The sequence below is a fragment of the Ovis canadensis genome, chromosome 14, assembly GCF_042477335.2.
Source record: "Ovis canadensis isolate MfBH-ARS-UI-01 breed Bighorn chromosome 14, ARS-UI_OviCan_v2, whole genome shotgun sequence".
NCBI classification, from domain to species: Eukaryota; Metazoa; Chordata; class Mammalia; order Artiodactyla; family Bovidae; genus Ovis; species Ovis canadensis.
The window spans coordinates 67,781,430-67,852,772 of record NC_091258.1 but is presented as its reverse complement, the minus strand read 5'-3'; the positions used below and the strand labels follow the sequence as shown (position 1 = coordinate 67,852,772).

Genomic DNA, 71,343 nt, shown 5'->3' with positions numbered 1-71,343 from the left:
TCAATATATTTCACTTCTTTCCATGGTTGAGAACTATTCCACTGTCTGGATATACCGTGTTTTATTTATCCACGGTTGCTGTTGTTCCATCCATCAAGTCGTGTCTGACTCTCTGTGACCCCCACGGACTGCAGCACACTGGGCTTCCCTGTCCTTCACTGTCCCAGAGTTTGCCCAAACTCATGTCCATTGAGTCGGTGATGCTTCTAACCATCTCATGTAGATTTCATAAAGCACATGCGTCATACGTATAGAGCTAGGTGAATTTCCACTAAACACTCCATGTAACTGACAACTGTATTTAAAAAAAAACAAAAAACCATCATTTCTAGCCCTGCTTCATTCCCTTTTCCAGGCACTACCCACCCAAATGGCGCCAACAGACTTGCCAATTGAAGCAGGGTTGCCATAAATCTTCAATTTGTTAAAAAAAAAAAAAAGAGGGGACTTCCCTCTTGATTCAGTGGTGAAGACTCTGCACTTCCACTGCTGGGGACCAGGTTTCCATCCCTGGTCAAGGAACTAGATCCCACATGTGGCAGCTAAGACCCAGCACAACCAAATAAAAATTTTTTAAATGGGGAAGAAACAATGGAAAATAACCTCAATAAACAAAGATGCAAAGAAACAAAACAGGACTAAGGAACAGAAAACTGTTGAAAGGCTGCAAAATCAAATGTAAGTGATAACAGTCCAGGAAAATAAGTTAAATACCCCAAATTTTTTTTAAAAAAGAGGATTATTTGAAAAGAACAAATCATTATATGGTGCTTCCAGGAAGCACTTTGAAAAGGGGCAGGGATGGGATGGGGACACAGGATATGGCTGTGCAGGCAGCAGAGAGGATTGCGGGAAAGCCTTGTGAGAAAGCAGGTGTCCCTGATCACTAGACGATTCACCACGTGGCTGTTGCCCAGCGCTGCTGACCATCTCTGCAAACCTAGTAAAATAGTAACACGATGGCCTTTTGGTTCTCAGAAATCAATACCACTCTGTGTCTGATGAGGGCTGTATGAATGTCGTTAAGGTTAATGAAGTGGAGAGGAGGGGAGCTTAATACTTTGTTCTCTCAGATGCCCCCTAGAACATTCTGTTCAAAGCAGAGATGGGACTCCTTCTGAAAGTACCATTACATGGCCATCACAGGTGCTCTGGGGGCAAAGGATGGCCTAGGGCCATCTCTCCATTCCACCCACTTACAGCTCAAAAGTTTGCTCTCGCCTAGAATTCTCTGGTAGGGCTAGCTGCATATTCTGCAAACTTCCAGGCAAAGCGACTGCCGCACAAAGCTATACCAAAATCTCCGGATTTCTTTCACATGCAGTGTATCGTGTGTCCCCTTTTGTGTGGCTAAATGATTGTACAGAATAAAATAGGCAGTGTTCAGTTGCTCAGTCATGTCTGGCTCTTTTGCGACCCCACTGACTGTAGCCCGCCAGGCTCCTCTGTCCGTGGAATTTCCCAGGCATGAATACGGGCGTGGGTTGCCATTTCCTCCTCCAGGGGATCTTCCAGACCCAGGGATTGAACCCATAGCTCCTGCATTTTCTGCATTGCAGGTGGCTTTGTTATTGCTGATTCACCTGAGAAGCCTGTACAGGAGAGAAGTTCTAAATCCTGTTTTGAGAACATCCGAGATGGGTAAGATTCTGAGACAGTCTCAGCTTTGCACAATGAAACTGATGGGCACCACCTTATAGGGAAGAGTCACGTAGCCCTGGAAGAGCGGTGTAGCATGGAATCAAAGAGCTCTGTATTAGATCTAAACATAAGGCCAGATACTATAAAACTTAGAAAAACAGGCAGAACACTCTCTGGCATAAATTGCAGCAAGACCTTTTCTGATCCACATCCTCAAGCAATGAAAATAAAAACACAAATAAACAAATGGAACCTAATAAAACTTAAATCTTCTGCACAGCAAAGGAAACCATAAACAAAACAAAAAGACAGCCTTCAGAATGGGAGATGATATTTTCAAAGGAAGCAACCATCAAGGGATTAATCTCAAAAATATACAAACAGCTCAATATAAAAAAACCCAATCAAAAAACTGGGTGAAAGATCTAAATGTTTCTCCAAAGAAGACACACAGATGGTGAAAAGCCACGTGAAAAGATGCTCAATATCACTATTACAGAAACGCAAACCAAAACTACAATGAGGTATCATCTCACACTGGTCAGAATGCCCATTATCAAAAAAATCTACAAACAATAAATGCTGGAATGCATGCTAAGTCACTTCAGTCATATCCAACTCTCTGCGGATTGCAGCCCACCAAGCTCCTCTCTCCATGGGATTCTCCGTGCAAGAATACTGGAGTGGGTTGCCATTTCCAAATGCTGGAGAGGGTGTGGAGAAAAGGGAATCCTTCTACACTGTTGGTGGGAATGCAAACTGGTACTGCCACTATGGTGAAGAGTATCAGTTCAGTTCAGTTCAGTCACTCAGTCGTGTCTGACTCTTTGCGACCCCATGAATTGCAGCATGCCAGGCTTCCCTGTCCATCACCAACTCCCAGAGTTCACTCAAACTCATGTCCATCGAGTCCGTGATGCCATCCAGCCATCTCATCCTCTGTCGTCCCCTTCTCCTCCTGCCCCCAATCCATCCCAGCATCAGAGTCTTTTCCAATGAGTCAACTCTTCTCATGAGGTGGCCAAAGTACTGGAGCTTCAGCTTTAGCATCATTCCTTCCAAAGAAATCCTAGGGCTGATCTCCTTCAGAATGGACTGGTTGGATCTCCTTGCAGTCCAAGTGACTCTCAAGAGTCTTCTCTAACACCACAGTTCAAAAGCATCAATTCCTTGGCGCTCAGCCTTCTTCACAGTCCAACTCTCACATCCATACATGACCACTGGAAAAACCAGAGCCTTGACTAGACGGACCTTTGTTGGCAAAGTAATGTCTCTGCTTTTCAATATGCTCCCTAGGTTGGTCATAACTTTCCTCCCAAGGAGTAAGTGTCTTTTAATCTCATGGCTGCAATCACCATCTGCAGTGATTTTGGAGCCCAGAAAAATAGTCTGACACTGTTTCCACTGTTTCCCCATCTATTTCCCATGAAGAGATGGGACCAGATGCCATGATCATTTTCTGAATGTTGAACTTTAAGCCAACTTTTTCACTCTGCTCTTTCACTTTCATCAAGAGGCTTTTGAGTTCCTCTTCACTTTCTGCCATAAGGGTGGTGTCATCTGCACATCTGAGGTGATTGAGATTTCTCCCAGCAACCTTGATTCCAGCTTGTGCTTCTTCCAGCCCAGCGTTTCTCATGATGTACTCTGCATGTAAGTTAAATAAGCAGGGTGACAATATACAGCCTTGATGTACTCCGTTTTCTATTTGGAACCAGTCTGTTGTTCCATGTCTGGTTCTAACTGTTGCTTCCTGACCTGCATACAGGTTTCTCAAGAGGCAGGTCATGTGGTCTGGTATTCCCATCTCTTTCAGAATTTCCCACAGTTTATTGTGATCCACCCAGTCAAAGGCTTTGGCATAGTCAATAAAACAGAAATAGATATTTTTCTGGAACTCTCTAAGTTGCTTCAAAAAATGAGAATGGAGCTACCATGCTGCTGCTGCTAAGTCGCTTCAGTCGTGTGCGACTCTGTGCGACCCCGGAGACGGCAGCCCACCAGGCTCCCCCGTCCCCGGGATTCTCCAGGCGAGAACACTAGAGTGGGTTGCCATTTCTTTCTCCAATGCATGAAAATGAAAAGTGAAAGTGAAGTTGCCCAGTTATGATCCAGCAATTCCACTCCTTGGCTTAGATCTGGACAAAATCATAATTCAAGACATAGGCAACCCCCAGCACCTTTCACACTAGAATGAATGTGAAAGGTGGAAATAGTGTCCTTTTGGAAGGTGGCATCTATTATAAATATACTTCCAAATGATAGTCTAGTCCTTTCTGCCTCCGGCACACTGGCGCTTACCCTCTTAGCCTGCATAACTTGTCCTCTTTCTTGAGAATATCAGCTTTCACACCCTTTCCTCTAAGAAACTGAAGGCTTCCCTGGTGGCTCAGCGGTAAAGAATGCCCTGCCAATGCAGGAGATGCGGGTTCGATCCCTGGGTCTGGAATATTCCTCCGGAGAAGGAAATGGCAACCTGCTCCAGTATTCTTTCTTGGGAAATCCCGTGAACAGAGGACCCTGGCAGGCTGTAGTCCATGGGGTGGTAAAAGAGTCACGACTTAGTGAACAGCAAAGAAACTTGATTTTCAACCAGGAACATTTTGGTTGTCACAACTGAAGCAAGGGGCGCTACCGCCATCTAGTGGGTAGAGGCCAGGGATGCTGCCACGGGACAGCACACAATGATCCAGGCCCATTTCAGCTCAGTCGCTCAGTCGTGTCCGACTCTTTAGGACCCCCATGGACCACAGCACATCAGGCTTCCCTGTCCGTCACCAGCTCCCAGAGCTTGCTCAAACTCATGTCCATTGAGTCGATGATGCCATCCAACCATCTCATCCTCTGTCGTCCCCTTCTCCTCCTGCCCTCAATCTTTCCCAGCATCAGGGTCTTTCCCAATGAGTCAGTTCTTCACATCAGGTGGCCAAAGTATTGGAGCTTCAGCTTCAGCTTCAGTCCTTCCAATGAATGTTCAGGGCTGATTTCCTTTAGGATGGACTGGTTTGATCTCCTTGCAGTCCAAGGGGATGTCCACCATGCCCAGACTGAGGTCTAAGACAGTCTAGCTCTAGCATCTCTCTCACCAGGCTTGGGTAACGGAGCCCCCTGGGGACTTCCTCAGGCCCTTCGATGTTCTGATCTGCTACTTTGAAACTGCCTACATTCTCACTTTCGCCCCTAGAAGTTGAGGGAGAACAGGAACATATTTCATATCGATTTCATATCCCTGAAGCACATGAGTGACATTGACTTGCCCCATTTCCTTTATAGAATAAAAGAAAAAATTGGCTTTTGCTTGCATATCACATACTCTCGGCACTATCTACGGAAACTCTCGACCGAAGAAAAACGCCTGCAAGGTTGTGTGTTGTTTTGTTTGGGGAGCTTACTGAGGACTATAGCCTGGGAGACAGCATTTCAGATAGCTTTGAGGAACTGCTCTAAAGAGGTAAGGGAGGAACCAGGATATACAGCAGGGTGTTTTTATTTTGTTTGTCTCCTTGTTTTTGTTGGAAGGAAAAAAAATGTAGTTGAGCATCAAGAGAGTGCTGTGAATTACAAAGAGCAGATTTCACAAGTTATTAAGTTTAGGGCTTTTTCATGTATGAGAAGATGCATTGAAATTATTCCTCAGATGTGCAGTCTTAACTACTGAGGGTCAGTGTCCAAAGCAGAGAATTCTTGCTGTTTTTCTCCACCCTGAATTCCCCTGGAGGTGCACTGTCGGCGCACAGTCATGGCTGAAGACGATCCTTGTAGAACTGGGATGGTGGGCAGCATTCTTTGTTTACAGCGCCCCCTGTTCGTCATAAATGGACTAACGTTTGGGATGGGGCTGCCCTTGTGGCTCAGACGGTAAAGCGTCTGCCTACCATGTGGGAGACCCGGCTTTGATCCCTGGGTTGGGAAGTTCCCCTGAAGAAGGAAATGGCAACCCACTCCAGTATTCTTGCCTGGAAAATCCCATGGACGGAGGAGCCTGGTAGGCTACAGTCCATGGGGTCGAAAGAGTCAGACACGATTGAGTGACTTCACTTTTGGACTTCAATCTAGTGACCAGTTAGTCCTACAACTCTAAGAAATATCTTTCTTAGGTCAGACGAGATTTTGGTCATAGGACACTCTATATGCTATTTTTGAATTAAGCCCTGTTGATAACCTAAAGTTCTCTGAATTGTCTGTCTTAATAGTCTGTTACGAGTCCAGTAATGTTTGCCCTTGTTTCTACCCACACTAGAGTTGCACCATTACAATTATTCTATGTGATTATATATGTGATTAATTGCCTTAAGGCATTTAGCCATCATTCATTTTGTCGGAGGCCTACAAGAGACAACAATCTTATAAAGTAGACAGGATATAAGTCATAAAGTTAGAGATGTTAATAAGGTCACAGGATACTAGAGAAATGGAGAAGGCAAGGGCACCCCACTCCAGTACTCTTGCCTGGAAAATCCCATGGATGGAGGAGCCTGGTGGGCTACAGTTCATGGGGTCGCTAAGAGTTGGACACGACTGGGAAACTTCACTTTCACTTTCATGCATTGGAGAAGGAAATGGCAACCCACTCCAGTGTTCTTGCCTGGAGAATCCCAGGGACGGGGGAGCCTGGTGGGCTGCCGTCTATGGGGTCGCACAGAGTCGGACACGACTGAAGCGACTTAGCAGCATACTAGAGAAAGGCACCAAGCATAAATAATTTGAAAACCACAAAGAGAACAAATTAAAACACTGATTGTTATAACCAGTTCTGGGTGGTGCAGCGGTAAAGAATCCACCTGCCAATGCAGGAGACGCAAGAGACACAGGTTCAACCCCTGGGTCGGGAAGATCCCCTGGAGACGGAAATGGCAACCCACTCCACTATTCTTGTCTCGAGAATCCCATTGACAGAAGAGTTTGGGAGGCTACACTCCATGGGGTCACAAAGAGTTGGACAAAACTGAGCACAAATCTGAATTGCAGTAAGCCATCAAGTCCAGAGAAGACTCAGCTGGAGAAGCCAAAATCTAAAGGGATCAGGTAGAGAGAAAAAGATAAATATTTCATCTTTGTTTGCAAAGGTATAGTTTGCCATCTTTCTGTAGTATGTAATTAGCATAAAAGGAAAGGCTTTCTGGAAAACAAAGATGAAAAGCCAGCAATATTTCAGACAATCAGGGATACAGTTATGAGACATATTTCCCATTTCATTCAGTCCCATGTGCTTAGTCACTCAGTCGTGTCCGACTGTTTGCGACCCCATGGACTGCAGACCACCAGGCTCCTCTGCCCATGAGGATTCTCCAGACAAGAATACTGGAGTGGGTTGCAATGTGCACCTCCAGGGATCTTCCCAACCTAGGGATCGAACCCAGGTCTCCCACATTGCAAACAGATTCTTTCCTGTCTGAGCCACCAGGGAGGCCCATTCAGTCCCATGCATATAATTAATTCCTGTTGATTTAGATGAAGCCAGCAAGTTTTCCATTAGAGTTTCATAACTGTTTATCTCATTCAACAGTATGATCTGAAAGTCATCAGAAACGTGTGTCCGAAAGTCTTTTTATGAATCTTCTTGAAGATCTTCATTTGGTAAAAACCTCAGAGTAAAACAATAACTATAAATGACTGAAAACATTGATCTGCTGCCTAAACGATACTAAAAAATGGAATTACCCAACCATATTTTCTTCAATTTGCTTTTATTAGTACCTGAATATAAGTCTCCAGTTTTAACTTTTTATTGTGTGGGCTCAGCTAACCCTGTTGGTTTCTTTATACGTGCTCAGTTCTGTCCGACTCTTTGCGACCCCATGGACTGTAGCCAACCAGGCTTCTCTCTCCATGGGATTTCCCAGGCAAGAATACTGGAGTGGGTTGCCATTTCCTCCTCCAGGGGATCTTCTAGACCCAGAGATCGAACCAGTGTCTCTTGCATCTCCTGCATTGGCAGGCAAATTCTTTACCACTGAGCCACCTTGGAAGCCCGCACTGAACATCCCTTTAGTATTTTTAGTTAATATTGCCTGAGGGGCAGACTTATAAGCCCTGTTTTATAACATCAGGCAGGGGAGCATTCCCCCACATAATGTCTATCCCACAATATAATTAGAGATCCAGGTAAAAAGTATCCATTTTACATTAGCAATGTAACAATCTCACGTAATGCCCTTTCAAATTCACCAGTCGTTATAAATATTTTTCTCGGTCCTATTAACACTTATACCCTTACCTTTAGCCAATTAACAAGTCTTGGTCTTACAAGGAGTCCCAGAAAGTTTCCTTTAAAAGGAAAAAAATTTTTTAATGTGGACCATTTTAAAGGTCTTTATTGAATTTGTTACAATGCTGTTTCTGTTTTCTGTTTTATTTTTTTGGCCTCGAGGCATGTGGGGTCTCAGCACCCGAACCAGGACTTGAACCTGCACCCCCAGCATTGGAAGGTGAAGTTTTAACCACTGGATCACCACGGAAGTCGCAAGAAACTTTCCTTTTTAGTCCCTCAGCCATTTTATTCATTTTGGGGTGTAAGGCTTTGAGGTCCCCAGTGAGGGAGTCAAGCAAAGGGAATCAGAACCTTTTGTCAATCTTGAACTTGATTAACTGATTGAACAATTGCCCCAAAACAATTGCTGGCCTGGTATCCCAGTGTAATTTTCTTTCAGCTTAAAAAAAATTTTTTTTTAACTGGTTATAAATAGAACAGACTTGTTTGGGGCCTGGTGGCTCAGATGGTAAAGCATCTGTCTACAATGCGGGAGACCCGGGTTTGATCCCTGGGTTGGGAAGATCCCCTGGAGAAGGAAATGGCAATTCACTCCAGGACTATTGCCTGGAAAATCCAATGAACAGAAGAGCCTGGTAGGCTACACTCCATGGGGTCACAAAGAGTCGGACACGACTGAGCAACTTCACTTCACTTCACTTCAATGTTGGGGTACCAATAGAGGGTCCTTTTTGAAACCAAGTCCCCCTATTGAGTTTATGATTAATCTCTCTATCCAAAATTGTATTCCCTTTCTTATCCCACCCCTGTCCTCCTCAGGACTGAAGTATCCAGAAAAGGGGGCTATTAACACTGCTCCCTGTGGGACCCTCCTGAGTACAATACCTCTCCTTGATCACAGTTTCTAGTTTGTAGAAAGGACTTTAAGTCTCCTAGCTCTTCCCGAATTCCAAAGAGTTGATGGAAAGAGCTACTAGTTAGGGAAGTAAGGGAATGCAGAAACAGAGGAAAAGCAAATAGTTCAGCCGTTTCATTTCTTTTTATGGCTCAGTAATACTCCAGTATGCATACGCACACCAATCTTTACCCATTCCTCTGTTGATGGACATCATGTTGCTTCTGTGTCCTGACTATTATGAATAGTGCTGCAATGAACATTTGGATGCATGTATCTTTTCGATTGAATTTTTTGTAAGTAAATTTCAGCTCTCCGTATCTTTGGGCGTCCTTCAGTGATAACTATCGGTGCAGTGTGTGGACTCAAGTGTCACCTAGGAATGACTGTAACCCAGTACAGATCATAGAGTCTGGAGACTAAGCGGCTGCATATGTCTCACCCAATAATTGATTGAAAGTGAAAGTCGGGTCCGACTCTTTGTGGCCCCATGGACTATACAGTCCACGGAATTCTCCAGGCCAGAATACTGGAGAGGGTAGCCGTTCCCTTCTCCAGGGGAATCTTCCCAACCCAGGGATCAAATCTAGGTCTCCCACACTGCAGGCGGATTCTTTACCAGCTGAGCCACAGGGAAGCCCAAGAATACTGGAGTGGGTAGTCTATCCCTTCTCCAGCCTATCTTCCTGACCCAGGAATTGAACCAGGGTCTCCTGCATTGCAGGCAGATTCTTTACCAACTGAGCTATCAGGGAAGTCCCCAATCATGAATTAGCTATTATCATTCCAATAAGATTAAACATTCCAATAAGATTAACAGTTTTATTAGTGTTCCATGACCTATGAAGTGGGAGAAGAACACAATTTCTTCATATAATCTGTATATTCAGTGTTAAAACCAAAGGGGAGTAGCGTGTGAAATGATCTGAGTATTGCTGACTCATGTTCACTGTCAATAATTATTGGTCGCTCACAGTTTCATTATGTTTCTTGTCACTAACTAGAATTCTTTAACAATTATTTAGCAACTACAAGGAATGAAAATATAATTTTCACTCTCCCTATTGTTGATTGTGTGAACATGTGAAGGCTTTGGTCCTCAGAGAGATAGAAGGCAGGTACAATGAGGTAACAATTGCTATTATGAATTTTCAATGTGGCAGACATGAAAATTCTCTTAGCCCTGTCCCTGAAACGTGAAATCACTTAATACATGCTCATTATGTTAATGATTGGACCTCCTGGGGGCTCAGTGGTAGAGGATCCCCCCTTTCCAAAGCAGGAGACAGGTTCTATACCTGTGTCGGGAAGATGTCCTAGAGAAGGAAATGGCAACCCGCTCCAGTATTCTTGCCTGGAGAACCCCACAGACAGAGGAGCCTGGCAGGCTACAGTCCAGGGGGTCACAGAAAGAGCGAGACACGACTTACTGACTAAGCAACAACAGAAAATGTTTATGGTTAAATGGCAAACAAGAACTGCCTCCTGTAGTCCACGTAGGTATAATATAAATTCAGCCCCACAGCCTGTGAGTCTAAAGCAAGTTCTTGACTCCTATGTTCAAAGAGAGAGATTTCAGGGACTGCCCTGGTGCAGGGTCCAGCGGTTAAAACTCTGAGCTTCCGAAGCAGAAGATATAGATTCGATCCCTGCTCAGGGAATTAATATCCCATGGGCTATGCAGCACAGCCAGAGATTTTCTAAAAATTTTTAATTAGATTGCTATAAAAAAGAGAGAGAGATCGTTGTCCATCTGAAGCTAGCACAACATAGCTTCTTAGGCAGCTATAGTGCGGTGTTAGTCGCTCAGTTGAGTCTGTCTGACTCTTTGCAACCCCATGGGCTGTAACCCCCCAGGCGCCTCTGTCCATGTCTCCAGGCAAGAATACTGGAGTGGGTTGCCATTCCCTTCTCCAGGGGGTCTGCCCTACCCCAGTACAAAATTAAAAATTTAGGGGAAAAAAAAAGAGAAATCTTACCAGAAATACACAAAAAATTCTTGTATATAATTCACACAGATTCACCAGGGGTAACGTTTTCCAACATTTGCTAGATTATATTCTCATTTCTTTCACTCTCATGGATAATATTAACTTTTTTAACCGCTTGAGAAAAAGGTACCGATACCATTTCCTTTTATCCCTCCGCACTTCAGAGAATATTTTCTAAGACCACAGATATTTCCTTTATAATCTCAGAAAAATGATAGAAATCAAGGAATTTCGTACTGATGCAATGTTACTATCTAATGGACATTGTGCGTTCAAATGTGGCCAGCTATCTCAATAATAAAATGTGGCCCAGGACTCAGTCTAGGATTTAGTTTACATTCTCCCTTCTCCTTTCTCTGGACCATATCCTCAGCTTTTCTTTTCTTAGGGTTTTATTTTCTAAATAACAATTTGATAATTTGAATGGTACCAGACAATTATTTTGTACAGCTTCCTCAATTAGAGTTTACATAGTATGTTCTCACTAATGCCTTCAGGGCTAGTCTTCACGCTGTAAATAATGCCCCCAGCAAAGGAAGGAGCAAGCAAGAGACGTCTCTGGCAGGCCAGTGGGTGAGACGCCAAGCGTCCAAATCAAGGAGCACGGAATCCAATCCCTAATCAGGGAACTAGGATGCCACATACCTCCTGGCATGGCCAAAAACAAACAAAAAAGGAAGAAGGGGAGAGAGTAAATTTACTGTGGGGAAATCTAACAAATATTAGCTCAGCCAAGTGATCAAGGTCAATGGTGAGTTGTCAGGTTGATAGTGAAAGCCCTTGAAATGCTGGCACTATAATAGTATTTCACCTCCATGATCATCGTCTCCAAAACCCAGAAACCCAGTCTAATTATCAGAAAAACACGGAGCACACCCCAAGAGAGGGACCTCCTCCAAAATATCTGAGCAGTCACCCTCAGAACTGTCAAGGTCATCAAAGACAAGGGAAGTCTGAGAAACCGTTACAGCCGAGAGAGACCTAAGGAGACACGAGGACCCAATGTGATGTCGTGTCTGGGGTGGGACCTTGGGCCAGAGAAAGGATACTGGGTAAAAACTAAGGGAGTCTGAATAAAATATGGACTATCAGAATTCTTTATACTAGCTTTATCATTTTCCTTCCATCTAAAAATGTTGTATAAAATAATAATAAGGCTTATTTGAAATATTTTTTCAGGCTATGCTCGTGGTCCAGTGGTTAGGATTCTGCCTGCCAATGCAGGGACACAGGAAGTTTCCACGTGCCATGGGGCAGCTGAGCCCCTGGGCCGCATATTCAGCCCAGCTGCCCAGAGCCGGTGCTGCAACTAGAGAGTAACCCCTGCTGGCCGCAATGAGAGAAAGCCTGCACACGGCAATGAAGACTCAGAGCAGCCAAAAAAATAAATACATCTATTTGAAAAAACAACACTTATCAAAGTGATTCATTAAAAAAGTAATAAAAAAATATATGTTCTTAATTCACCACATGTCTGCACCCTCCATCTTATTATTAAACTCCTGGTTTCCTCTCGTGACATCAAATTCAGGTTAATCTAAAATGTTCCCTGAATGACTTCACGATTGCCCAATATTGTCAGTCTTGCGACCCTCTCTTTTCACCTGTAGGCACAGTCCTCAGTGAACTGGGAAAGATTAATGATTGTTTGATGTTGACTATAAAACGGATCTCCCAGTTCAACAGTGACTGTACTAAGGCTGAAACACCCACGAGAAGTAGAAAGATCTCATTGTCGTGACAGGAGAGTGTGTGTGGTTTGACGGGATACCCTTCCCGAGCATGGAATTCCCATCTGAACACCTGAGACAGGTGCAGGAGAATTGTATTATTAAAGATAAGGATGTCTTACTGCTGACTTACCCCAATCAGGTAAGGAAGCAGGACCAGAGGCTGAGAAAGACTTCCTCATTCATTCAGCAGACAGGCGGAACTTTTCCTGTATGCGACAATACACTGGGGGAATAGGAATGTGCACTGATATCGCTGAAGAGCTGACTCATTGGAAATGACCCTGACGCTGGGAAAGATTGAGGGCAGGAGGAGAAGGGGGCAACAGAGGATGAGATGGCTGGATGGCATCACTGACTCAATGGACATGAGTTTGAGCAAACTCTGGGGCATAGCTGAGGACAGGGAAGCCTGTGCAGTACACGGGGTCACAAAGAGTCGGACATGATGGAACGACCTAACAACAGCAACAGCCACTGGCTTTCAGAGAAAAGGATCTAGACAGGCAGTTACACAATAAGCTGAGTGCCCAGAGGGATAATCTAAGGCATCAGGGGAGCCCACGGGAGTGAACCACAAGGCAGATTCAGGTGTTTGCAGAGAGGAGTGAAAGGAGTCTGGCCAGGGAAGTCTATAGAAGAAATGGGGGAGGGAGGTAATTATGCGAGATGATGTATATGTTAATTAGTGTGATTGTGGTGGTCATTTCACAATCTGGTGTTACTGTTGTTTTGTCGATAAGTCATATCCAATTCTTTTGGGACCCCATGGACTGCAGCCCTCCAGGCTCCTCTGTCTTTGGGATTCTCCAGACAAAAATACTGGAATGGGTTGTCATTTCCTTCTCCAGAGGATCTTCCCCACCCAGGGATCGAACCTCCTACACTGGCAGGTGGATTCTTTACCACTGAGCCACCGAGAATCCCTCACAATGTGTACATATATCAAATGAACATGTGTACCTTAAAGATATACATCCTTTTTTTTTTCAAGAATTTTGATTTTTACCTTTTGATTATTACTATTACTCATTTTTGGCTGCGCTGGATCTTCACGGCTGGGCGGGCTACTCTCTAGCCGCGGTGGGCAGCTTCTCCTGTGGTGGAGCACAGCAGGTGTAGCGTGGGGTTCAGTCACTGTGGTAACGTGCTTAGCTGCCCTTAGCAGGTGGAACCTTCCTGGGCCAAGGATGGAACCGGTGTCCCCTGCACTGGCAGGCAGATTCTTAACCACCAGGGGAGGCCTACATTGTTTTTTAAATTAACTTTAAACTATATTTATTTTCCTTGATATGTATATATATATATTTTTAAATATATCATATGCATTTCTTTTTTTAGTATAAATAAATTTATTTTAATTGGAGGCTAATTACTTTACAATATTGTATCGGTTTTGCCATACATCAACATGAATCTGCCACAGGTGTACACGTTTCTATGTAAAGTATATTTTCATTCAGATTCTCTTAACATTTCTGCTTTGTATTAAAGAGACCATAAGCTCCCTGCTAGCAAGAACAAGGCTTAGCGAGTTACTTGTATAATATAATGGGGCAATGGAGGGTTTAGTATTGCCAGGTTGACCCTACTGCTTTTGAACTGACAATGTTAAATACATACATTTTCATTTGTTAGTTATAATCGAGGGAGGAGGGCAGGGGGTAAAACATAATTATCTCAGCAAAAAACAAAAAAGTGGGAGAAATGACATCTATATTGAGATTAAAAGGAATGAATGTGAAACTATTTTGTGAAAAGGGATAGTTTCTGATAAAGGTATCAGTGTGGATTGTGGTCAGGAATTGGAAAAAAAGCCTGACAAATCCAAGGACAACAAGGATGTGAATCATATATCCGTGAGGGGTGGGGTCGTTGAGGGACTGTGATTAGGCAAGAAGGAAGGCTGATGACCTTAGACGTGGTGTGGTAGTGAAAAGTCAAGGGCAATGGGAACATGACGTATCACAGGATTTAATAAATAACCAAACGGTGGAAGCAACCCAAATGCCCACTGACAGAAGAAACAAAATGTGGTAGCTACATAGACTAGAACACTATTCAACCTTAAAAAGGAATGAGGTTCTGACTCACGCGACAGCATGGATAAACGATGAAGACATTACCCTAGGCGAAATAAGTGAGACAGTGTACGATTCACATAAGTGAGGTCATCAGAATCCAAAAGTAGAATGGTTGCTGGAGACTGGCAGGCACTGGAAAGAGGGGGAAATGGGAAGTTGTTACATAATGGGTCCAAAGCTTCAGTTTTGCAGGATGAGAAAGTTCTGGAGGTTGGTTACACAACAGTGTAAATATACTTAGCCCAGCTGAAATGGACTCCTGAAAATGGTTAAGATGGTGCCTTGGATGATCTGTACACTTTATGAGGATTTTTTTAAGTCAGATTGGAATGGCTGGCCAGAGAAGGAAATGGTGACCCCCTCCCGTATTCTTGCCTGGAGAATCTCATGGACAGAGGTGTCTGGGGGGTAGAGTCCATGGGGTCGCAAAGAGCTGGACATGATTGAGCGACCAAGCACAGAATGACTGACCATGATTCTCCTTTCTTTATCTCGGAACAAACTGGTTGATGGAAACTGTCCGCCTGATTCATTCTAAGGGGGATCCCACGTGGATCCAATCTGTGTCCACTGGGGAGCGCTCCCCTTGGGTAGAGGCTTTCAGAGGGTATAATCTACTGAAAGATAAGGAAGGCCCACGTTTCACCACTTCTCACCTCCCCGTCCAACTCTTCCCCAGGTCTTTCTTCAAGTCCAAGGCCAAGGTCAGTGCACGTAGTCAAGATAGGCTTGATCAGTACTCGTTAAACTTTAACTTCCCTAGCAACCAGTTGAAGATCTGATTGAAATGCAATTGTATTCAGTAGGTATGTGCTGGTCCTGAGATTCTGCTTGTACACAGCACAGCCATGCTAAGTACAAAGGTATAGATCATTCCAGAGGTTCTATAAGCCAAATGTAAACCAGAGACAAAGAGAAACCATAATGTCCAAACCTTAGAAACCCATGTTAAAGCCTAACAAGAATTCATAACTGCATTATACCCTACATAACACTCCTTTGAGAAAGAATGTTCAACCGACCGCACAATTGCCCTCATTTCACATGATAGTAAAGTAATGCTCAAAGTTCTCCAAGGCAGGGGTCAATAGTACGTGAACCAAGAACTTCCCAATGTTCAAGCTGGATTTAGAAAAGGCAGAGAAACCAGAGATCAAAGTACCAACATCTGTTGGATCATAGAAAAAGCAAGAGAATTCCAGGAACACATCTACTTCTGCTTCATGGACTACACTAAAGCCTTTGATTGTGTGGATTGCAACAAACTGTGAAAAATTCTTCAAGAGATGGGAATACCAGACCACCTGACCTGCCTCCTGAGAAATCTGTATGCAGGTCAAGAAGCAACAGTTAGAACTGGACATGGAGCCACAGACTGGTTCCAGATCGGGAAAGGAGTATGTCAAGGCTGAATATTGTCACCCGGCTTATTTAACTTATATGCAGAGTACATCATGGGAAGTGCCAGGCTGGATGAAGAACAGCTGGAATCAAGATTGCCAGGAGAAATAATAATAAACTCAGATATGCACATGACAGCATTCTTACGGCAGAAATCAAAGAGGACTCAAAGAGCCTCTTGCTGAAAGTGAAAGAGGAGAATGAAAATGCTGGCTTAAAACTCAATGTTCAAAAAAGTAAGATCATGGCATCCGGTCCCATCAGTTCAGTTTGGCTCAGTCGCTCAGTCGTGTCTGACTGTTTTTGACCCCATGGACTGCAGCGTGCCAAGCCTCCCTGTCCATCACCAACTCCCAGAGTTTACTCAAATTCATGTCCATTGAGTTGGTGATACCATCCAACTATCTCATCCTCTGTCATCCCCTTCTCCTCCTGCCCTCAATCTTTCCCAGCATCAGGGTCTTTTCCAATGAGTCAGTTCTTCACATCAGGTGGCCAAAGTATTGGAGTTCAGCTTCAGCATCAGTCCCTTCCAATGAATATTCAAGACTGATTTCCTTTAGGATGGATTGGTTGAATCTCCTTGTTGCCCAAGGGACTCTCAAGTGTCTTCCCCAACACCACAGTCAAAAGCATCAATTCTTTGGCACTCAGCTTTGTTTAGAGTCCAACTCTCACATCCATACATGACTACTGGAAAAATAATAGCCTTGACTAGGCAGGACTTTGTTGGCTAAGTAATGTCTCTGGGTTTTAATATGCTGTCTAGGTTGGTCATAACTTTTCATCCAAAGAGTAAGTATTTTTTAACTTCATGGCTGCAGTCACCATCTGCAGTGATTTTGGAGGCCCCCAAAATAAAGTCAGCCACTGTTTCCACTGTTTCCCCATCTATTTCCCATTAAGTGATGCCATGATCTCTGTTTTCTGAATGTTGAGCTTTAAGCCAACTTTTCACTCTCCTCTTTCACTTTCATCAAGAGGCTCTTAGTTCTTCTTCACTTTCTGCCATAAGGGTGGTGTCATCTGCATATCTGAGGTTGTTGATCTTTCTCCCGGCAATCTTGATTCCAGCTTGTGTTTCTTCCAGTCCAGCGTTTCTCATCATGCACTCTGCATAGAAGTTAAGTAAGCCAGGTGACAATATACAGCCTTGACATACTCCTTTCCCAATTTGGAACCAGTCTGTTGTTCCATGTCCAGTTCTAACTGTTGCTTCTTGACCTGCATACAGATTTCTCAGGAGGCAGGTCAGGTGGTCTGGGGAGGTCAGGGGAGGATGAGATGCTGGATGGTATCACCAACTCGATGGACATGAGTTTTGGTAAACTCCAGGAGTTGGTGATGGACAGGGAGGCCTGGCATGCTGTGATTCATGGGGTCACAAAGAGTCGGACACAACTGAGCAACTGAACTGAACTGAAGCTTTTACAACATTTGCTGGATTATGCTCTCATTTCTTTCACTCTCATATACAATATAAACTTTTTCAGCCATTTGAAAGTAATCCTTTGCTTTTACAGAAAGTAATCCTTTTTTTTTACAGAAATCCTTTGCTTTTATCCCTCAAAACTTCAGTGTATGAGGCATCTCTGGTGGCTCAGTGGTTGAGTCCACCTGTCAATGCAGGAGACAGGGGTTCCTCCCTGGTCTGGGAAGATCCCACATGTCCCAGAGCAACTAAGCCCGTGCGCCACAACTATTGAGCCTGTGCTCCAGAGCCCAGGAGCCACAACTACTGAAGCCCATTTGCCCAAGAGCCCTGCTCCACAGGAGAAACCACAGCAATGAGAAACCTGCTCACCCCAGTCAGACAGTAGCCCTGCTCACCACAACTAGAGAAAAAGCCTGGGCAGCGACTAAGACCCAGCAGAGTTCAAAACAAACAAATACAATTATTTTTAAAAAAACTTTATATTTTCTAAGATCAAGAATATTTCCTTTAGAAACACAAAAATGACAGAAATCAGGGAAGTTAGTATTGATGCAGTTATTATCTAATCCACAGTGTGCATTCAAATGTGGTCAACTGTCCCAGTAATAAAATAATAGCATTTTCTGTGGTTTAGGAGTCAATCCAGGATTTAGTTTACATTCTCCCTTCTAATTTCTCTGGACCATATTGTAGTTTTTCTTTTCTTATCTTGTTTTAAAATAACAATTTGATAATTTGAATGGTACCAGACAATTATTCGGAGAAGGCAATGGCACCCCACTCCAGTACTCTTGCCTGGAAAATCCCATGGATGGAGGAGCCTGGTAGGCTGCAGTCCATGAGGTCGCTAAGAGTCAGACACGACTGAGCGACTTCACTTTCATTTTTCACTTTCACGCATTAGAGAAGGAAATGGCAACCCACTCCAGTATTCTTGCCTGGAGAATCCCAGGGACGGGGGAGCCTGGTGGGCTGCCGTCTATGGGGTCGCACAGAGGCGGACACGACTGAAGCAACTACTCAGCAGCAGCAGCAGACAATTATTTTTTAAAGATTCCTCAATTAGAGTTCACAGGAGATGTTCTCATTAATACCTTCAGGTCTAGACTTCATCTTTTAAATATGCCCACATAAAAGGAAGGAAGGTAAGGACTTCCCTGGCAGTCCAGTGGTTAAGACTCCGAGCTTCCAAAGAAAGGGGTTCAATCTCTGATCAGAGAACTAAGCTCCCACATACCATTACGCCTGGTCAAAAAAAAATTGGAAAAAAAAAAAAAGGAAGAAGGTGAGAGTAAATTTACCATGGGGAAATCTCAGTTCAGTTCAGTCACTCAGTCATGTCTGACTCTTTGTGACCCCATGAATTGCAGCATGCCAGGCCTCCCTGTCCATCACCAACTCCCAGAGTTAACTCAAACTCACGTCCATCGAGTCGGTGATGCCATCCAGCCATCTCATCCTCTGTCATCCCCTTTTCCTCCTGCCCCCAATCCCTCCTAGCATCAGAGTCTTTTCCAATGAGTCAACTCTTCACATGAGGTGGCCAAAGTACTGGAGTTTCAGCATCATTCCTTCCAAAGAATAGCCAGGACTGATCTCCTTTAGAATGAACTGGTTGGATCTCCTTGAAGTCCAAAGGACTCTCAAGAGTCTTCCCCAACACCACAGTTCAAAAGCATCAGTTCTTTGGCACTCAGCTTTCTTCACAGTCCAACTCTCACATCCATACATGACTACTGGAAAAACCATAGCCTTGACTAGACGGACCTTTGTTGGCAAAGTAATGTCTCTGCTTTTGAATATGCTATCTGGGTTGGTCATAACTTTCTTCCAAGGAGAAAGCGTCTTTTAATTTCATGGCTTCAATTACCATCTGCAGTGATTTTGGAGCCCAAAAAAACAAAGCCTGACACTGTTTCCACTGTTTCCCCATCTATTTCCCATGAAGTGATGGGACCACATGCCATGATCTTAGTTTTCTGAATGTTGAGCTTTAAGCCAACTTTTTTCACTCTCCTCTTTCACTTTCATCAAGAAGCTTTTGAGTTCTCTTCATTTTCTGCGATAAGGGTGGTGTCATCTGCATATCTGAGGTTATTGATATTTCTCCTGGCAATCTTGATTCCAGCTTCTGCTTCTTCCAGCCCAGCGTTTCTCATGATGTACTCTGCATATAAGTTAAATAAGCAGGGTGACAATATACAGCCTTGACGTCCTCCTTTTCCTATTTGGAACCAGTCTGTTGTTCTATGTCCAGTTCTAACTGTTGCTTCCTGACCTGCATATAGGTTTCTCAAGAGGCAGGTCAGATATTTCCATCTCTTTCAGAATTCTCCAGTTTATTGTGATCCACACAGTCAAAGGATTTGGCAGGGTCAATAAAGCAGAAATACATGTTTTTCTGGAACTCTCTTGCTTTTTCCATGATCCAGTGGATGTTGGTAATTTGGTCTCTGGCCCCTCTGCCTTTTCTAAAACCAGCCTGAACATCTGGAAGTTCACGGTTCACATACTGCTGAAGTCTGGCTTGGAGAATTTTGAGCATTACTTTACTAGTATGTGAGATGAGTGCAATTGTGCGGTAGTTTGAGCATTCTTTGGCATTGCCTTTCTTTGGGATTGGAATGAAAACTGACCTTTTCCAGTCCTGTGGCCACTGCTGAGTTTTCCAAATTTGCTGGCATATTGAGTGCAGCACTTTCACAGCATCATCTTTCACGATTTGAAATAGCTCAACTGGAATGCCATCACCTCCACTAGCTTTGTTCGTAGTGATGCTTTCTAAGGCCCACTTGACTTCATATTCCAGGATGTCTGGCTCTAGGTGAGTGATCACACCATCATGATTATCTTGGTCCTGAAGATCTTTTTTGTACAGTTCTCCTGTGTATTCTTGCCACCTCTGCTTAATATTTTCTGCTTCTGTTAGGTCCATACCATTTCTGTCCTTTATCAAACCTATCTTTGCATGAAATGTTCCCTTGGTATCTCTGATTTTCTTGAAGAGATCTCTAGTCTTTCCCATTTTATTGTTTTCCTCTATTTCTTTGCATTGATCGCTGAGGTAGGCTTTCTTATCTCTCCTTGCTATTCTTTGGAACTCTGCATTCAGATGCTTATATCTTTCCTTTTCTCCTTTGCTTTTTCCTTTCTCTTCTTTTCAAGGAAACAGAATCAGATACTGACAAATAGCTATCTGTAAGGCCTCCCCAGACAGCCATTTTGCTTTTTTGCATTTCTTTTCCATGGGGATGGTCTTGGTCCCTGTCTCCTGTACAATGTCATGAACCTCTGTCCAAAGTTCATCAGGCACTCTATCTATCAGATCTAGTCCCTTAAATCTATTTCTCACTTCCACTGTATAATCATAAAGTTAACAAACATTACTTCTGCCAGGTGATCAGAATCAACATCAAAAATGAGATGTCAGTGAAAGTGAAAGTCACTCAGTCCTGGCTGACTCTTTCGACCCCATGGACTAGGAATTGTCCAGGCCAGAATATTGGAGTGGGTAGCCATTCACTTCTTCAGCGGATCTTCCCGACCCAGGGATCGAACCAGGGTCTCCTGCATTGCAGGTGGATTCTTTACCAACTGAGCTATGAGGGAAAGCCCTATGTGGCTCAGCTGGTAAAGAATCCACCTGCAATGCAGGAGACCTGGGTTTGGTCCCTGGGTTGGGAAGATCCCCTGGAGAAGGGGAAAGCTACCCACTCTAGTATTCTGGTCTAGAGAATTCCATGGGGTCACAAATAGTCCAATATGACTGAGATGTCAGGTTGATAGTAAATACCCTTCAAATGTTGTGACTGTACTAGTATTTTACCTCCGTGATCTTCTCTCCGAAACCCAGAAACCCAGTCTAATTATGAGAAAAACATCGGGCACACCCCAAGAGAGGGACCTTCCCCCAAATACCTGACCAGTAATCAATCCTCAAAACTGTCAAAGTCATCAAAGATAAGGAAAGTCTGAGAAACTGTCATAGCCAAGAGAGACCTACGGAGACACGAGGACCCAATGTAATGTCATGTCTGGGATGGGATCTTGGACCAGAGAAAGGATACTGGGTAAAAACTAAGGAAGTCTGAATAATATATGGACTATGAGAAGTCTTTACACTATCTTTACAATTTTCCTATACATCTAAAAGTGTTGGAAAAAATAACAAAGCTTATTTAAAATATTTTTTTAGGATTTCCCTGGTGGTCCACTGGTTAGGATTCTGCCTGCCAATGCAAGGGACTCGGGTTCGATACCTGGTCCGGAAAGTTTCCACGTGCCAATGCACAACTTAGCCCCTGTGCCACATACTCAGCCCAGCTGCCTAGACCCCCCCCCCCCCCCCGCTTGGCAACAAGAGAGTAACCCCTGCTTGCTGCAGCTAGAAAAAGCCCACATACAGCAATGAAGCCCTGGCACAGCCAATAAATAATAAACTTAAAGATATACATTTTTAATCTACGACATGTCTACACCCTTCATCTTGTTACTAAACTTCTGGTTCCCTCCCGTGGGGTCAAACTCAGGTCACACCAGAATGTTCTCTGAATGACTTCACGGTTGCCTAATATTATCTATCTTGCAACCCTCTCTTTTTATGGGCAGGCACACTCATCAATAACCTGGGAGAGATTAATGATTGTTCGATGTTGACTATAAAACGGATCTCCCAGTCCAGTAGTGACTATGGCTAAAAGGCTCACGAGAGGTAGAAAGAGCCCATCATCATGACAGGAAAGTCTTTGTGGTTTGAAGGGATACCCTTCCCAAGCCTGGATTACTCACCTGAACTCCTGAGAGAGGTGCAGGAGAGTTTCCTTGTTAAAGATGAGGATGTCTTACTGCTGACTTTCCCCAAATCAGGTAAGGAAGCAGGATCAGGTACTGACAGGCTGTGGCTGTGGCCCTCATTCTTCAGTAGACAGATGGAAGGCTTTCTGTATGCTGGCAATGCATTAGGGGGATAGAAACGTGCACTGATACCACTGGTGTCCAGAGAAAAGGGTCGAGCCAGGCAGTTACACAGTCAGCTGAGTGCTCAGAGTGGGTAATCAAAGGCATCGGAGGAAACCATGGGAATGAAGCCTAAGGCAGATTCGGCTGTTTGTAGAGAGGAGTGGAGGAAGACGGAGAGTGAAGTCTGTAGAAGAAATGGGTGCTGTTGTTTAGTCACTCAGTACCGTCCGACTCTTTGTGAAACCCCATAAACTATAGCCCGCCAGGCTTCTCTGTCCATGGGATTCTCCAGGTGAGAATACTGGAGAGGGCTGCCATCTCCTTCTCCAGGGGATCCTCCTGACCCAGGGCTTGAGTCCTAATCGCTCTGTCTCCTGCACTGGCAGGTGGATTCTTACCACTGAGCCCCCAGAGAAGCCCTAGAAGAAGTAGGGGAGGGAGGTAACTCTGTGAGATGTCTATGTTAATTAGCTTGACAGTGGTAGTCTTTTCACAATGCGACACGTGACAAATGAACATGTACACCTTAAAAATACACATTCTTTTTTAAATAGAATTTTGCTTCCTGCTTTTATAATTACTATTGATTTATTTCGGACTGTGTCAGGTCTTCTCTGCTGCGTGGGCCTTCTCTAGCTGCAGTGTGAGGGCTTCTCTAGAGGCAACTTCTCTTGTGGAGCCCGGGTTCTAGGGCTTCATTAGTTCAGTGACTCACGGCTCAGTAGTTACAGTGCATGGGCTTAGTTGCCCCCACTGCCTGTGGGATCTTCCTGGGTCAGAGATTGAACCCATGTGTCCTGCGCTGGCAGGTGGATTATTTACCACTGAGCCCCTAGGGATGCCCTATTTCTGCTTTATATGAAAGAGATGATAAACTCCCTGCTAGCAGAAACAAGTCTTATCCAGTTACTTGTATAATATAATGGAGCAATGGAGAGTTTAGTCTTGCCATGTTGACCCCACTGTTTTTGAACTGAGGGTGTAAACATACACATCCTTAACTTGTTAGTAATAAGTCAATAAAACAAGGTGGGAGGGCTGGGGTGAGGAATAAAACATAACTACCGCAGCCAAGAAGCAAGATAGAAGAAATGGCACTAACTGAGATCAAAAAGAGTGAACGTGGGGCGTCCCTGTTTGATCCCTGGTCAGGGAAGATTCCACATCCTGTGGAGCAACTAAGCCTGTACACCGCAACCACGGAGCCAGTGCTCCAGGGCACACAGGCCACAGCTGCTGAGGCCCATGTGCCTAGAGCCTGTGCTTCACAAGAAAAGAAGCCACTGCAATGAGAAGGCTTCTCAGTAGCCCCTGCTCACTGCAACCAGAGAAAGTCTGAGTGCAACAATGAAAACATAGCACAGGTATTAATGATAAAATAAATAAATATTTTTTTAGATAAAGGAAAGAATTAGCAGCAGGAAAATAAAAATTTTTTTAAAGAGTGAATGTGAAATTATTTTGTGGAAAGAGATATTTTCCAGGACTTCCCTGATGGTCCAGCGGTTAACAATCTGCCTGCCTTGCAGGGGACATGGGTTCAATCCCTGGTCCAGGAAGATCCTCCATGCTGTGGAGCAATTATGCCCGTGTGCCACAACTACCGTAGCCTGCAGGCTCTAGAGCCCATGCTCTGCAACAAGAGAAGTCACTGCAATGAGAAGCCTGAGCATCACAGCTAGAGAGTAGCCCCCTGCTCACCCCAACTGGAGAAAGCCCAAGTGCAGCAAGACCCAGCCAAAAATAAATGCATAAATAAATATAACTTTTCAAAAAGGAGAGATTTTCCAGGAAAGGTATCAGCATATCAGCATGGATAGTGATCAGGAATTGGAAAAGAACTTGGCAATTCCACTGAACTGAAAGGATGTGGATCATACATCTAAGAGTGGCAAGGTCATAGAGGGACTGTGACTGGGCAAGAAGCAAGGCTGAAGTCATCAGAAGTGCAGTGGTAATGATGAGCCAAGGGCAATGGGAATCTGTTAAAAGGCCAAGAGCAACGGGAACATGTTCAAGGGATTTAAGCAAATAGCCGAAGCATAGAAGCAACCCAAAGGTCCATTGACAGATGAATGGGTAAAGAAAATTTATTATCCACATATTGAGAATATTATTCAGCCTTAGAAAGGAATGGAGTTCTGACACTTGCTGCAACACGGATAAACTATGAAGACACAGTATGTATGGAGTGAAGTGAAAGTGTTAGTTGTTCAGTTGTGTCTGACTCTTCATGATCCCAGAGACTGTAGCCCTCCAGGCTTCCCTGTCCATGGGTTTCTTCAAGCACGAACACTGGAGTCTGTAGCCATTTCCTTCTCCAGGGGATCTTCTGACCCAGGGATTGAACCTGGGTCTTCTGCATTGCAGGCAGATGTTTTATCATCTGAGCCACCAAGCTCTGCATGGTATGTATGACTCCACTCAAATGAGGTATCAGAAACAGAAAATAGAATGGTTGCCAGGGACTGGAAGGAGAAGAAAATGGGAACTTGTTACTTAATGGGCACAGAGGTTGAGCTGTGCAAGATGGAAAAGTTCTGCAGACTGTTTGCACAACCATGTACATATACTTAACCCTAAAGAGCTGTACAGGGCTGCCTGGTGGCTCAGCAGTAAAGAGTCCGCCTGCCTAGGCAGGAGAAGTGGGTACAATCCCTGGGTTGGAAAGATCCCCTGGAGAAGGAAATGGCAACCCACTCCGGTATTCTTGCCTGGGAAATCCCAAGGACAGAGGAGCCTGGAGGGCTATAGTCCATGGGGTTGCAAAAAGAGCTGGACATGACTGAATGACTAAACAATTCAACTGTACATTTAAAGATGATTAAGTTGGTACCTTTTATGATCTGTATACATTATAAGAATTTTTTTAAGTCAGATTACAATGATTGATCATATTTTTCCTTTCTTTATTTAGGAACAAACTGGTTGATTGAAACTGTCTGCTTGATTTACTCCAAGGGGGATCCCAAGTGGGTCCAATCTGAGCCCATTTGGGACCGCTCCCCCTGGGTAGAGACTAAGGTTGGGTATGAATTACTAAAGGAGAAGGAAGGCCCACGTCTCATCAGTTCTCACCTACCCATCCAACTCTTCCCCAAGTCTTTCTTCAAATCCAAGGCCAAGGTCAGTGTACAGCAGTCAAGACAGTCTTCATCAGGGCTTCCCTGGTGGGCCAGTGGTGCTCTGTTGCTTAAGTCATGTCTGACTCTTTGTAACCCCATGGACCGTAACCCACCAGGCTCTGCTGTCCATGAGATTCTCTAGGCAAGAATACTGGAGTGGGTTGCCATGCCCTCCTCCAGGGGATCTTCCCAAGCCAGGGATTAAACCCACATCCCTGGCATCTCTTGCATTGACAAGAAGATTCTTTAGTCTATAGTATCCCAGAGGGAAAGAACAATGCTTTCCTCTTACGAAGATCATGGCATCCGGTCCCATCACTTCATGGGAAATAGATGGGGAAACAGTGGAAACAGTGTCAGACTTTATTTTTCTGGGCTCCAAAATCACTGCAGATGGTGATTGCAGCCATGAAATTAAAAGACACTTACTCCTTGGAAGAAAAGTTATGACCAACCTAGATAGCATATTCAAAAGCAGAGACATTACTTTGCAGACTAAGGTCTGTCTAGTCAGGGCTATGGTTTTTCCTGTGGTCATATATGGATGTGAGAGTTGGACTGTGAAGAAGGCTGAGTGCCGAAGAATTGATGCTTTTGAACTGTGGTTTTGGAGAAGACTCTTGAGAGTCCCTTGGACTGCAAGGAGATCCAACCAGTCCATTCTGAAGGAGATCAACCCTGGGATTTCTTTGGAAGGAATGATGCTAAAGCTGAAACTCTAGTACTTTGGCCACCTCATGAGAAGGGTTGACTCATTGGAGAAGACTCTGATGCTGGGAGGGATTGGGGGCAGGAGCAGAAGGGGACGACCGAGGATGAGATGGCTGGATGGCATCACGGACTCAATGGATGTGAGTCTGAGTGAACTCCAGGAGATGGTGATGAACAGGGAGGCCTGGCATGCTGCGATTCATGGGGTCGCAAAGAGTCGGACACGACTGAGCAACTGAACTGAACTGAACTGAATTGGTCCAGTGACTAGTTCACTGGAATTTTAAAATACACATTTGATTAATGAATATAATAACTAGTTTATTAAAATAATCCATGATATTTAAAGGGCACTTTCTAAGAACTGGGTTTTTTTTTTCCATTTTTATGATGATTAAGAAGGTTAGAAAATGACTATTGATTTTTCATGATCCAATTTTTCTCTTTAAGATGATCTACCTCATCAGAAATCCCAGAGATGTGTTTGTGTCTGGTTATTTTTTCTGGAGGAGTGCAAAATTTGTTAAGAGACCACAGTCACTGGAACAATACTTTGACTGGTTTGTCGAAGGAAATGGTGAGTGAATATAAAATATGAAAGCTCGGAGTTGTCAGAGTCCTTCATCAGACCTCTTTTTATTTTTTTACCCAACTTGATTTCTCTACATCTAACCAATGCATGGGTATAGGGTTCCATCACCACTGGAACCAAACTTTTCTGAATCCACATATTATCTTGCAAAGCAGAAGGACCTTAACCAGCCCTTTGTTTGCCCCATCAGAAACTATCCTAGCTGTCTTCTGAATCTGCATGACCTAATACTAACACAAAGCATTCACATTCTTCTCCTGTACCCTCCTGAATTTGTGAAAGTCAGGAGACTTTCTGAAAGTCAACTTTCATTGGCTTCCTGGACAATACAATCCTGACTTTCCACCATTTATGGGTGCATCTTTCAAAAACTCCCTTAATTCTCTTGTCCTCTGTGTCTAAAAACTGTATGCATTACCCCAGGACCTTTATGGGCTTCCCAGTTTGCTCAGTGGGTAAAGAATCTGGCTGTAATACAGGAGATGCAGGAGATACAGGTTCTGTCCCTGAGTCGGGAAGATGTCCTGGAGGAGGGCGTGACAACCCACTCCAGTATTCTTGCCAGGAAAGTCCCATAGAGAGGAGACTGGAACGCTCCAGTCACTGGGATTGCAGAGAGTCAGGCACAACTGTAGTGACTTGGCACGCATTCACTCAGGACCTCTATTTTTTTGAATTAATTATTCATTTATCTGGCTGCATCAGGTCTTAAATGTGGAAGGTGAATTCTTCTATCTTAGTTGTGGCTTGGGGGTTCTTTCATTGCAGCATGGGGGATCTAGTTCCCTGACCAGGGGTAGAACCCTGACCCCCTGCATTGGAGCACAGTCTTAGCCACTGTACCACCAGGGAAACCTCTCTGTACTTTTAATTATGCAGAGCTTCTAGGCATTCTCAGATACTTGAAATGTTGCAATTTTTCCCAAAACTATGTGATGAGTCTAGTACCTCACCTGTGATACGTCTCCTGGTTTCAGAACTGTTTCTTTAACAGCTCATGGACATCTTCACTGGAGAGGGCCATTGTTTAGTCGTTCAGTCATGTCTGATCCTTTTCATAAACTATACAAAACAGCATCTCTCCCATCTCTATAGTTTCATCTTTTCCCCCCCTTAGTACTCATCACCAGTGAGTATGTATTCTATTTATTTGTTTCTGCCACATGTCTCTCCACCAAGATGCAACGTCTTTGAGTTTTTCATTGTTGACTCCAGGCCCTAGAGCGGGGCTTGCCACTTGTGTGTGCGTGCTCAGTCGATCAGTTGTCTCTGACTCGTTGCAACTCCCTGGACTGTAGCCCACCAGGCTCCTCTGTCCATGGAATTGTCCAAGAATATCGGAGTGGGTTACTGTTCCCTCCTCCAGGGGATTTTCCTGACCCAGGGATCGAACCCACATCTCTAGCCCTCTTGCATTGGCAGGCAGATTCTTTACCACTGCTGCCCCCTGGGAAGCCCCATTATCATCAGTGTGAGATGACAAATAAATAATCAAATGCAACATGAAATAAAGCAAAGAGACCTTAGTAATGTCATTAAGAGATCTATTAATGTCGCTCTTTGATGCTCACAGAGGGCATCCTGCCATCAGTGGACATTCACTCTGCCCCCTGTCTGCCAACATTCTGCCGGAACTTGACATCTTTTCTGCCTCTTGGGCAGCTAGGGACACACTGGTCACCAAGACAGTTGATGGTGCTGCTGTCGACACGGGAGAATCTAGTGATGTCCTTGGTCTATGGGAGTCACGCTACAGATTCTCTATTGTCCTCATCTGCATGCTCGGCAGCCCTTCCAGGCTATGACGCGATCATCACTTCTATATTGAACAGTTCAGGTTCCCTCCTTCTTTTTTTCGCCCTCAACGCTGAAGTCCAATCTTCAAACACTGGAAGTCATAGTTTTTATTGAGCTGATCCTGAGTGAATTCTTCAGCCCTATCTCCTGATTTGCTTCAGGCTACTCTTTCAGAAAAAGAGCAATAAGACTTCCCTCGTGGTCCAGTGGTTCAGAATCTGCCTGCCAAAGCGGGTGACATGGGTTCAATCCCTGGTCTCGGAAAATCCCACAAGCCATGGGGCAACTAGGTGGGTGCACTGTAACTACTGAAGCCAGTATTCCCTTCCTGATTTGGTCTCCCGAGGAATCATAATTCCAACAGCAACAATGAAGGGAAGATGACAGGGAGGGGGGGAAAACACAAGTGTTGTGAGAATGTACCTACCAAGCAAAAATATCTAAATGCTGAACAGATAAGAGGCCCCCGCCCCCCAAAAAAGAGCCATTTCTCAGACGACATGGTTCACTGGACACGATCTCCTCACAGACCCTTGAAAACTGTATGTAAAACCTGCTGCAAAGGCATTAGGCTTGTTAAAGGGCAGATGCATGGTGTTGGATACCGGTTATAACAAGCGTAAATGTGCCCGGCATTGTGCTAGCAATTGTGCCCACAGACTGAACCTAGTGTGTGAATCCCTGCTTTCATTCCATGTGTCATCTACTCACTCTTTCTGCCTCCCCTCCATGCAGTGGTATTTGGATCGTGGTTTGACCACATTCGGGGCTGGATGTCCATGAGAGACAAGGAGAACTCCCTGATACTGAGTTATGAAGAGATGAAATGGGTAACTATTGCTCTTACAGTCAGCACACTCTCTCTCACCGCCATCTGCACTCCCCCCACCTTCCCTCCATTCCCCTGGGTCTCCCTTTCACTTTCTCAAAGTTTGGCCTATAGTCAATAGGAGTGAGAATAGCAACCTGGTCTTCATTGCCTCATTTCTGGTTGACGCTTCAAAGCTCCATGCTCTCTTTCTTCACATGTTTTTCTTTGTTTCACCATAAGGTGAAGGGCTTTTTTACAAAAGAATTTTATTTATGTATTGGCTGTGCTGGGTCTTCTTGGCTGTCCTCAGGCTTTCTCTAGGTATGATGAGACAGGAGTACTCTTGTTGCAGTGCCCGGATTCTAGAGCACAGGCTTAAAAGTTATGCCGCATGAGCTGAGTTGCTCCGAGGCAGGTGGGATCTTCCCAGACCAGGGATCAAACCCAGGTTTCCTGAACTGACAGGCAGAATCTTTAACACTGAGCCCTGGGGAGCTCCTTTGTTTTCTTTTTGTTAGGATTTTTGTTCTGTTCTGTCCATATTGTTCTTGTTATTTTTACAGGTGTGTGATTTATTTTATTTAATTTATTTATTTTAATTGGAAGCTAATTATCTTATAATATTGTAGTGGTTTTTGCCATACATTCACATGAATCAGCCATGGGTGTACACGTGTTCCCCATCCTGAACCCCCCTCCCACCTCCTTCCCCATCCCATCCCTCAGGGTCATCCCAGTGCACCAGCCCTGAGCACCCTGTTTCAAGCATTGAACCTGGACTGGTGACCTATTTCACAAATGGTAATATATATGTTTCAATGCTATTCTCTCAAATCATCCCACCCTGGTCTTCTCCCACAGAGTCAAAAGTCTGTTCTTTACATCTGTGTCTCTTTTGCTGTCTCGCATATACCATCTTTCTAAATTCCATATAGATGCATGAATATACTGTATTGGTGTTTTCCTTTCTGACTTATTTCACTCTGTATAATAGGCTCCAGTTTCATCCACCTCATTAGAACTGATTCAAATGCATTCTTTTTAATAGCTGAGTAATATTCCATTGTGTATATGTACCACAGCTTTCATATCCATTCACCTGCCAGTCAACGTCTAGGTTGCTTCCATGTCCTAGCTATTGTAAACAGTGCTGCGATGAACATTAGGGTACATGTGTCTCTTTCAGTTCTGGTTTCCTTGGTGTGTATGCCCAGCAGTGGGATTGCTGGGTCATATGCAAGTTCTGTTTCCAGTGTTTTAAGGAATCTCCATAGTGGCTGTACTAGTTTGCATTCCCACCAACAGTGTAAGAGTGTTCCCTTTTCTCCACACCCTCTCCAGCATTTATTGTTTGTAGGCTTTTTGATACCAGCCTTCTGACCAGCGTGAGATGGTACCTCAATGTAGTTTAAATTTCCATTTCTCTGATAATGAGTGATATTGAGCATCTTTTTAGGTGTTTGTTAGCCATCTGTATGTCTTTGGAAAAATGTCTGTTTAGTTCTTTAGCCCATTTTTTGATTGGGTCATTTATTTTTCTGGAATTGAGCTGCATGAGCTGCTTGTCTATTTTTGAGATTAATTCTTTGGCAGTTGCTTCATTTGGTATTAGTTTCTCTCATTCTGAAGGCTGTCTTTCCACCTTGCTTATAGTTTTCTTTGTTGTGCAAAAGCTTTTAAGTTTAATTAGGTCCCATTTGTTTATTTTTGCTTTTATTTCCATTACTCTGGGAGGTGGGTCATAGAGGATCCTGCTGTGATTTATATCAGAAAGTGCTTTGCCTATGTTTTCCTCTAGCAGTTTTATAGTTTCTGGTCTTCCATTTAAATCTTTGATCCATTTTTAGTTTATTTTTGTGTATGGTGTTAGAAAGAGTTCTAGTTTCATTCTTTTACAAGTGGTTGACCAGTTATCCCAGCATCAGTTGTTAAAGAGATTATCTTTTCTCCATTGTATATTCTTGCTTCCTTTGTCAAAGATAAGGTGTCCATAGGTATGTGGATTTATCTTTGGGCTTTCTATTTTGTTCCATTGATCTATATTTCTGTCTTTGTGCCAGTACCATACTGTCTTGATGATGGTAGCTTTGTAAGTATAGTCTGAAGTCAGGCAGGTTGATTCCTCCAGTTCCATTCTTCTTTCTCAAGATTGCTTTGGCTATTCAAGGTTTTTTGTATTTCCATACAAATTGTGAAATTATTTGTTCTAGTTCTCTGAAACATACCATTGGTAGCTTCATAGGGATTGCATTGAGTCTATAGATTGCTTTGGGTAGTATACTCATTTTCACTGTATTGATTCTTCCGATCCATGAACATGGTATATTTCTCCATCTATTTGTGTCATCTTGGATTTCTTTCATCAGTGTCTTCTAGTTTTCTATATATAGGTCCTTTGTTTCTGTAGGTAGCTTTATTTCTAAGTATTTTATCCTTTTCATCACAATGGTGAATGGAATTATTTCCTTAATTTCTCTTTCTTTATTCTCATTGTTAGTGTATAGGAATGCAAGGGATTTCTGTGTGTGAATTTTTTATCCTGCAACTTTACTGTATTCATTGATTAGCTCTAGTAATTTTCTGGTGGAGTCTTTAGGGTTTTTTATGTAGAGGATCATGTCATCTGCAAACAGTGAGACTTTTACTTTTTCTTTTCCAATCTGGATTCCTTTTATTTCTCTTTCTTTTCTGATTGCTGTGGCTAAAACTTCCAAAACTATGTTGAATAGTAGTGGTGAGAGTGGGCATCCTTGTCTTATTCCTGCCTTATGGGAAATGCTTTCAATTTTTCACCACTGAGGATAATGTTTGCTGTGGGTTTATCATATATGGCTTTTATTATGTTGAGGTATGTTCCTTCTATGCCTGCTTCCTGGAGGGTTTTATCATAAATGGATGTTGAATTTTGTCAAAGGTTTTCTCTTCATCTATTGAGATAATCATATGGCTTTTATCTTTCAATTTGTTAATGTCGTGTATCACATTGATTTGCCAATATTGAGGAATCCTTGCATCCCTGGGATAAAGCCCACTTGGTCATGATATATGATCTTTTTAATATATTGTTGGATTCTGTTTGCTAGAATTTTGTTAAGGATTTTTTCATCTATGTTCATCAGTGATATTGGCCTGTAGTTCTTTTTTCGTGGCAACTTTGTCTGGTTTTGGTATTAAGGTAACGGTCCCCTCATAGAATGAGATTGGCAGTTTACCTTCCTCTGCAATTTTCTGGAAGAAATTGAGTACGATAGGTGTTAGCTCTTCTCTAAATCTTCGGTAGAATTCACCTGTGAAGCCATCTGGTCCTGGGCTTTGTTTGTTGGAAGATTTTTTATTACAGTTTTGATTTCTGTGCTTGTGTTGGGTCTGTTAAGATTTTCTACTTCTTCCTGGTTCAGTTTCAGAAGGTTATATTTTTCTAAGAATTCATCCATTTCTTCCAAATTGTCCATTTTTTTGGCATTTAGTTGCTGATAATACTCTCTTATGATCCTTTGTATTTCTGTGTTATCTGTTGTGATTTCTCCATTTTCATTTCTAATTTTGTTGATTTGATTCTTCTCCCTTTTTTTCTTGATGAGTCTGGCTAATGGTTTGTCTATTATATTTATCTTCTCAAAGAATCAGCTTTTAGTTTTGTTGATTTTTGCTGTAGTCTCCTAGGTTTCTTTTTCATTTATTTCCGCTCTAATTTTTATGATTTCTTTCCTTCTACTAACCCTGGGGTTCTTCATTTCTTCTTTTTCTAGTTGCTTTAGGTGTAAAGTTAGGTTATTTATTTGATTTTTCTCTTGTTTCTTGCAGTAAGCTTGTATTGCTATGAACTGTCCCCTTAGCACTGCTTTTACTGAATCCCATAGGTTTTGGGTTGTTGTGTTTTCATTTTCATTCGTTTCTATGCATATTTTGATTTCTTGTTTGCTTTCTTCTGTGTTTTGTTGGTTATTCAGAAGTGTGTTGTTTAGCCTCCATATGTGTGTATTTTTAGTAGTTTCTTTTCCTGTAGTTGATGTCTAATCTTACTGCATCGTGAACAGAAAATATGCTTGAAATGATTTCAATGTTTTTGACTTTACCAAGGCTAGATTTATGGCCAGGATGTGATCTATCCTCGAGAATGTTCCATGTGCACTTGAGGTAAAGGTGAAATTCATTATTTTGGGGTGAAATGTCCCAGATTTCAGTTAGGTCTAACTGGTCTATTGTATCATGTAAAGTTTGTGTTTATAAACCTTTTCTGTGTTTTCTGTCTAGAGAAGATCCTTTAACATTTATTGAAGAGCTGGTTTGGTGGTGCTGAATTCTCTCAGCTTTTGCTTATCTGTAAAGCTTTTGATTTCTCCTTCATATTTGAATGAGATCCTTGCTGGGTATAGTAATCTGGGTTGTAGGTTTTTCTCTTTCATCCCTTTAAGCATGTCCTGCCAGTCCCTCCTGGCCTGAAGAGTTTCTATTGAAAGATCAGCTGTTATCCTTATGGGAATCCCCTTGTGTGTTATTTGTTGTTTTACCCTTGCTGCTTTTAATATTTGCTCTTTGTGTTTGATCTTTGTTAACTTGATTAATATGTGTCTTGGGGTGTTTCACCTTGATTTTATCCTGTTTGGGACCCTCTGGGTTTCTTGGACTTGGGTGGCTATTTCCTTCCGCATTTTAGGGAAGTTTTCAACTATTTTCTCCTTAAGTATTTTCTCATGGCCTTTCTTTTGGTCTTCTTCTTCTGGGACTCCTATGATTTAAATGTTGGGGTGTTTAACATTGTCCCAGAGGTCTCTGAGGTTGTCCTCATTTCCTTTAATTCTTTGTTCTTTTTTCCTCTCTGCTTCATTTATTTCCACCATGCCATCTTCCATTTCACTTATCCTATCTTCTGTCTTAGTTACTCTACTGTTGGCTCCCTCCAGAGTGCTTTTGATCTCAGTTATTGCGTTATTCATTATTGACTGACTGTTTTATTTCTTCTGGGTCCTTGTTAAACATTTCTTGCATCTTCTCAATCCTTGTCTCTATTCTATTTATCTGTAACTGCATTTTGTTTTCAAGATTTTGGATCATCTTTACTATCATTATTCTGAATTCTTTTTCAGGTAGACTCCCTATCTCCTCCTCTTGTTTGGTTTAGTGGGCATTTATCATGTTCTTTACCTGCTGAATATTGCTCTGCCTTTTCATTTTGTTTAGATTGCTTTGTTTGGGATGGACTTTCTCTATTCTGGAAGTTTGTGGTTCCTCTTTCTTGTGGAGGTTTCTCCCTGTGGGTGGGGTTAGACTAGTGGCTTGTCAAGGTTTCCTGGTTAGGGAAGCTTGCATCAGTGTTCTGGTGGGTAGAGCTGGATCTCTTCTCTCTGGAGTGCAATGAAGCATCCAGTAGTGAGTTTGGAGGTGTCTATGATAGGTTTTGGAGAAGGCAATGGCACCCCACTCCAGTACTCTTGCCTGGAAAATCCCATGGATGGAGGAGCCTGGTAGGCTGCAGTCTATGGGGTCGCTAAGAGTCGGACACAACTGAGCAACTTCACTTTCACTTTTCACTTTCATGCATTGGAGAAGGAAATGGCAACCCACTCCAGTGTTCTTGCCTGGAGAATCCCAGGGACAGGGGAGCCTGGTGGGCGGCCGTCTATGGGGTCGCACAGAGTTGGACACGCCTGAAGTGACTTAGCAGCAGCAGCATGATAGGTTTGATGTGACTTTGGGCAGTCTCTACTTTAATGCTCAGGGCTATGTTCCTGCATTGCTGGAGAATTAGCATGGTATGTCTCGCTCTGGAACTTGTTGGCTGTTGGGTGGAACTTGGTTTCAGTGTAAGTATGGAGGGTTTTGGATGAGCTCTTGTCGATTAATATTCCCTGGAGTTAGGAGTTCTCTGCTGTTCTCAAGTTTTGGATTTCAGCCTCCTGACTCTGGCTTTCAGTCTCATTCTTTGAGTAGCCTCAAGATTTCTCCATCCATACAGCACTGGTGATAAAACATGTAGGTTAATGGTGAAAAGATTCTCTACAGTGAGGGACAGCCAGAGAAAGTCAGAGTTACATAAAGAAGAGAAGAGGGAGGAGGGAGATAGAGGTAACCAAGAGGAGAAGAGGAACAGTCAAAAAGAGGGAGACCAATCTAGCCAGTAATCAGTTCCCTAAGTGTTCTCTACAGCCTGAAACACCCAGAGAGATTCACAGAGTTAAGTAGAGAAGAGAAGGGGGAGGGAGGAGATATAGATGACCTGGGGGAGAAAAGGGAGAGTCTAAAGGGGAGAGAGCAATCAAGCCAGTAATCACATCCCTAAGTAAAAATAAGTACTGAAGATTAGATTCTTAATGGTACAAAATTGATAACAAATACCAATAAGCAAAGATGAAAAAAATCTCGAGTAAAGGTTAAACTCTCAAAATACAAAACAATATCAATCACAAAAATTATAAAAAATATATATGTGAAATTTGCTTTAAAAATAGGGTCTTTTTTGCAAGGTAATAGTAGGTTATAAAAATGAAAATTAAAGGAGTAATAAAGAAATTAAAAATTTTAAAAAAACTAAATAATGATAATAGTAAAAATATATCTAGGAATTTCTCTGGAGCTGTTGAGGACAGCGTGGGGTCAGTTCAGTTGCAGATAGTTCCTTGTTCCATCTTATACTTCTTCTCAAGGTCTATGCTGCTGTTGAGTCACTTCAGTAGTGTCCAACTCTGTGTGACCCCATAAACGGCAGCCCACCAGGCTCCACCATCCCTGGGATTCTCCAGGCAAGAACACTGGAGTGGGTTGCCATTTCCTTCTCCAATGCATGAAAGTGAAAAGTCAAAAGTGAAGTTGCTCAGTTGTGTCTGACCCCCAGCGACCACATGGACTACAGCTTACCAGGCTCCTCCACCCATGGGATTTTCCAGGCAGGAGTACTGGAGTGGGATGCCATTGCCTTCTCCTCTCAAGGTCTATAGGCCTCTTCCAATGCTTGCTGCTGCTGCTGCTGGTGCTAAATCACTTCAGTTGTGTCTGACTCTGTGCGACCCCATAGACAGCAGCCCACAAGGCTCCCCCATCCCTGGGATTCTCTAGGCAAGAATACTGGAGTGGGTTGCCATTTCCTTCTCCAATGCATGAAAGTGAAAAGTCAAAGTGAATTCGCTCAGTCGTGTCCGACTCTTAGCGACCCCATGGACTGCAGCCTACCAGGCTCCTCAGTCCATGGGATTTTCCAGGCAAGAGTACTGGAGTGGGGTGCCATTGCCTTCTCCATTCCAATGTTTAGTCAATGCAAACTACAGAGTTTTAATTTGTTGCACCTGTCACTTCCAGAGCCGCTCCCTCTTTGCTTATTTTTGCTTCCTCTGTTTGCAAGTTTCTTCACTGTCTAATTTCCACCCTGACACAAGGAGGCGAAGATGGTCACTTATTTAGGCTCACTTGCTCAGTTGTGCTGTAGGGTGGAAGGAATACTGCAAACAATTTTCACTGGCATGTGTGGGGAGTGCTCGCAGTGTATGGACCACACTGGGTTTGCCTCAGCTCAGCCCCCTGTGGCTCTTGTGTCCCTTGTGGCTCAGCTGGTAAAGAATCTGCCTGCAACGTGGGAGACGTGGGTTCAATCCCTGGGTTGGGAAGATCCCCTGGAAAAGGGAAAGGCTACCCACTCCAGTATTCTGGCCTGGAGAATTCCATGGACTGCATAATCCATCGGGTCACAAGAAGTTAGACACAACTGAGCTACTTTCACTTTCACTTTCATGGCCCCTATGCTTTCCCACTCTACACTGCTCAGGCTCCAGGCTGCTCTGAAGGGGAACTGTCCAAAGCAGGCCCTGGGTTGCGTGCACTTCCCAAGTCTAAACTGCTCAGGTTCAGGTTCTTGAGTACTCCACAAAGGCAGAGACTTGGTTGGGCCTGCATTTTGTGACCTTCCCAGGTCCGAGGAGCTCAGATGACCAGGTGCTTTTTGAGCACACTCTCCCAGGTGTGCAGCACATTTAATCACCTCCCCGGTCCCAGCCGCTCAGTTTCCTGGGTGTGTCGCAAAAGAGCCATCTCAGGTGTGCCCTGTGTCTCCTCTGGGGGGCTGATCTCAGGCTGTGACCCTCCTGGCAGATGTCAACCATCCAAGATCCCAGGAAGACTTAGTTAGCAACTGGGAGCCTGCTCACACTTTGGTATAGGATGCTGTCTCTGGGGCCAAGATTGCCCCCTGCCTTCCAGCTCTGGCTGTCGCCCACCTGTCTCTCTGCCTCTGGCATGGAGATGGGCCAGTCTGCAGCCAGCTAGCTCTCCTATTGTATTCACTCAATCCTTTGTTCTGGGAGCAGACCAAGCTGTGACTTAGGTTAGAGCTTTTTGAGGGAAAGTTCTCTCTCTCTCTTTTTTTCCTCTCTCTCTGGCTATCCCACAGTTTGGGTTGCTATCTCATGTTAGCTCCTTCAGATTATCCTCTGAGCATTCAGGCCCGGTCCTTACCCTAAGCATGCATCCTGCACCTCCCCCACTTGCTGGTGCCAGACCCGAGCATCTAGGCTATTTCTCTGCTGGGAGTTGTGCTTAAGGCACATATTCTGCGGGCTTTTTTTTTCCCCCCCTCCCAGTTATGTTGCCCTCTGAAATTCCAAAACTCCCCACAGACCCGCTGGTGAGAGGGTTTCCTGGTGTTTGGAAGCTTCTCCTTCACGATTCCCTCCCTGGGACAGGTCTCTGTCCCTAACAATTTTGTCTTTTTTTTGTCTTTTATATTTTGTCCTACCTCCTTTTGAAGAGAATGGGCTGCCTTTCTGGGTGACTGGAGTATTCTGCCAGAGCTCAGAAGTTGTTTTGTAGAAGCTGCTCAGCATTCAAATGATTTTTTGATGGATTTGTGGGGGAGAAAGTGGTCTCCTCGTCCTATTCCTCCACCATCGTAGGACTACCCCAAGTGTGTGATTACTTGTTAGACCATACTGAAGGCTCATGGAATAAAGAAAACCTTTAAAGCATTATACCTCTAAGAGCAAAGTCTTATTTAAAGCAAAGCCATTCTGGTTATAAAATCCTTTTTCTTATCATAATCTCCCAAGATCATATGTGAAGTATTGAGATAATAAATAAGAAGATATGGTAAAGCTCTCTTGTTTTGTTCAAATGTTAGTTGTGAAAAACAGCATTATTTGGGCGCATAACCAAGGCTTGAAATCAACTCCTTAAATTTTTGTCAATTTCTCCCTGAAGCTCTCTTCCCTAACCCTGATTATAACTCCAGAAGCCCTTCTTAAGTCTCCTTAACAAACCCAGCACTTTAGTGTTTCAATGTGTCCTGAATTCAACTATACTGGGAAATCCATCATGGTCTTTCGATCTACTTTTTTCAACCTTTCTCTAAGTCATTTTTAAATTTTTCAAAAGTTTTATTGACATATAGTTGCTTTACAGTGTATATAGCTTCTGGTGTAAAGTGAATCAGCTATACCTATGCATATATCCCCTCTTTATTATTATTATTATTTCCTTCCCATTTAAGTCACCACAGAGCTTGACTAGAGTTCTCTGTGTATACAGTAGGTTCTCATAGGTTACCTATTCTTTTCTTAGTGTTGATAGTGTCTATGTATCAATGTCAATCACCCCGTTCACCCACTCTGGACTCCTCCAACTCTAGCCCTACTCATGTCTCTACATTTCTTTCCTCTTTTCCTCTCCTCTCTCCCCCTCCTCTTTCTGCTGTCTCCTCCCCCTCATCTCCTTTTCTATGTCCTTGCTCTTTCACATAATCTCTCAGATTTTCTCTTCTTCTAGGACACAAGGAGCACTGTGGAGAAGATCTGCCGATTCCTGGGCAAGAAACTAGAACCAGAAGAACTGAACTCAGTCCTCAAAAACAGTTCTTTCCAGGCCATGAAAGAAAACAATATGTCCAATTATTCCCTCCTGAAGGGTCAGTATTTTGAGGAGAATGGACAACTTTTGAGAAAAGGTAAAGAAAACATTCTGCCTTCAAAATGGATCCGAATATGTAGAGATTATTCTTGGCTTATAATAGGGCACTAACCACTGGGAGTAGGGAATGTTTGAATTTATCAATTTAAATTGCTCATCAGTTGAGATGATCTCTTGTGAGCCCTTATTAGGGCATCTCTTTTTAGAGTACTGATGTGGGCTGCAGGTGCTTGAGAAAGTTATTTAAGATTAATTTGTTTTGGTGTGGACCATTTTGAAGTGTTTATTGAACTTGTTGCAATATTGTTTCTGTTTTATGTCTTGGTTATTTGGCTGCAAAATAAATAATGGCATGACCAAATAAATAATAAACAATTTTTAAAAAGACAGAGAAGAGTAGTTAGACATCTAATACAATAATGCAGGTGAGAAATGATGTTGGCTTGGATGGAGGTGGTAGAAATAGAAGTTGTGAAAAGTGACTAGACACTGCTTATTACAGACCCCATGGACATCTGTCCATGAGATTCTCCAGGCAAGAATAATCGAGTGGGTTGCCATGCCCTCCTCCAGGGGATCTTCCCAACCCAGGGACTGAACCTGGGTTTCCTGCATTGCTGGCAGATTCTTTACCATTTGAGCCACCAGGGAAGATCTGTTATAGAAAATAAAGCAGTGTTATTGGTGATGAATTTCATTCAAGATGAGAGAAGAGAAGGCAGGAAATTGTTCCAAGCAGGCCAATGTGTAAATGAGTATGACCATTAGGCATATGAAAACAACAAACCATGAGTCATTGTGCTGTATTAACTGGAACTTCCATGTCAAACAGACAGAAGGAAATAGATCGAGGGCTTCCCTGATGGTTTAGTGGTTAAGAATCTGCCTGACAACGCAGGGGACACAGGTTCGATTAGTTGCCCATTGGCTATGGGCTACTAAGCCCATGCACCTGCTGAGGCCGAGCTCTAGAGCACATGCTTGGCAACAAGAGAAGCCTGTGCGCTCAAACTAGAGAGTGGCCTGTGCTCGCTGCAACTGGGGAAAGCCGATGCACAGCCACAAAGGCTCAGCACAGCCACAAATAAATAAACTTTAAAAAATATATGAAATAAACCATGTAAGAATGTGTTGTGTACTACTTAATAGCAATGCATTAAAATAAATAGATCTAGAAGATATGTATTGGAGTCTTGAGACCTACCCCTAGATCTGACGTGAGTCTCTATTTTGTGTTTGTCAGGCGTGGCTGGGGACTGGAAAAATTACTTCACGGTGGCCCAAGCTGAAACCTTTGATCAACTATTCCAGGAGAAGATGGCAGACCTTCCTCAAGATCTGTTCCTGTGGAAATAATGATCAAAAACTTCTGGATCTTATATGGACAATGATAATTGCTCTCCTGTCCTCGTATATGTGAAGGACTGGGAGGAATTGCATGAAACCTGTTATTTCATCCTGGTGCTTCAATTGATCCAATGTCTGCATCTTTGAGGACCTGACTATTAAAATTATCAGAGTACCCCTATTTCGCTTCTTGGTATCCCAGCTTTCAAAAATTGTTTATAGTGTTTCATTTCATTCATACAGAGAGGTCAAGAAATAACGCAAGAAGCGTTGTTGTTGTTCAGTCACTAAGCTGTGTCCGACACTTTGTGACCCCATGAACTGCAGCACGCCAGGGTCCTCTGTCACCGACTATCTGCAAGTTGGCTCAAATGCATGTCCGTTGAGTCTGTGATGCAATCTAACCATCTCATCCTCTGATGCCCCTTCCTCCTTTTGCCCTAATCTTTCTCAGCAGCAGAGTCTTTTCCAATGATCGGCTCTTCACATCAGGTGATCAAAGTATTGGAGCTTCAACTTCAGCATCAGTCCTTCCAATGAGTATTCAGGGTTGATTTCCTTAGGATTGACTGGATTAATCTCCTTCTGTCCAAGGGACTCTCAAGAGTCTTCTGCAGCACAGAAGCACCACAATTTGAAAACATCAATTCTTTGGGGCTCAGCCTTCTTTATGGTCCAACTCTCACATCCGTAGAATCAAAACTATGGTGTTTCTAGTAGTCCTATATGGATATGGAAGAGAAGCCCTGGATGGTCCTAATTTTAGCTGAATGAAGCCCACCAGGAAATGATATCAACCTAAATGTTTCTTTAATTACTTCTGGAGTCAATATTTCAGAAGCAGGCATTCTTCTTTTTGCTTGTTATGTGAATGTGGGAAGCCTTGAATCCTAGAGTCTTCCACTGGGTAACAGAAGGTGGGACCCGTAAAATAACAATTGCTATTACAGATTTTCAATGTGGCCAAAAAGAGAATTCTCGCAGCCCAACCACTAAAACCTGGAAGCGTTTCATTAATTCTAAGTATGTTAATGATGAAACGGCAAATAAGAACTGGATCTTGCCATGTAATTTCACCCTCATACCTGTGAGTCTAAAGCAAGTTCTTGTCTCTTATGCTTAGAAAGAGAGATTTCAGGGACTTCCCTAGTGGTCCAGTGGTTAAAACTCTGTGCTTCCAATGCAGAGATCCCTGCATTGGGAACTAAGATCCCACAGGCTACACAGAGTGGCCAAAAAAAAAAAAAAAAGAAAAGAACAAATAGATTTCTTAAAAAAATAGGTTGCTATTAAAAAAAAAGTGTGAAAGGTTTAAATCCATGGTATCCCAATTTCACTGTAGCTCATTGTCACTACATCTATTTATTTAGTTTTAATTTTGATGTTTTAAGGGCTTCCCTGAAATCTCAGTTGGTAAAGAACCGCTCTGCAATGCAGGAGAACCCTGTTCAATTCCTGGGTCAGGAAGATCCTCTGGAAAAGGAATAGGCCACCCATTCCTATTCTGGCCTAGAGAATTCCAAGGACTTTATAGCCCATGGGGTTGCAAAGAGTTGGACATGACTGAGCAACTTTTTTTATTTTTAATTATCTTCAAACTTAGGGGAATCTTGCAAGCAATACACACAAAATTCTTGTGTATAATTCACACAGATTTACCAACACTAACCTGTTGTTAACATTTACTAGATTACGCTCTCATTTCTTTCACTCTAATATACAATATAAACGTTTTCAGCCATTTGAGAGTAAGTTACAGAAATCCTTTCCTTTTATCCTTCAAAACTTCAGTGTACGGGGCTTCTCTGGTGGCTCAGTAGTTAAGAATCCACTTGTCAATGCAGGAGACACGGGTTCTTCCCTGGTCTGTGAAATCCCACATGTCCCAGAGCAACTAAGCCCGTGCGCCACAACTATTGAGCCTGTGCTCGAGAGCTCGGGAGCCACAACTCTGAAGCCCTCGGGCCCGAGAGCCCTGCTCCACAGGAGAAACCGCAGCAATGAGATGCCTGCTCACCTCAATTAGAGAGTAGCCCTGCTCGCCACAACTAGAGAAAAAGCCTGGGCAGCAACTAAGACCCAGCAGAGTTAAAAATAAATAAATACAATTATTCTTAAAAAGCTTTATATTTTCTAAGATCAAAAATATTTCACTTATAATCCACAAAAATGACAGAAATCAGGGAAGTTTGTATTGATGCAATGTTACTATCTAATCCACAGCGTGCATTCAAATGTGGTCAACTCTCCCAATAATGAAATAACAGCCTTTTCTGTGGTCTAGAAGTCAATCCAGGGTTTAGTTTACATTCTCCTCTATCTGGAACATATCCTCAGCTTTTCTTTTCTTTTTTAAATAACATTTGATCATTTAAATGGTGCCAGACAATAGTTTCAGAGAAGATCCTCAATAAGAGTTTATACAATGTGTTCTCATGAATACCTTATGTTTTAAATATGTTCATATAAAAAGGAGGGAAGGTAAGGAGTTCCCTGTGGAGGCACTCCAGTGGTTAAGACTCTGAGCTTCCAAAGCAAGGGGTATGGGTTCAATCTCTGATCAGAGAACTAAGATCCCACATGACATGAGGCATGGCCAAAACATTTAGAAAAAAAAAAGACGGGGAGAGTAAATTTACCATGGGAAAATCCAACAAACATTACTTCTGCCAGGTGATCAAAGTCAACATCAACAATGAGATGTCAGGTTGATAGTAAATACCCTCTGAGTGTTGTGACTGTACTAGTATTTTTCCTCTGTGATCTTCCTCTCCAAAACCCAGAAACCCAGTCTAATTATGAGAAAAACATTGGGCACACCCCAAGAGAGGGACCTTTTCCAAAATACCTGACCAGTAATCAATCCTCAAAACTGTCAAAGTCATCAAAGACAAGGAAAGTCTGAGAAACTGTCATAGCCGAGACCTAAGGAGACATGAAGACCCAATGTAACATCGTGTCTGAGATGGGACCTTGGGCCAAAGAAAGGATATTAGGTAAAAACTAAGGAAGTCTGAATAAAGTATGGACTATGAGAATTCTTTACAATTTTCCTATATATTTAAAAGTGTTGAAAAAATGACAAAGCTTATTTAATATATATATTTTTAAGGCTTCCCTGGTGGTCCAGCGGTTAGGATTCTGCCTGCCAGTACAAGGGACACAGGTTCAATACCTGGTCTGGGAAGTTTTTACATGCCATGGCAGAACTTAGCCCCTGTGCCACATACTCAGCCCAGCTGCCTAGAACCCCTGCTTGGCAAAAAGAGAGTAACCCCTGCTTGCTGCAGCTAGAAAAAGCTCACACACAGCAATGAAGACCTAACCCAGCCAATATATAAATAATTCTTAAAGATATACATCTTTAATCCACCACATGTCTACACCCTCCATCTTGTTACTAAACTCCTGGTTCCCTCCCATGAAGTCAAACTCAGGTCACCCCAGAATGTTCTCCGAATGACTTCACGGTTGCCCAATATTATCAATCTTGTGACCCTATCTTTTTATGGGCAGGCACGCTCATTAACAACCTGGGAGAGATTAATGATTGTTCCATGTTGACTATAAAACAGATCTCCCAGTCCAGTAGTGACTACGGCTAAAAGGCTCACGAGAGGTAGACAGAGCTCATTGTCATGACGGGAAAGTTTGTGTGGTTTGAAGGGATACCCTTCCCAAGTGCGGATTACTCACCTGAACTCCTGAGAGAGGTGCAGGAGAGTTTCCTTGTTAAAGATGAGGATGTCTTACTGCTGACTTTCCCCAAATCAGGTAAGGAAGCAGGATCAGGTACTGACAGGCTGTGGCTGTGGCCCTCATCCTTCAGTAGACAGATGGAAGGCTTTCTGTATGCTGGCAATGCATTAGGGGGATAGAAACGTGCACTGATACCACTGGTGTCCAGAGAAAAGGGTTGAGCCAGGCAGTTACATAGTCAGCTGAGTGCTCAGAGGATGTAGTCAAAGGCATCGGAGGAAACCATGGGAATGAAGCCTAAGGCAGATTCGGCTGTTTGTAGAGAGGAGTGGAGGAAGACGGAGAGTGAAGTCTGTAGAGGAAATGTGTGCTGTTGTTTAGTTGCTCGGTCCTGTCTGCCTCATTGTGAAACCCCATAAACTATAGCCCACCAGGCTCCTCTGTCCATGGGATTCTCCAGGTAAGAATATTGGAGACAGCTGCCATCTCCTTCTCCAGGGGATCTTCCTGACCCAGGGCTTGAGTCCTAATCTCTCTGTCTCCTGCACTGGCATGTGGATTCTTTACCACTGAGCCCCCAGAGAAGTCCTAGAAGAAGTAGGCTGCTGTTGCTGCTAAGTCGCTTCAGTCGTGTCCGACTCTGTGCGACCCCATAGACGGCAGCCCACCAGGCTCCCCCGTCCCTGGGATTCTCCAGGCAAGAACACTGGAGTGGCTTGCCATTTCCTTCTCCAGTGCATGAAAGTAAAAAGTGAAAGTAAAGTCGCTCAGTCGTGTCCAACCGGCTCTTCACAACCCCATGGACTGCAGCCCACCAGGCTCATCCGTCCATGGTATTTTCCAGGCAAGAGTACTGGAGTGGGTTGCCATTGCCTTCTCCAGGAGTAGGGGAGGGAGGTAATTCTGTGAGATGATGTAATAGTTAGTTAGCTTGATAGTGATAGTCTTTTCACAATGTGACATGTAACAAACGAACACGAACACCTTAGATATTCACATTCCTTTTTAAACAGAATGTAGCTTCTTGCTTTTATTATTGCTATTGATTCATTTCAGACTGTGTTAGGTCTTCGCTGTTCCGTGGGCCTTCTCTAGTTGCAGTGTGAGGGCTTCTCTAGAGGTAACTTCTCTTGTTGTGGAGCTGGGTTCCAGGGTTTCAGTAGTTGTGACTTATGGCTTAGTAGTTACAGCACATGGGCTTAGTTGCCCCACTGCCTGTGGGATCTTCCCGGGTCAGGGATCGAACCCATTTCACCTTCATTAGCAGACAGATTCTTTACCACTGAGACCCCGGGGATGCCCTATTTCTGCTTTATATGAAAGAGACAATAAGCTCCCTGCTAGCAGAAACAAGCATTATCCTGTTATTTGTATAATATAATGGAGCAATGGAGAGTTTAGTCTTTCCAAGTTGCCCCTACTGTTTTTGAACTGAGGGTGTTAAATATATACATCCTTAATTTGTTAGCAATAAGTCAATAAAACAAGGTGGAGGGCTGGGGTGGGGGAATAAAACATAACTACCACAGCCAAAAAGCAAAATTGAAGAAATGGCACTAAATTGAGATAAAAAAGAGTGAACGTGGGGCTTCCCTGGGTGTCTAGAGGTTATGAATCCGCCTGCCAATGGAAGGAGGAAAGGTTCAATCCCTGGTCAGGGAAGATCCCACATCCTGTGGCGCAACTAAGCCTGTACGCCGCAACCACTGAGCCAGTGCTCCAGGGCACACAGGCCACAGCTGCTGAGGCCCATGTGCCTGGAGCCTGTGCTCCGCAACAAATGAAGCCACCACGATGAGAAGGCTTCTCGGTAGCCCCTGCTCACTGCAACTAGAGGGCCCACGTGCAGCAATGAAGACTCAGCACAGCCCTAAATAATACAATAAATAAATAACTTTTTTTTAAAAAAAAAAGAAAGAATTAGCAGCAGGAAAATAGAATGTTTTTCTTTTTTCAAGACATAGTGAATGTGAAATTATTTCAGGAAAAGAGATATTTTCCAGGACTTCCCTGAAGGTCCAACGGTTAACAATCTGCCTGCCGATGCAGGGCACATGGGTTCAGTCCCTGGTCCAGGACGATCCTCCACGCTGTGGAGCAATTATGCCCGTGTGCCACAACTACCATAGCCTGCAGGCTCTCGAGCCCATGCTCTGCAACAAGAGAAGTCACTGCAATGAGAAGCCCGAGCATCACAGCTAGAGAGTAGCCCCCTGCTCACCCCAACTGGAGAAAGCCCAAGTGCAGCAAGACCCAGCCAAAAATAACTGCATAAATAAACATAACTTTTCAAAAAGGAGAGACTTTCCAGGAAAGGTATCAGCATGGATAGTGATCAGGAACTGGAAAAAGAACTTGATAAATTTACTGAACTGAAAGGATATGGATCATATATCTACGAGGGGTGGGGTCATAGAGGGACTGTGATTGGGCAAGAAGCAAGGCTGAAGTCATTGGAAGTGCTGTGGTAATGATAAACCAAGGGCAGTGGGAATCTGTTCAAAGTCCAAGAGCAATGGGAACAGGTTCAAAGGTTTTAAGCAATAGCCGATGCATAGAAGCAACCCAACGGTCCATTAACAGATGAATGGATAAACATAATTTACTATCTACATATTTAGAATATTATTCAGCCTTAGAAAGGAATGGAGTTCTGTGACTTGCTACAACACGGACAAACTATGAAGACGTAGTGTGTATGGACTGAAGTGAAAGGCTTAGTCACCCAGTTGTGTCTGAGTCTTCGTGATCCCATAGATTCTAGCCCTTCAGGCTCCTCTGTCCATAGGATTCTCCAGGCAAGAACGCTGTAGTTGTAGCCATTCCCTTCTCCAGCAGATCTTCCCAACCCAGGGATTGAACCTGGGTCTCCTGCATTGCAGGCAGATTTTTTATCATCTGAGCCACCAAGCTCTGCCTGGTTTGTATGACTCCACTTAAATGGGGTATCAGAAACAGAAAGTAACATGGTTACCAGGGACTGGAAGGAGAAGAAAATGGGAAGTTGTTACTTAATAGGCACAGAGGTTCAGCTATGCAAGATGGAAAAATTCTGGAGATCGTTTGCACAACCATGTAAATATACTTAACCCTAGAGAGCTATACAGGACTGCCTGGTGGCTCAATGGTAAAGAGTCCTCCTGCCTATGCAGGAGATGTGGGTACAATCCCTGGGTCGGGAAGATCCTCTGGAGAAGGAAATGGCAACCCACTCCAGTATTCTGTTTTTCTTTATTTTTAAATTAATTTATTTAGTTTAATTGGAGGCTGATTACTTTATAATATTGTAGTGGTTTTGCCATACATTGACATGAATCTGCCACAGGTGTACATGTGCTCCCCATCCTGAACCCCCTTTCCACCTCCCTCCCCATTCCATTCCTCTGGGTCATCCCAGTGCACCAGCCCTGAGCACCCTGTCTTATGCAGCGAACTTGGACTGGCGATCTATTTCATATATGTTAACATACATGTTTCAATGCTATTCTCTCAAATCATCCCATCCTCGCCTTCTCCCACAGAGTCCAAAAGTCTGTTCTTTACATCTGTGTCTCTTTTGCTCTCTGGTATATAGGGTCATTGTTACCATCTTTCTAAATTCCATATATATGCATTAATATACTGTATTGGTGTTTTTCTTTCTAACTTACTTCACTCTGTATAATAGACTCCAGTTTCATCCACCTCATAAGAACTGATTCAAATGCATTCTTTTTAATAGCTGCCACGCCGGTATTCTTGCCTGGGAAATCCCAAGGACAGAGGAGCCTGGTGGGCTATAGTCCATGGGGTTGCAAAAAGAATTGGATATAACTGACAGGCTAAACAACTGAACTGTAATTTAAAGATGGTTAAGTTGGTACCTTTTATGATCTGTATACATTATAAGAATTTTTTTAAGTCAGATTACAATGATTGATCATATTTTTCCTTTCTTTATCTAGGAACAAACTGGTTGATTGAAACTGTCTGCTTGATTTACTCCAAGGGGGATCCCAAGTGGGTCCAATCTGAGCCCATTTGGGACCGCTCCCCCTGGGTAGAGACTAGGACTGGGTATGAATTACTAAAGGAGAAGGAAGGCCCACGTCTCATCAGTTCTCACCTACCCATCCAACTCTTCCCCAAGTCTTTCTTCAAATCCAAGGCCAAGGTCAGTGTACAGCAGTCAAGACACTCTTCATCAGGGCTTCCCTGGTGGGCCAGTGGTGCTCTGTTGTTTAAGCTATGTCCAACTCTTTGCAGCGCCATGGACTGTAAGCCACCAGGCTACTCTGTCCCTGGGATTCTCCAGGCAAGAATACTGGAGTGGGTTGCCATGCCCTCCTCCAGGGGATCTTCCCAAGCCAGGGATCGAAGCTGCAGCTCCTGTGTCTCCTGCATTGCAAATGGATTATTTACTGTTGAGCCAGCAGGGAAGCCCCAATGCGGGGACACAAGTTCAGTCCCTGGTCAGGGAAGCTCTGCATGCCGTGGGGTGCAGCCAAAAAACAAAAATATAAAATAAAGATAGGCTTGAGCAATGCTTGTTAAACTTTAATTTGCCTAGGAATCTCTTGGAGATCTGATTGAAATGCAATTGTATTCAGGTGGTATGGGGTAGGACCTGGGAGTCTGTGTTTGATGGTGACACAACCACACTGCTGCTGCTGCTAAGTCGCTTCAGTCGTGTCCGATTCTGTGCGACCCCAGAGACAGCAGCCTGCCAGGCTCCCCCGTCCCTGTACTGAAATACAAATGTGTAGATCATTCTGTAGGTTATGCTAGCCAGGTGTAAGCCAGAGACCAAGGGAAACGATAATGCCAAAATCTTAGAAAACCACGTTTAAAGTCGAACTAGAATTTTTAAGTGTATAATCCTCCTTTGTTGCTCTAAATAATAGTAATAATAATTAGCCAGTTTAATTAAATAAATACCTCCTGCCATTTATGTAGAAGCACCAGAGAGTCGCTCATATGAGAAGCAGCATACTTACATCAACGCCTAAATTCAGGGTGATTACTTCATGACTAGTTTTTCTAACCACTCTGTGTTCCTATATCCGGCTGATACTTTGGTTGGTTGGCTTGTTTGGCTGTACCACACAGCAGGTGGGATCCTATTTCACTGACTCGGGATCAAACCCACATCCCCTGCTGTGGAAGCACAGAACCTTAACCACTTGACACCCCCAGGGAATTCTTTGGCTTTTTCTCCATTTTTATGAAAATCAAGAAGGTTGGGGAAAAAAAGGTTAGAAAGTGACTTGATTTTTCCTTATCCTATTTTTCTCTTTCAGATGGTCTACCTCGTCCGAAATCCCAGAGATGTTTTTGTGTCTGGTTATTTTTTCTGGAGGAGTGCAAAATTTGTTAAGAGACCACAGTCACTAGAACAATACTTTGAATGGTTCATCCAAGGAAACAGTGAGTGAATGTGAAATATGAAAGCGAGGGGTTGCCAGAGTCCTTCATCAGACCTCTTTTTTTCTTTTAAAGGCAACCTGATGTCTCTACATCTTCCCAAGCCATGAGTATCTCCATCACCACCGGAAGCCAGATTTTCTAAATCCACATACTGCCTTGTAGAGCAGCAGAACCGCAACCAGCCTTTTTGCCCCAACTATCCTCGCTATTTTCTGAGTCTCAGGATCTGTCTAATATTAGCACTGAGCACTCATATTCTTTCCTCTACTCTCCTAATCTATGACTTTCTGAAACTCAGCTTTCATTGGCTTTCTGGACAAGACCATCCTGACTTTTCACCATTTTTCAGATTCATCTTCTTTATTCCTTTATTTGTTTGTTTTTGGCCACACTGGGTCTTCACTGCTGGGCGGGTTTTTCTCCAGTTGCTGAGAGTAAGGGCAACTCTTCACTGCATGCACGGGCTTCTCGTTGCAGCGGCTTCTCCTGGTGTGGAGCTGGGGCTCTAGGGTGCTCCAACCTCAGTAGGTGTGGCACGTGGGCTGAGTAATTGCAACTCCCGAGATGAAGATCAAAGATCCCAGACCTAGCCCAGACAAACAAATTTTTTTTTTTTAAAAAAGAAAAGCTCAGACACAGTAGTGTTAGTTGCTCAGCTGTGTCCAACTCTTTGCGACCCCACGGACTGTGGCCTGCCAGGCTCCTCTGGCCATAGAATTCTCCCAGCGAGAAAACTGGAGTGGGTTCCCAAACAACTAACAGGAACGAGACTCCACCCATTAGCTGATGATTGGATTAAAGCTTTACTGAGAGAGGCTCTGTCCACCAGAGCAAGACACAGAGATGAATGAATGATACACTGGAAGGAATCAGTAGCAGAATAACTGAGGCAGAATGAATGAATAAGTGACCTGGAGGACAGAATGGTGGAAATCACTGCCACAGAACAGAATATAGAAAAAAGAATGAAAAAATAGAAAATGAAGACAGCCCAAGAAGCCTCTGGGACAACTTTAAAGGCACCAACATTTGCATTATAGGAGTCTCAGAAGAAAAAGAGAGAAAGGACCCAAGAAAATATTTAAAGAGATAATAGCTGAAAACTTCATAAATAGTCAACCAAGTGCAGGAAGCTCAGAGAGTTCTAGCAGGATACACCCAAAGAGGAACCCACCGAGACACATGGTCATCAAACTGACGAAAACTAAGGACAAAGATCAAATATTAAAAGCAACAAGGGAAAATGACAAATGACATATAAGGGAGAGCCCACCAGGTTTATCAGCTGATCTCTCAACAGAAACTCTACAAGCCGGAAGGGAATGGCACAATATATTTAAAGTGACGAAAGGGAAGAACTGACCACCGAGAACACTCTACCCAACAAGACTCTCATTCAGACTTGATGGAGAAATCAAAAACTTTCCAGACAAGCAGAAGTTAAGAGAATTCAGCGCCACCAAACCAACTTTACAACAAATGCTAAAGGAACTTTTCTAGGCAGGAAACACAAGAGAAGGGAAAGACCTAAACAAAACACACCGGAAACAATTAAGAAAATGGTAATAGGATCATACACATCAATAATTAACTTCCATGTAAATGGATTAAATGCACCAACCAAAAGATACAGACTGAGTGATCGGAGGAAAACGTGTATATATGCACTTCCACTTACCACATCGCTCTACTTAACCACCCAAATTGTACATGATTATTTTTTATATGATTGAGTTAATCACATTTCCATTATGGATTGCGATTTTAATTATCTTTTAATTTTTGTCTGGCTATTGATTGTGAAAAACTAATAACTATCTTTTATTATTGTGATTATGTAACTATTACTCACTTAATACCATTGCATCATGATTGATTAACAGAAAACAATAGAATTCTATATCTCCAAAACTACCATTTAATAGAAAAACCTGTCATCACTTTTTATTTTTATTTTTATTTTTTTTAGCTTTTATATTCGAGTTTATTCTTCATTTAACTTTTAAACACTACTATAGTTGAATATTAAAACAAAAGCAAGTAGTGAGCATATTATGATTATAGTCCTTCACTCAATCACTACTGCAAATAAAACACCAGCAGTGAGTGTTATTCACAGGCCCTACTAAGAGGTCTGACACTGAACACCACCCCGAGGATGATGTTCATCATCCTCATATGCTTCTCCATTGTAATGGCGCCGTCTTTCCTGATTTGGATCAAAGTCCACTAATTCTACCTGGTCCATTTCATCAGTCTCTTCTACTTCCTTCCTCTCAGGCAGAAGTTTTTCCAGCAAAGAGAGTTTATCAGGAGAGAGAAAGCCATTCTCAGGAAAGTTTACCTTAAATTCAATGATTAGGCGACCCTTTTCATATGGCCTACGGTAAATTGGCATGCCTTCATTTAGCACACACTTGATATCTCCATGCTTGACAATCTGACCTGGATGAGAAGTGATGACTATGGTTCGGTTGTCAAGAGTAGATGTTGGCTTCTGGAAGCCACACAATGCCTCAACCAGCTGTATGTCCATACACATGAAAAGGTCTTCTCCTCGTCGAGTAAAAACAGCATGGTCCTTCTGATCTAAAACAATGATAATATCTCCTGGCTCCAGTCCTGGTTCTTGGTCTCCTTCACCATGGAATGTTATCTTCTGGCCATCTTTCATGCCTTTGTCAATATGAACTTCTAGAATTTTCTTTTCTCGAACTATCTTCCTTCCGTTGCAGCTTTTACATCTATCTTTAGGACTGATCCGCTCCCCATGGCCCTGGCACTCCATGCACACAGACTGAATTTGCTGAACCATTCCAGGTCCTATCTGATGAATTCTTATTTGCATTCCAGTACCTCGGCAATTGGGACAGCATTCTACTGCTCCTTTCTTACCACCTCGGCCTTCACATTTGTCACAAATCACATTCTTTTGCAGAGCTAGTTTTCTTGTTGCACCATTATATAAATCTTCTAAAGTTACTGTAAGTTGATGCACAACGTTTTTACCTCTCCTCTCTCTCTGCATCCTGCCTCCTCCTCCGAAAAACATATCAAAGATGTCCATGGGGGAGCCAAAACCACCACCTGCTCCACCTTCTTTAATTGCCTGTTCTCCTCCTTTGTCATATAATTCCCTTTTCTTTGCATCAGAGAGCACTTCGTAAGCTTGAGAAATCTGTTTAAACTTCTCGCCTTCATTTGGATTCTTATCAGGGTGGTACTTCAAGGCCAGTTTCCTGTAAGCCTTTTTCAATTCTTCTTGGGTGGCATTGGGTTTGACCCCCAAAACATCATAGTAAGTGGTTTCTTTCACCATTTTCTACAGCCGGTGAGCGGGCCGATGCCGGTGTGGGGGAGCGGGAAGGAGCGCGTTGCTGTGCGCAGCTCGGGCAGCCGCCGCTCCTCCCCTGTCATCACTTTTTAAAAGAAAGATACATATTAGAATCATCTTGAAATTTTTTGAAAAATACAAATGCCCAAGTTTTGCCTTTTTTCTCCAAAGCTCCAGATACGTTTCTAATAAGCAACCATCTTTAAAAACAACTGGATTTTATGCTGATCTTTTATCTAGCTTGTTTCACTTTTGCTATTTCATATTTGGTGATCCCATTTCATTTAGTTTATATTTTCCAATTTCTCCATCTCTTCCTTTTTTTCGATGTTCTTTCTCAAGCCTTTATCAAGTATAGTAGAAAAGCTTTCATATACATATATGTGTGTATATGAAATATGTATAATGTATATTTTAGAAACTTATGAATTTTTGCCTACTTATAAAACTTATAACATTTTGATCCCACTAGTATGAATAGAATGCTCAGTTTCTAATTAAAAAAAAGACTGCTGCTAAGTTGCTTCAGTCTTATCTGACTCTGTGCAACCCCATAGACGGCAGCCCACCAGGCTCCCCCGTCCCTGGGATTCTCCAGGCAAGAACACTGGAGTGGGTTGCCATTTCCTTCCCCAATGGGTGAAAGTGAAAAGTCAAAGTGAAGCCGCTCAGTCGCGTCCGACTCTTAGCGACCCCATGGACTGCAGCCCACCAGGCTCCTCCGCCCATGGGATTCTCCAGGCAAGAGTACTGGAGAGGGGTGCCATCGCCTTCTCCGAATGCAAAAAGCAACAAAGGTTTACCGTAGAGCACAGGGAACTGTAGTCAATATCTTGTAATAACCTATAATGGAAAATAATATACGCATATTGCTGTTGTTCAGTCACTAAGTTGTCTCTGACTCTTTTCGATCCCATGGACTGCAGCATGACAGGATCTTCTGTCCTCCACTATCTCACAGAGTTTGCTCAGATTCGTGTCCATTGAGTTGGTAATGCTATCTGACCATCTCATCTTCTGCCTCCCCCTTCTCCTTTTGCCTTCAATCTTTCCCAGCATCAAGGTCTTTTCCAGTGAGTCGGCTCTTTGCCTCAAGTGGCCAAAGGATTGTAGCTTCAGCTTCAGCATCAGTCCTTCCAGAGAATATTCAGGGTTAATTTCCTTAGGATTGACTGGTTTGATCTCCTTGCTGTCCAATATGTATAACTGAATCATCTTGCTATGCACCCGAAACATTGTAAGTCAACTATAGTTCAATATATATATATATACTAAGAAAGAAAAAAATACAGGGAAAGGAAATCTTCAAGAAGACATGCCTGAGAATTTCCTCATTGATGAAATCTGTTTGAAGAACCACAAAGCCTTGCAAAGAATTATTACAAATAAATCACCTAGCCTCTAAGAAAGCTATAGTAGAAAAAAGGAAAGAAAACCTTAAACCAGAGGAAAGACACTTTCTCAAAGAATAATGATTCCAAAAGCAACATTGAAGCAAGATGATGGTGAGGGTGGAACACCTAACTACTAAACATTCGAAAGGCAGAACATATTAGGGGCAACCAGAACGCTGCTTCTCAGGTCACATGGCTCTCTGGACAAGATCCCCTTACAGCATATAAAGCTGTATACAAAACCTGCTCCAAGTGAACTAGCCTTGTCGTATTTTACCGGGTTTCTAGATTTTTTGTTTGTTTATTTTTGACTACGCTGGGTCTTCATTGCTTTGCTCGGGCTTTGGTTGTGGCGAGAGGGGCTGCTCTCTAGCTGCAGTGTGAGAGCCCCTCATTGCGGTGCCTTGTCTTTGTTGTGGAGCATGGGCTCTAGGCGTGTGGGCTTTGGGAGTTGTGGCCCACGGCTTCAGTTGCTCCGAGTCATGGGGAATCTTCCTGGTCCAGGGATCGAACCCTCGTCCCCTGCACTGGCAGGCCGATTCTTGTCCACTGCGCCACCAAGGAAGTCCTAGGCTATTTAAAGGGCTAATGCCTGATGCTGGATACTAGTTACAACAAGCATAAAGGTGCCCTGCGCTGTGCTAGCATTTATGTCCACAGAGTGAACGTATATATGAGTCCCTGCTTTCATTCCATGTGTCATCTGCTCACTCTTCCTACCTCCCCTGTACGCAGTGCCATTTGGATCATGGTTCGACCACACTCGGGGCTGGATGTCCATGAGAGACAAGGAGAACTTCCTGGTACTGAGCTATGAAGAGATGAAATGGGTAACAATTGCTCTTATAATCAGCACACCCTTTCTCATCTTCACTCGCTCTAACTTCCCTCCCTTCTTTAGCCTGTGCATGGTCATTAGAAGTGAGAACTTAGCCACCCGGTCCTCATTGCCCCGCTTACGGTCAAACGCCATGCTCTCCTTTGTCATGTCTTCATCTCACCTTACAACATCCACGAGCTGACTCACTGGAAAAGACCCTGATGCTGGGAAAGATTAGAGGCAGGAGGAGAAGGGGATGACAGAGGATGAGATGGTTGGATGGCATCACCGACTCGATGGACGTGAGTTTGAGCAAGCTCCGGGAGTTGGTGATGGACAGGGAAGCCTGGCATGCTGCTGTCCATGGGGTTGCAAAGAGTTGGACACGACTGAGTGACTGAACTGAACTGAACAATATCCAAAGGGCTTTTTCCATATACTGAGGCAGAGTACAGTGGATTGTGCTCACACTGATCACTGGTTCTATCATTTCTAGAGGTATATCCCTTGGTGCTGCTGATAACCTAGTAGTGAGAGGGGTCTGAGAAAGAAGATGGGAATGCGTAGAAGCAAGCTGGGTTCCAGAGATGGTAGGAGAAAAATTAAGTCATAAAATCAATCAGTATGATTACTCTGAGGCCAAGTACTGAACTGAGCAGTGATAGGCAGGAAAAGTTGACATATGAAACTCAAAACCAATAAAGGTGATGAAACCACAGAGAGAAGAACTTTAACCTTTAGTGCTATCTTGGAGAAAAGAAAAATAACACAAACACTGGCTTTTGCTTCTATCTGAGAAACATTACTTTCCATCGTCTTCTTCCAGCTACTTCTATTTAATCCTCTATGGCGTCCACATGAATTTCCTTTTTACCAAGGAGTCTTTTGTAAATAACAATTTACTAAATAACAATTTACTCCAATAAATTGTTTTCTTTTCTCTCTCTCTCTTTTTTTTTTTTTCTGGGGGAGGGGGTGATTTTTGTTTGCTTGTTTGGTATTGCTTTCTTCCTTTTTCCTTCTTTTTTCTTTTTTCGATGTTTTTTGTTCTTTTATGTTTTACTGCTGTGTGTTTTCTTGTTAGATCATAGTGAAGGCTCATGGAATAAAGAAAGAAAATTAAAGCATTTTAGCTCTAAGAGGAAAGCCTCTGATTCAAAGCAAGGCCTTTCTGGTTATAAAACCTATTTTCTTTTAATCTCCCAGCATCATGGGCCAAGAACTAATTATTGAGATAATAAATAAGAAGACATGGTAAAGCTCTCTTGTGTTATTCAAATGTTAGTTGTGAAAAACAGCATTATTTGGGCACATAGCAAAGGCTTGAAATCAATTCCTTAAATTTTTGTCAAATTCTCCCTGAAACTCTCCTGTCTAATCCTGCTCAGAATTGTCTAGAAGCCCTTCTAAAGTCTCTTTGGAAAACTCAGTATGTTAGGGTTAAGGTGTCCTGAATTCAACTATACTGAGAAATCCATCATGGTCCTTCCATCATTTTTTCCCCAACTGTTCTCCCAGTCATTTTTTGTTTGTTTGTTTGTTTACTTTATTTCTTAAAACTTTTAGCTCAGTGGCAAAGAAATTGCCTGCCAATGCAGAAGCCCCAGGAGACACGGGTTCCATCCCTGAGTTGGGAAGATGCCCTGGAGGAGGAAATGGTAACTCACTCCAAGGCTCTTGCCTGGAAAACCCCGTGGACAGAAGAGTCTGGCGGGCTACAGTCCATGGGGTCACAGAGAGTCGGACACAGCTGAGCACACACAGGCATACTTGCTTTGCAGCGTTTGCTGCACAGCAAAGTGAATCAGCTAAGCGTTTACACATATCCCCTTTTTTGGACTTCCTTCCCATGTAGGTCACCGCAGAGCATTGGCTAGAGTCTCTGTGCATACAGCAGGTTCTCATAGGTCACCTATTCTTTACTTAGTAGCGACAGTGTCTATGTGTCAATGTCAGTCTCCCAGGTCACCCACTCTGGACTCCCCCAACTCTAGCCCTACTCACATCTTTACACTTCTTTCCTTTTTCCCTCTCCTCTCTCTCCCTCCTCTTTCTGCTGTCTCCTCCCCCTCATCTCCTTTTCTATGTCCTTGCTCTTTCACATAATCTCTCAGATTTTCTCTTCTTCTAGGACACGAGGAGCACTGTGGAGAAGATCTGCCAATTCCTGGGCAAGAAACTAGAACCAGAAGAACTGAACTCAGTCCTCAAAAACAGTTCTTTCCAAGTCATGAAAGAAAACAATATGTCCAATTTTTCCCTCCTGAAGGGTCAGTATTTAGAGGAGAATGGACATCTTTTGAGGAAAGGTAAAAGAAAATGTTCTTTCTTCAAAATGGATCAGAAAATGTACAAGTTATTCTTATGCTTACAACAGGGCACTAACTGTTGGGAGTAGGGACTGTTTGAATTTATCAACTTATATTGTTCATCACTTGAAAACGTCTCTTGTGAGCCCTTATGAGGGCATCTCTTTTTATAGTACTAAGGTGGGCTGCATGGTTCAAACTCTCTCTCTCTCAGAATTTAACATGGAAGATATCTCTTCTGCAAACAGTAACCAGGTTACTCCACTGTTCTTGCTAACTCGCTAGCTGTGACTGACCCAGAAAATAAGGACAGGATTGGGAAAGTTCATGTTTGTGTTACTCCTGGTGATTGAACATAGAGAAATATCCTCAACAACAACACAAATGTATGAAGAACAGCTCAATTGGAAAAAGGAAAGAGGAAAGACTTTTCACTTAGCTGAGAGCCTGTCTTGTTATCAGACATTATAAAGCCCCCCTATGATGAGAAATTAATCATGTCCATATCCTTGAACTCAAGATGAATGAACAGAATATACAGCATAGAGAGGGAGGAGCCTGTTTTCCCAGAATCCTAGAGTTCAAATAGATCGAGGATGTGATTCAGGCAAGGAACAAATAAAATGGACTTCCTGGTGGTCCAGCAACTAATACTCCATCTCCCAATACAGAGTGTGGGGTTCCTTCCCTGGTCAGGCAACTAGACCCCACATGCTGCAACCAAGGCTTCAAACGACACAGCTAAAGACCCCGCACGCGACAACAAAAATCAAAGATCTCCAGTGCCACAACTAAGACATGGCACAGCCAAATAAATAAATACAAATAAACAATTTTTAAAAAACCAGAAAGACCAGTTAGATTTCTAATACAATAATCCAGGTGAGAAATGATGTTAACTTGGATGTAGGTGGTAGAAATAGAGGTTGTGAAAAGTGGCTAAATATTGGTTATATCAGAAAATAGAGTTACATTATTGCTGACAAATTATACACTGGGAGAGAAAAGAACAAGGGAAATTGTTTCAAGCAGGCAGACGTCTAAATGGGTATGGCTGCCAGGCAGTAAAAAGCAACAAACCATTGGTCATTCTGCTTTATTAGCTATAATTTCCATGGCAAGCAGACAAGAAATAGATCAGGGCTTCATTGGTGGTCCAGGCATTAAGAATCAGCCTCTAGCGCAGGGGACGTGGGTACAGTCCCACATGCCTTGGGACACTGTAACTACTGAGCTCCTGACCCACAAGAGAAGCCACGGCAATGAGAAGTCCTAGCACAGCTGGAGAGGAGCCCCCAGCTGCCGCAGCTAGAGAAAGCCAGTAACAGCAACTGTGACCCAGTACAGCCATAAATAAATAGATGAATAATTTTTAAAATAAATAAAATAAAAGGTGTAAGAATGTATCATGTACTACTTAATAGCAACACACTTTTAAAAAGAAAAGCAATAGATCCAGGAAGACATGTAGTGGAGTCTTGAGACCGGACCCTAGATCTGATCAGAGTCTCTATTTTATGTTTATCAGGGATGACTGGGGACTGGAAAAATTACTTCACGGTGGCCCAAGCTGAAACCTTTGATAAACTATTCCGGGAGAAGATGGCAGACCTTCCGCAAGAGCTGTTCCCGTGGGAATAATGCTCTAAATCTTCCGGATTGTGTACGGATATTGATATTTGTTCTTCCGTCCTTATACATGTGAGTGACTGGAGGTAACTGCATAAAACCTGTTATTTCATCGTGGTGTTTTGAATGATCAAATCTCCGCATTTGACAACTTGACTGTTAAAATTTATCAGGGTACCCCTAATTCACTTTGTGGCATCTGACTTTTTAAAAATGTTGATCATATTTCATTTCATTCCTATAGAGTGGTAAAGAAATAATATAACTATTACCCCCCAATTATGTCCATTTTTAAATAAAACTGAGAAATAAAATTACAAAGCAGATGAGGCACCTTCTGTTTCCATTGCCTGTATCTCTACAATTTACCATTATGATGACCTTAAAGTCATCATATCATTTCCAACCAGGCATTATTATCTTAGTAGGTGGTGTTTGACCATAAACAATATATTGAATTTATGGAGGCTTTTTAAACCTAGAAAAATGGTGTCATGCATAATGCAGTCATCAACTTGCCTTTCAACTCAGTATTTCCTGTTTGGGCGTCACTGCTTGTTGATCGTAAAACTTCTTCAGTATTAGGTATTGAGATTTATAATTTAGTCACCTATCTTCCCTCGGATTAATTAGGATATCTTCCCTGCCAATTTCTCCTGATTTAAAACACGGCTTTAGCCTCACATATGGCCTAACCTTGGAGAATGTTAAATAAATGGATTTTTTAAATGTGATATATACAAACAATGGGATATTACTACTGAGTCTTAAAGAAGAAAGACGTTCTGTGAAATACGGATGAGCTCGAAGGGCACTCGTATTAGTGAAACAAGTCAGGCAGAAGAACAAATGGGGCGTGAGTCCACTTACAGAAGGAACACAAAAGAGTCAGACTCATAGAAAAAGAAGGCAGGATGGTGGTTGCCAAGGGCAGGGGGAAGGGGACAGGGGAGTGTCACTCATCAGGTACTGTCTCAGTCATACAAGATACAAGACTAGGTTCTAGGGACTTACTCTACAATGTTGTGCCTACAGTTAACAATACTGGGTTGTGCACTTAACACTTGGTTAGAGGACTTCCCTGGTGGTCCAGTGGTTAAAAATCCGCCTGCCCACACACGGGACACAGGTTCAATTCCTGGTCTGGGAACTGAGATCCCACATGCCACAGGGCAACTGAGCCTGTGCTCCACAACTACTGAGCCTGTGCTCCAGAGCCCGGAAGCCACAACTACTAAAGCCCTCAGGCCCTAGAGGCCATGCTCCACAGCAAGAGAAGCCACCACAATGAGAAGCCCGCACACGGCAGCTAGAGAAGAGCCCACGCAGCAGCGAAGACCCCGCACGGCCAAGAAAAAAAATAGATAAAAATAGATAAAATTCGTTAAAAAAAATTTTTTAATCAGTCAGTATACTTCACCATACCCACAGACTCAAGTAAGAAAATCACATAAGTGTATCAACTGATGCAGAAAAATCATTTAATAAAATTCAATATATATCCTTTTCTTCTAATGTTTGAGAACCAGCAGTTTTTTACTTTATTTTATTAAATTTTTGGCCTTACTGTGCAGCATGCAGGATCTTATATCCCCCCACTGGGATCAAACCTGCAGTGAGAAAACCAAGTCCCAACCACTAGACGGCCAGGGAAGTCCTCCAGTACAGATCTTTTTACCTCCTTGAGTAGGTGTATTCCCAAGTATTTTATTCTTTTGCTACAATTGTAAATGGAATTGATGGCTTAATTTCTCTTTCTGATAGTTTGTTGTTAGTGTATAAAAACACAACAGATTTCTGTATATTAATTTTGTATCCTTCACCTTCACCAGATACATTCATGAGTTCTAGTAGGTGTTTGTTGGCACCTTTAAGGTTTTCTTTGTACAGAATCATGTCCTCTGCAAACACTGACAGTTTTACTTCTTCCTTCCCATTTAGATTTCTTTCATTTCACTTCCCAAGTGGCTCAGATGCTAAAGAGTCTGCCTGCAATGTAGGAGACCTGGGTTCAGTCCCTGGGTAGGGGGGATCCCCTGTAGAAGGAAATGGCAACCCACTTCAGTATGCTTGCCTAGAGAATTCCATAGACAGAGGAGCCTGGTGGGCTACAGTCCATGGAGTGGGAAAGAGTCGGACACGACTGACTGACTGGCACTTCCACTATGTCACTGTGGGTGAAGCCAGGTCCTGGGACTTGGGTTAGCCTACTGGCAGGCAGCGCTGTGTCCTGGGGTCTGGTGACAGGGCCCAGGGGTTGCAGAGCAGGTGCAGGGCCACTGGCGGGTGGGGTCAGTTCTGTCATAGTTAGCTGCAGGGCCTGGGGTGTCCGATGTTCCGTTGACCTGCTAGCAGATAGGACCTGGGCCCAACCAGTCCCTGGGGAAAGATGTGGCCTGCTAGTGGGTGGGCCTGGTCTGCAGACTTCGGGCCTGACATCTCCTTGCTCCTGTCTGGCCTCCTGGTGGGTGGAGCTGTGCTAGAGGCTCTTGTTGTTCAGTTGCTCAGTCGTGTGGGAAATTTTCAAGACCTGCCAACCGGAAGTTACCACCTCCCTTCTTCCTGAGCTGAATGGGAATTCCAGATGCTTCCATCGTCGTGGATGCTGAGGACACAGCCTGAGATTGTGGAGGGAGGTGGAATAGAGCCCGGGAGCACTTGCTAGGGGGTGGCAAAGATTCCTGAATTCAGAAGGGGGTGGGGGGAATCCCTAGGAGAACCACCCTCCCTCCCTCATGCCCAGAGTGAGTGAATCTTATCTACCCCCTCTTCTGTCCCCGAATGCTCACAGAGACTTCCCCCACCTGGGCTCCTTTTCCTGGAATAAAGAGAAGATTAGACTCCTCCCTGCCCTCCCCTACAATGTCAGGGTTTGAGTGGGGTGGGGTTCCAGGGAGTGGAGAGTGTACATCCCCACCAGGGTCTGTTGGATAATCAAGAGGGTTCTCATTACACCCTGGCATTCTCTCTCCCCCTCCCTGGTCCCCCAGCACTTCCCCCCAGAGCCTGTCACATGAGCGTTCCCCTCCCAAATCTGATCTAATTCTCTCTCTGCTCTGCTGAGGCCGGCCTGGCCTTAAGAGGATTGGAACATTTGCTAAATGGGACCAGGCCAGGGTCAGAGGACTGACTGTGGGGGCAACTCAGGAGGCAGGGCTGCCACAGGGAGGCGATAAAGGAAGAGGTTGATGGAGAGACAAGACGACTAGAGAGGAGATGAGATATTCCTACAGCATTTGGTAAAATCAAAGAAGGGGCTAACAAACACTCCTTAGCTCTGTAGGAAACAGTGCTTACAAGATGACCTTGAACTTTATGAATTTTCAAATTATCAAGCCCCAAACAACATCCAGATAAGTTGTTAGGAATTTTTTTTAAATTGAGCCAGGTCCCTAAATACAAAATAAATCTATCCACAGAATCCTATATACAGAACAAAGATTTTTTTAATTTTTAATTTTTTCAATTTTAATTGGAGGCTAATTACTTTACAATATTGTGGTGGTTTTGCCATACATTCACATGAACCAGCCATGGGTGTACATGTGTTCCCCATCCTGACCCTCCGTCCCACCTCCCTCCTCATCCCATCCTTCAGGGTCGTCCCAGTGCACCAGGCCTGAGCACCCTGCCTCAACCATCAAACCTGGACTGGCAATCTATTTCACATATGATAATATACATGTTTCAATGCTATTCTCTTAAATCATCCCACCCTCACCTTCTCCCACAGAGTCCAACCGTCTGTTCTTTACATCTGTGTCTTTTTTGCTGTCTCGCATAGAGGGTCATCATTACCACCTTTCTAAATTCCATATATATGCATTAATGTGCTGTATTGGTGTTTTTCTTTCTGACTTACTTTGCTCTGTATAATAGACTCCAGTTTCATCCCACCTCATTAGAACCGATTGAAATGCATTCTTTTTAATAGCTGAGTAATATTCCATTGTGTATATGTACCACAGCTTTCTTATCCATTTGTCAGCCAATGGACATCTAGGCAGAACACAGATTTTGAAATAAAAATTTAAATTAATCTAAAATATCAGGTAATCACAAGACAAAGCACTAGAAATAAACCTACAGAAATAATAACACTTAGCGGAGGCTTTTTGTAAACTACCAAATGAATGATTAATAAGTAATATACCTAGATTGGAAGGCTCAGTATTGTAAAGATATCAATTAGCTGCAAAACTACTTATGGATTTAATGCCCCCTTTTTTTATTTGCAACCATTTGAAACTAAAGGTAAGGATAGAGACAAGCAAAAACAGAAATCTCTAGACATCAAGGGAAGGTAAAGATTTAAGGCAATTTTAATTAAATTCCTTATGAGGCTGATGAAAGTCCTATAGCAAGTTCCCACAACAGTGAAACAGACGCTGTGAACAATAATTCCACCTCTGACTTGGAAATTCACAGAAATACCCACGTGCACCTCAAATACTAACGAGGGCGGGGACATTCAGAGCTTTGAGACCTGAGATGGCCTCATAATGACACACAAAAAGATGCCCCCTCCCCAGGCTGGACCAAGGGAGGTGCGGTTCCCTTGCGGACAGTAAACCAGCTGCGAGGACCAACCCAGCACACCTTCCCGCGTCCCCACGCTCACCACGAGCAGACTCGCAAGGCCCTCAGCCCCTCTGGCCCCTCGGAGTCTGCAGGACTGTGTGGGGACAGATGACCACGACCCTATAAATTCGTGAACTGCCGGGGGCCTGTGTCATTCTCATCCGCAAAGCTATTTCCCGTTTGGTGCCCAGACGTCGGGGACGAGAGCTCCTGGGATGAGAACATCAGGGCACAGTCAGGAACCAGAAGAGGATCTGGGCGGTAGTTCCGGACGTAGGGGTCCTGAGGCCAGCCCGGGGCCAGGCTTGGAGCAGCCGGGCCGTACACGTGGACGCCCTGTGCCGGGACCCACATGGCCGGCTGGTGGCTGGAGACGCCGGGCTCGGGCGCTGGGAGCACCCCCGCGGGGCTGGCGGGAGGAAGGCAGCTGTAGAGTCCCGGGCTGTCTGGGAAACTGGGGCTCGCAGCTGCGGCAGCAGATTCCGGGGCGGGGGCGGGGGTCCGGGGGGCTCCGGGGTCCGTGGGCGCATGGCCCGCCCTCTGGTATCCGCCCTGGGCCTGTTGTCCTTCCAGACGGGAGCGCTGGGCCCGGCGGTTCTTGAACCACACCTGGAGGGGCAGACGGGACCAGGAGGAGGGGGTGTGAGAGGCGAGGGACCCCCGGTATGGCCTCTGCTCGGGAGGTGGAGGGGTGAGGCTGTCCAGCTGAGAATCCTGCCTCCCCTCTCCCTCCGCCCCCCAGACCCAATTAGAGGCTCCTGGGGTTCAGGAGGCAGCGGGAAGGGGCGCAGAGGGCAGGGGCAGGGCTTGGGCACCCACGGGGCAGGAAGGGGTCTGCCCGAGAGGCTCCGCGGGCTCAGAGGCCCTGAGGGCTGGGCACCGGGACACCCGGGGCGGTGGGGGGCGTCAGGCAGGCAGGATGCGGCTGGCGCGGTGATACAGCACACGGTTGACCCGGGGTCCAGCCCTGGGTCCGCAGCGGGGAGATCCCTTGCTTGCTGCGGGACCCGGGGCAGCCCGGGCCCCTCTGGCCTCGCGGTCCCCAGCGGTGGCTCCGGGAGGGCGGAGGGGTGGCCCCGGGGCGGGCGGGCTCAGACCTGCACTCTGTGCTCGTCCAGGTGGAGCCTGGCCGCCAGGCGCAGGCGGTCCTGGTAGCTCGGGTACTGGTTCTTCAGGAAGGCTTCTTTGAGCGCCTCCAACTGCTCTTTGCTGTACACCGTGCGCTCCTGCAGCTGCCTGTTTGGGGGCGCGGACCTCCGCGTGAGGCCTGACCAAGGGGGAAACGGTCCCATCAGCCCAGCAACAGCCCCCAGCCTGCCTGGTGCCCTCCCCCTCCCTGGACCAGACCCAGGTGAGCGGGAGAAGCATGGGGCATCCGGAGCGAGGTTGTTGGTCAGACCCTGGCTGTCTGCCCTCCAGCCCTAACCCCTGCACCTCTCTGGGGCTCAGTGAGCACAGCTTGGAAATGGGCTTGATCTCAGCCCGTGGAGTATTCCAGGGCATGCCCTGGGAAGGCAGGCAGGACAGGCTCCTTGGTGACCCTTGGTGCTCTCCCCAACCCCCTACTGACTCCCAACCAAGGGGGAGCCACCCTGACAGGGGACCCCTGAGGACCAGGCTCCCTGCTCCTCTCCCCCAGTGATGTGGTTCCACCCCCAAACTCCACTAAGTCCCAGGAGGCCAGACTCACTCATGATGGACTCGGGTGCTTGCATCCTCCTGCTGTTCTGCGGTGGGAGTCTGAGGCTCTGCTCACAGGCCTGGGACAGACATCCCGGTTTTATGCTGGCCCACCTTAGGCACACCCTAAGGGTCCTGAAACCCACCCTCTCTTGCCCCGCCCTCAGCCTCCCTGCCTTGCAATTAAGAATTGGTTAATCCTTTTATTGTTGAGCAACTACTCAGTTCAGTTCAGTCTGACTCTTTGCGACCCCATGAGTCGCAGCACACCAGGCCTCCCTGTCCATCACCAACTCCCGGAGTTCACTCAGACTCGTGTCCATCGAGTCAGTGATGCCATCCAGCCATCTCATCCTCTGTCGTCCCCTTCTCCTCCTGCCCCCAATCCATCCCAGCATCAGAGTCTTTTCCAATGAGTCAACTCTTCACATGACATGCCCAAAGTACTGGAGTTTCAGCTTTAGCATCATTCCCTCCAAAGAAATCCCAGGGCTGATGGATCCTTCAGAATGGACTGGTTGGATCTCCTTGCAGTCCAAGGGACTCTCAAGAGTCTTCTCCAACACCACAGTTCAAAAGCATCAATCCTTCGGCGCTCAGCTTTCTTCACAGTCCAACTCTCACATCCATTCATGACCACAGGAAAAACCATAGCCTTGACTAAATGGACCTTTGCTGGCAAAGTACTGTCTCTGCTTTTCAACATGCTGTCTAGGTTGCTCATAACTTTCCTTCCAAGGAGTAAGTGTCTTTTAATTTCATGGCTGCAATCACCATCTGCAGTGATTTTGGAGCCCCCCCCCAAAAAAACTCTGACACTGTTTCCACTGTTTCCCCATCTATTTCCCATGAAATGATGGGACCAGATGCCAAGATCTTAGTTTTCTGAAAGTTGAGCTTTAAGCCAACTTTTTCACTCTCCTCTTTCACTTTCATCAAGAGGCTTTTGAGTTCCTCTTCACTTTCTGCCATAAGGGTGGTGTCATCTGCATATCTGAGGTTATTGATATTTCTCCCGGCAATCTTGATTCCAGCTTCTGCTTCTTCCCGTCCAGCGTTTCTCATGATGTACTCTGCATATAAGTTAAATAAGTAGGGTGACAGTCTTGACACACTCCTTTTCCTATTTGGAACCAGTCTGTTGTTCCATGTCTGGTTCTAACTGTTGCTTCCTGACCTGCATATAGGTTTCTCAAGACGCAAGTCAGGTGGTCTGGTATTCCCATCTCTTGAAGAATTTCCCACAGTTTATGGTGATCCACATAGTCAAAGGCTTTGGCATAGTCAATAAAGCAGAAATAGATGTTTTTCCGGAACTCTCTTGCTTTTTCGATGATCCAGCGGATGTTGGCAATTTGATATCTGGTTCCTCTGCCTTTTCTAAAACCAGCTTGAACATCTGGAAGTTCTAGGTTCATATATTGCTGAAGTCTGGCTTGGAGAATTTTGAGCATTACTTTACTAGCATGTGAGATGAGTGCAATTGTGTGGTAGTTTGAGCATTCTTTGGCATTGCCTTTCTTTGGGATTGGAATGAAAACTGACCTTTTCCAGTCCTGTGGCCACTGCTGAGTTTTCCAAATTTGCTGGCATATTGAGTGAAGCACTTTCACGGCATCATCTTTCAGGATTTGAAACAGCTCAACTGGAATGCCATCACCTCCACTAGCTTTGTTCATAGTGATGCTTTCTAAGGCCCACTTGACTTCACATTCCAGGATGTCTGGCTCTAGGTGAGTGATCATATATATCATCGTGATTATCTTGGTCCTGAAGATCTTTTTTGTACAGTTCTTCTGTGTATTCTTGCCACCTCTTCTTAATATCTTCTGCTTCTGTTAGATCCATACCATTTCTGTCCTTTATCGAGCCATCTTTGCATGAAATATTCCCTTGGTATCTCTAATTTTCTTGAAGAGATCTCTAGTCTTTCCCATTCTGTTGTTTTCCTCTATTTCTTGCATTGATTGCTGAGGAAGGCTTTCTTATCTCTTCTTGCTATTCTTTGGAACTCTGCATTCAGATGCTTATATCTTTCCTTTTCTCCCTTGGTTTTCGCTTCTCTTCTTTTCGCAGCTATTTGTAAGGCCTCCTCAGACAGCCATTTTGCTGTTTTGCATTTCTTTTCCATGGGGACAGTCTTGATCCCTGTCTCATCTACAATGTCACAAACCTCCGTCTATAATTCATCAGGCACTCTATCCATCAGATCTAGTCCCTTAAATCTATTTCTCACTTCCAGGGTATAATCATAAGGGATTTGATTTAGGTCATACCTGAATGGTCTAGTGGTTTTCCCTTTCTTCAATTTAAGTCTGAATTTGGCAATAAGGAAAGTCAGCTTAAAACTCAACATTCAAAAAACTAGGATCATGGCATCGAGTCTCATCACTTCTTGGCAAACAGATGGGGAAAAAGTGGAAACAGTGACAGACTTTATCTTCTTGGGCTTCAAAATCACTGTGGTCGGTAACTGCAGCTACGAAATTAAAGGACCCTTGCTCCTTGGAAAGAAAGCTATGACAAACCTAGATAGCATATTAAAAAGCAGAGACATCACTTTGCCAACAAAGGTCTATCTAGTCAAAGCTATGGTTTTTCCAGTGGTCATGTACGGATGTGAGAGTTGGACCATAAAGAAGGCTGAGCACGAAGAACTGATGCTTTCAGATTGTTCTGGAGAAGACTCTTGAGAGTCCCTTGGAACGGCAAAGAGATCAAACCAGTCAATCGTAAAGGAAATCAGCCTTGAATGTTCATTGAAAGGACTGATGCTGAAGCTGAAGCTCCACTACTTTGGTGGATGCAAAGAGCTGACTCGTTGGAAAAGACCCTGATGCTAGGAAAGATTGAAGACAGGAAGAAAAGAGGGCAACAGAGGATGAGATGGTTAGGTGGCATCATTGAATCAATGGACATGAGTTTGACTAAACTCCAGGAGATGGTGAAGGACAGGGAAGTCAGGTGTGCTGCAGCCGATGGAGTCACAAAGAGTCAGACATGGCTTAGGGACCAAACAATTAGTGGGTCCTGTCCTGGAAGCCGCCAAGAACCCTCCGTATTAAGACACCTTGGGGGAGCTTCCCCGGTGGTCTGTTGCTAAGACTCTGTGCTTCCAGTGCAGGGGGCCCGGGTTCAATCCCTGGTCAGGGAACTAGTCCCACATGCCACAACGAAGATAGATGATCCCCTATGCTACAACTAAGACCAGGGAAGCCAAATAAATAAATATATATATTTCAAAAATACAGCTTGGCTCCTGCCCTCTGTGGATGAATGAACTGGATCTGGTTTGTCTGTTGGAGCTTGGGTCATAGGAGCCTAACTTTGTGTTTCTCTAGGCTGCATAGACCTGGGGTCTAAGCGTCACACTGAACTTGGGGCAGGGGTCTCCTGGGACTGGGGGCAGAGGAGAATACAGCTCGCAGTGCTCATCCCTTGGGACTTTTATTATCATCACAGTGCAAGATGACAACTAATTAAGTGATCGAGTACGACATGAAACAAAGAGATCTTGTTATTTGGTTTCCATCACTCTCTGATGCTCATGGGGCAACCTGCCATAGTGGACATTTACTATGCTCCCTGTTTGGCAGTCTTCTGCCATAACCGGACATCTTTTCTGCTTCTGGATCAGCTGGGAACCCTTGGTCACCAAGACAGTTGACGGCACTGCTGTCGACAAGAGAGAAACTAGTAACATCCTTGGTCTATGTGACTCTACGCTGCCTTCTCCCTAGTTTTTAAAAAAATTTTACTGAAGTGTAGTTGATTCAAAATGCCATGTTAATTTCTGCTATACAGCACAGTGATTGTTATACATCAGTGCAGTTCAGTTCAGTTGCTTAGTCATGTCCGACTCTTTGCGACCCCATGGACTGCAGCACGCCAGGCCTCCCTGTCCGTCACCAAATTCCGGAGTTTACTCAAAACAGTTATACACATATAGACATTATTTTTCATATCATTTTCCATCCTGGCTTATCACAGGATTCTGAATATAGTTCCCTGTGCTATACAGTAAGACTTTGCTGTTTTTGCGTTCTATCTATAATAGTTTGCATTCCCTAATCTCAAACTCCCAATCCTTCCCTCACTCACCCTCCCCCCATCATGGGCTCCCTCCCTGTGAAAGGAAATTAAATGGAACATTGTGAGGTTTAAATGAGCAAAGACTGAGAAGAAGCTTCATGCCGGGGACAGGTAGCTGAGGGGATGGGGAATCTGGCTTTCCCATGTTTGGGGAGAGTAGGTTGATTATTGAGACAGACTTGGTGATTGCTGTCAATACCCTCAGCCAAAGACCGTCAGAAAGCCCCACTGTTTGTGCAAATTGATTGTCTCATTGGGCTGACCAGGTGGCTCAATGGTAAAGAATCTGCCTGCCAAGTAGGAGATGCAGGTTCAATCCCTGAGTCGGGAAGATTCCTTGGAGGAAGGCGTGGAAACCCACTCCAGTATTCTTGCCTGGAGAATCCCACGGACAGAGGAGCCTGGTGGATACAGTCCGCAGGGTCATAAAAAAGTCAGGCAGGACTTAGTGACTAACAACCAACAACCAAACAGTTGTCTCATTGCTACGAGGGAGAACACATCATGGGAACCTTAGGGGCATCTCAGTAAGAGGCTGTTTGAAAGGACCTAGCAGGGACGTCCCTGGTGGTGCAGATGGTAAAGAATCTGCCTCCATGTGGGAGGTGAAGTTAAAGTTGCTCAGTCGTGTCTGACTCTTTGCAACCCCGTGGACTGTAGCCTACCAGGCTTCTCCATCCATAGGATTCTCCAGGCAAGAGTATTGGAGTAGGTTACCATTTCCTTCTCCAGAGGATCTTTCTGACCCAGGGATCGAACCTGGGTCTCCTGCATTGGAGGCAGACGCTCTAACTTCTGAGCCATCAGGGAAGCCCAGGTTCAATCCCTGGGTCCGAAAGATCCCCTGGAGAAGGGAATGGCAGCCCACTCCTGTATTCTTGCCTGGAGAATCCCACAGACAGAGGAACCTCGCGGGCTACAGTCCATAGTGTCCCACAGAGTCGGACACGACTGAAGCCGCTTAGCACACACACACTGTAAGAGACAGCCCACCCTGGCCCCTACCCCTGGCCTCAGTCCCAGAGCTTGGTTTGTTTTAGTGGCTAGAAGGGGCCAGCAAGGCAGAAAGAGGAGAGTGGAGGGGTAAGCCAGCACCAGATTGTGCCAGCCTTGGAGAAGCCCTAAAATTGTTCCCAGAAAACAGAGAAAGGGAAAGTGAGAGTTATAGAGATAGAAAGACAAACTGATACGAGAAGCAGAGACAAACACAAAAATATTAATATCTATAAGAGAGAGGGAGGGACTTCTCTGATGGTTAAGAATCCACCTGCAAGGGACACGGGTTTGATCCCTGGTCTGGGAAGATTCCACATGCAACTAAAGCCTGTGCGTCACAACTACTGAGCCTGCACGCCCTATGGCCTGGGCCCTGCAACAAGAGAAGCCCCCATGATGAGAGGCCAGCACACCGTAATTAGAGAGCAGCTGCCGCTCGCCCACCCCAAGTAGAGAAAGCCTGCTTGCAGCAATGAAGATCCAGCCCAGCCAAAAAATAATATAAATAATTTTGCTTTTAAAAAAAGAGTGAAAGGAAAAGAGAGAAACAGAGAAATCCAATCACATTTTCCTTATTTGTGGCACTTACGCACTATTCTAAATGTTTTATATTTGGCTGCGCTGTGTGGCATGAGGGATCTGCATTGGGAGAGAAGAGTCATGACCGCTAGACTGCTGGGGAAGTCTCAATGGCTTGTAATTATTAACCGGGGTCTCAGCTCTCCTTATCCCTTCCTTTGCCATGACAAACTCTATCTTGTACATTCTCTCCTCCCAGTTGGGTC

General features: G+C 44.1%; 2 protein-coding genes and 1 pseudogene across 3 annotated transcripts; 2 read left to right on the top strand and 1 right to left on the bottom strand.

Annotated features, from left to right (window-relative positions):
- Positions 1–22,015: 22,015 nt before the first annotated feature.
- Positions 22,016–40,799, top strand: LOC138419020 (sulfotransferase 2A1-like). Of its 2 annotated transcripts, XM_069551099.1 has the most exons (7): positions 22,074–22,254; positions 23,877–24,755; positions 25,265–25,473; positions 26,634–26,760; positions 29,308–29,402; positions 39,131–39,308; positions 40,515–40,799. In XM_069551099.1, the coding sequence occupies exons 2-7, from the start codon at positions 24,722–24,724 to the stop codon at positions 40,625–40,627; spliced, it is 756 nt and encodes a 251-aa protein (XP_069407200.1). In that variant the 5' UTR covers positions 22,074–22,254; positions 23,877–24,721; the 3' UTR covers positions 40,628–40,799. The 2 variants fall into 2 exon arrangements, with proteins under 2 accessions (XP_069407199.1, XP_069407200.1); XM_069551098.1 differs by lacking the exon at positions 23,877–24,755 and having other exon boundaries at positions 22,016–22,254.
- Positions 40,800–44,104: 3,305 nt separating this feature from the next.
- On the top strand, positions 44,105–59,542 carry LOC138418236 (sulfotransferase 2A1-like). Its single transcript, XM_069549301.1, has 6 exons — positions 44,105–44,392; positions 48,262–48,470; positions 49,597–49,723; positions 55,187–55,281; positions 57,403–57,580; positions 59,109–59,542. Exons 1-6 carry the CDS (start codon positions 44,257–44,259, stop codon positions 59,219–59,221), a joined length of 858 nt encoding a protein of 285 aa, XP_069405402.1. The 5' UTR covers positions 44,105–44,256; the 3' UTR covers positions 59,222–59,542.
- Positions 51,694–54,486, bottom strand: LOC138418235 (dnaJ homolog subfamily A member 1 pseudogene; annotated as a pseudogene).
- Positions 59,543–71,343: the final 11,801 nt, after the last annotated feature.

What these genes read in the sequence shown, in the direction of transcription:
- LOC138419020 (XM_069551098.1), top strand. Translation starts at nt 22,119, where the DNA reads ATGACAGGAAAGTCTTTGTGGTTTGAAGGGATACCCTTCCCAAGCCTG. An exon ending in GCTGACTTTCCCCAAATCAG is followed by an intron (nt 22,255 to 25,264) that starts GTAAGGAAGCAG and finishes TTCTTTATTTAG; the next exon opens with GAACAAACTGGTTGATTGAA. An exon ending in CTGGTTTGTCGAAGGAAATG is followed by an intron (nt 26,761 to 29,307) that starts GTGAGTGAATAT and finishes CCCTCCATGCAG; the next exon opens with TGGTATTTGGATCGTGGTTT.
- LOC138418236 (XM_069549301.1), top strand. Translation starts at nt 44,257, where the DNA reads ATGACGGGAAAGTTTGTGTGGTTTGAAGGGATACCCTTCCCAAGTGCG. An exon ending in TCTTCAAATCCAAGGCCAAG is followed by an intron (nt 48,471 to 49,596) that starts GTCAGTGTACAG and finishes TTTCTCTTTCAG; the next exon opens with ATGGTCTACCTCGTCCGAAA. An exon ending in ATGGTTCATCCAAGGAAACA is followed by an intron (nt 49,724 to 55,186) that starts GTGAGTGAATGT and finishes CCCTGTACGCAG; the next exon opens with TGCCATTTGGATCATGGTTC.